This window comes from Stomoxys calcitrans, chromosome 2 (assembly GCF_963082655.1).
Source record: "Stomoxys calcitrans chromosome 2, idStoCalc2.1, whole genome shotgun sequence".
Taxonomy (NCBI): Eukaryota; Metazoa; Arthropoda; class Insecta; order Diptera; family Muscidae; genus Stomoxys; species Stomoxys calcitrans.
The window spans coordinates 193,232,589-193,304,677 of record NC_081553.1 but is presented as its reverse complement, the minus strand read 5'-3'; the positions used below and the strand labels follow the sequence as shown (position 1 = coordinate 193,304,677).

The window sequence follows — 72,089 nt, the reverse complement described above, 5'->3', positions numbered from 1 at the left end:
GTCATAACAGAACACTACAAGCAAAATTTCAGCCAAATCGAAAGAAATTTTTGGCTTCCAGGGGCTCAAGAATTCAAATCGGGAGATCGGTTTATGTGGGAGCTATATAAGGTTTTAGACCGATTTGGACCGTACTTTTCACTGTTGTTGGAGGTCATAACAAAACACTACTTGCAAAATTGCAGCCAAATCGGACGAAATTTGTGGCTTCCAGGGGCTCAAGAATTCAAATCTTCAGATCGGTTTATATGTCAGCTATATAAGATTATAGACCGATTTGGACCGTACTTGGCACAGTTGTTGAAAGTCATAGCAGAATACTATGAGCTAAATTTTACCAAAATCGGATAAAAATTGCGGCTTTTAGGGGCTCAAGAAGTCAAATCGGGAAATCGGTTTATATGGGAGCTATATTAGGTTCTTCACCGATTTGAACCGCACTGGACCCAATTGTTGATAGTCATAACAGAACAAATGCAAATTTTGCCCATGAACATTCCACTAGGGATCAGTGGCAAACTTCTCACATATCAATGAGTGCAGACCGATTCAAGTTTTAAGCTCAATGATAAGGGGCCTCCTTTTTCATAGCCAAGTCCGAACGGCGTGCCGCAGTGCGACACTTCTTTGGAGAGAAGTTTTACATGGCATAGTACCTCACGAATGTTTTGCCAGCATTAGGAGGCGAAAACCACCGCTGAAAATTTTTCTGATGGTCTCGCCAGGATTCGAACCCAGGCGTTCAGCGTCATAGCGTACATGCTAACCTCTGCGCTATGGTCATAACAGTACACTAAGTGAAAAATTTCAGCCAAATCGGACAACAATTGAGGCTTCCAGGGGCTCAAGAAGTCTAATTGGGAGATCGGTTTATATGGGAGCTATATTTAAATCTGAAGCGATGCGACCCATTTGCAATCCCCAACGGCCTACATCAATATAAGGTATCTGTGTAAAATTTCAAGCGGCTAGCTTTACGCGTACGACCGCTATGGTGATTTCAACAGACGGACGGACATGGCTAGATCGAATCAGAATGTCAAGGCGATCCAGAATATATATACTTTATGGGTTCGCAGATCAGATGACAAGGTTAGTATACCCCCATCCTATGGTGGTGGGTATAATATCGGAGAAACTTCATAGAAGTTAAATATTTAGAGTCCTTGAAATACCTCAACAGACAGGAATGTTTGCGAAACCATATGTGGGTGCTCACGAGTTATTGGCATGCACACACGAAGCCGACACTTGTGTGAGTGTGATATTTCTACTTAAAGTTAATCCCCTCACTTTACATTACGTTATCCACTAACTTGACACAAAACTCAAAATTAGGACAAGATTTGGTTTTTTTTTAAGCTAAAAGAAATAAATGTGGCCTTTATCCGTGACACGTGGTTTGTCTACCCAAATGTTAACTGCGGAATTTCATGATAACTGTCAGGCTGTACAATTCCATCATCATATCTATATACCATAAGGCAACAAGAACAACAACAGCCACAGCAATCATGTCATCGAAGAAAGTCAACTTATTTCACTAGACGAATGAACGTTGCAGCGAACAACGCAATGGTAGGAAAGAAACGGACGGTATTACGTTGCCTGTGGACAAACAATACCCAGCCAATGAAAACAATCCCAATATCGAGGGGCGAGCAAAGAAAAGACAGTAAGTCAAGAAACCGTTGCTGGCTGTTCCAAGCAATGGAGAAAAGAAACAAATGAACAAACGAGCCAACGGAAAGGTAAATACAAAAGGAAAACAAGGCAAATAAATGAGCAGCGGACAGACAGACAGACAACGAACCTGTACAAGTACCACCACATACATGAGAGGCGAGCTGCGTATGGGAATGGAGCAAAAGTATCCCCAGACACATGCAGCCAGCCAACCACCCATCATCCGGTGACTGGGTGTATTAGAGTGGCTCATGTGGCTTTACTTCAAAGGCTCTCGATACGCCTAAAGTTCTTTGTAGTACAAAAACTTTCTCCCCCTTCAGGGTAGGGTATTTTTTTTTTGACGAAGTTTCTGTTTGTCATTTCTCAATTCCATTCCTTTTTTCTATTTTTTTTTTTTTTTTGATTTCTTATTATTTTATAAAGTTTTTTCCCTGCGGCTGATAAGAAACCTTTCCGTTCACTTTTGTTTCCCTGATAAGGAGAAGGTGGAATGTGTTCCGTCATTTGTTGTTCATTGTTTATCTTCATTACTTCAGGCTCCTTTGCCTGTGAGATAACGGCCTTATTTTCGGTACACTTGTGCATACATGTCCCGAGTCAAGTGTTTACGAATTAAATTAGATACCATAAAGTCAACTGATATGAGGAAACTTGAAGAAGCAAAAAAAAAAAAAAAAAAATCACGAGGTTAGCAAAACACCTTACAGAATGGGAAAAAAGGAAAAGAAAAGGAGAATGGAATTTTTTTTCTTTTTTTTTGGAAATTTCTTAAGAAACAAAGACTGCTTGCCTCATAATGCCAAATGCCAAAGGAAGATGATCTTATCTGCCTAACCCAAGGATAACCAGTGATGATTAGATTTCTCTTAAAGCTCAAAGTTAGAAGTAGATCTTCAGCACTTGCACTTTTTATCTATCCGGCAGGGAGTGACAGTTCTTGGAAGTGTATTCCCAGGGGCTGTCTGACTCACGTAAAGCTTTTATCATACGATACGTATTGTCTTATGTACTTTCAAAGATAGCAACTCTGAAAGTTGTACACTGGGGTGATGACTTTTTGATTTTTTTGTCTTAAACATGATTTCCTGTTACCCCAATGAATAATTTTTTACCTATTAATGACTAAAATGGCGTTTTATCCATTTAAGTATTAAATACCCATATTGTACCGATCGGTCCACTTTTGATTTTAGGTGGTGTTTTTTCGGGTTAAGGGGGAGCGTGGCTCCCCTTCCAATATCGAAAAATTATAAGGCCTATGTTTCCTTCCAGACCAACCCGCACAATCTGTCAAATTTTCTAGAAAATCGGTTCTGCCGTTTTTGTGTCACTATACGGGACATCAAACAAACCGAGTCTCATATAGTGGTGATTGGCAAATAAACCCATTTGGGGAGTTTTTTTTTTTTTTTTTTGGGGGGGGGGGGGGGTGGTTGACCTCCTATACCTCGACCTGATTTTGTATGCCCGATTCGTAATCTACTCCCGAATATCTTTCATTTGAGCCCCTTATTGATATTATCGTCGAATTTGTCAGCTTGGAGGAGTTTTGGGGTCAGGGCGACTTCCTGGGTGCTTGAACCTAGTTTCTAACACCATATTCGTATTCTACTCTTCATTACTTTTCATTTGATACCCATATTGGTACACTTTTGCTTTAGGGGGGTATTTTTTGGGTTAACGGGGGAGGGTCCGCCCCCTTCCGATATCAACAAATTATAAAGCCTATTTCTCTTTTCTGGCCATATTCGTAATTTGCAAATGCAAAAATGCAAATTTTGCCCATGAACATTCCACTTAGGAACAGGGGCAAACTTCTCACCTATCATTGAAGGCAGTCCGATTCAAGTTTAAGTTCAATAATAGGGGGCCTCTTTTTTTATAGCCTAGTCCGAACGGCGTGCCGCAGTGTGACACCTCTTTGGAAGGAAGTTTTACATGGCATATTACCTCACAAATGTTGCCAGCAATAGGAGGAGAAAGCCACCGATGAAAAATTTTTTCTGATGGTCTCACCAAGATTCGAACCCAGGCGTTCAGCGTCATAGGCGGACATGCTAACCTCTGCGCTACGGTGGCCTCCTTGAACCTAGTTTTCAAAACCAAATTCGTATTCTGCTCTTCATTACTTTTCCTTTGATACCCATATTGGTACACTTTTAATTTTGGGGGGTATTTTTTGGATTAACGGGGCAGGGTCCGCCCCCTTCCAATATCAATAAATTATAAAGCCTTTTACTCTTTTCTGGCCATATTCGTAATTTACTCCCGAATATCTTTCATTTGAGATCCATATTGTCCTGATTATTGGATAGTACTTTTGTGGTAAGGGGGAGAGTCCGCCACCCCTCCAAAATCAAAAAGATATATAGCCTATATTTCCTTCCAGACCGACCTACACAATCTGGGAAAATTTCAAAGAAATCGTTTCAGCCGGTTTTGACTGTATAGAGAACAAACAAACAAGCAGACAAATAAACAAACACAAATTGATTTTCTTTACATACCACCCTAGGATGGGGGTATACTAATCTAGTCATTCCGTTTGTCACACCTCGTAATATTCGTCTAAGACCCCAAAAAGTATATATATTCTTGATCGTCTCGGCGTTCTGAGTCGATCTAGCCACGTCTGTCCGTCCATTGAAATCACGAATTGAAATTTTTCACAGATACTTAATATTGATGTAGGTCGTAGGGAATTGCAAATGGGACATATCGGTTCAGATTTAGTTATAGCTCCCATATAAACGGATCTCCCGATTTGACTTCTTGGGCCCTTATAAGCCGCAATTTTTGTCTGATTTGGCTGAAATTTTGCACGTAGTGTTCTGTTATGACTTCCAATAGGTGTTTTAAGCACGGTCCGAATCGGTGTATAATCTGATATAGCTCCCATATAAACCGATCTCCCGATTTGACTTCTTGAGTCTTTACAAGCCGCAATTTTGATCCGATTTGGCTGCAATTTCGCACGCTGTGTTCTGGTATGACTTCCAATAGCTGTGTCAAGTGCGGTTCAAATCGGTCTATAACCTGATATAGCTCCCATACAAACCGATCTCCCGATTTAAACACTTGAGCCCCTGAAAGCCGCAATTTTTGTCCAATTTGGCTGAAATTTTGCAGGTAATGTTCTGTTTTAACGGCCAACAACTGTGCTAAGTACGGTCGAAAATGGTATATAACCTGATATAGCTTCCATATAAACCGATCTCCCGATTTGACTCCTTGAGCCCCTGGAAGCCGCAATTTTTGTTCGATTTTTCTGAAATTTCGCACGCTGTGTTCTGTTATGACTTCCAATAGGTGTGTCAAGTGCGGTTCAAATCGGTCTATAACCTGATATAGCTCCCATATAAACCGATCTCCCGATTTGACTTCTTGAGCCTCTGGGAGCGGCAATTTTTGTCAGATTTTTCTGAAATTGTCCACATAGTGTTCTGTTATGACTTCCAACAACTGTGTCACGTATCGTCCAAATCGGTTAAGAACCGAATATAACTCCCATATAAACCGATCTCCCGATTTGACTTCTTGAGCCCCTGGAAGCCATAATTTTTGTTCGATTGTTCTAAAATTTTGCATATTGTGTTCTGTTATGACTTCCAATAGGTGTGCCAAGTATGTTCCAAATCGGTCTACAACCTGATATAGCTCCCATATAAACCGATCTCCCGATTTGACTTCTTGAGCCCCTGGAAGCCGCAATTTTTGTCAGATTTTTCTGAAATTTTCCATATAGTGTTCTGTTATGACTTCCAACAACTGTGTCAAGTATCATCCACATCGGTTATCAACCGGATATTACTCCCATATAAACCGATCCGATTTAGCTGAAATTTTGCATATAGTGTTCTTTTATGACTTCCAATAGGTGTGCCAAGTATGTTCCAAATCGGTCTACAACCTGATATAGCTCCCATATAAACCGATCTCCGGATTTGACTTCTTAAGCCCCTGGAAGCCTCAATTTTTGCACGCTTGTGCTGAAATTTTGCATGCGGTGTTCTATTACGACTTCCAACAACTGTGTTAAATACGCTCCAATTCGGTCCATAACCTGATATAGCTGCCATGTAAACCGGTCTCTCGATCATCCTTGTTCGGTTCCTAGAAGTTTTAATTTGCATAAATTTTTATCAGAATCCATGGTGATGGGTTTCAAAGATTCGACGCGGCCGAAGTTTAAGTTCAAGTTTAAGTTCTTTTTTTATAGCCTACGCTTTTATTTGTCAAGAAATATATGTAAGATAAAGTGAAGGTACCACATTTGGAATTATCTTTGGAAAACCCGTTGAAGACTTTTTTATGATTCTCAGATTTAAAAAAAATTATTGAGAAACAAAAGGTTATGTCATTGTTATTACGATTGTGGTAGGAAAAAACTGTCATCAATTTTTTTTACTATAGCCACTCCGTTTACATTCAATTTAAGGCGGAAAAGCAAAGTGCATTTGTTATTGATATGTGTTTTTCCGTTGGCTACCTGTTGGGCATAATTTTGTAACTGAAACCACATTTATAAGGGGTCATTATTTTTGGAAGTTTTAAAAAATTTGAAATTTAAGGAGGAAAAGAAAAGTGTATTTTTTATTGATATGTGTTTTTCCGTCGGCTACCTGTTGGGCATAATTTTGTAACAGAAACCACATTTATAAGGGGTCATTATTTTTCGAAGTTTTAAAAAATTTGAAATTTAAGGAGGAAAAGAAAATTGAATTTTTTATTGATATGTGTTTTTCCGTTGGCTACCTGTTCGGCATGATATTTTTTACAGAAACCACATTTATGAGTGGTCAATTATTTTTGGAAGTTTTAAATATTGGAACGTGCGTAGAATAAATAGCTGTTCATTGATCGATAGATGTCATTCAACAAGTTCAGACAAATCTGAATAACGGCAAGGCATTTTCCATTCAAATTATTGCATACACTACAATATGTCTTTCAAGAACAGCTTTTTAAGACGGAGAAGAATAGCGAAACCTGGACAAAGCACCTAGCCCAGTTTTAAGCACCATCAAGAAGATACAATGGCAGCGACTGTTTGCACACTCACCGCCTCAGCGATAGTTGATTGTTTCGAAAGTAGCTTGGACTCATTCGACAATAGTGCAGATAGTCCTTGGCAGGATTACAATGCAACATCGGCAAGAAAAAGGAAGCATAACTCAATAGGCATTGCAAAACGCTTTGTTACAAGCTCACGGGATAGCTGTGAACACCACACAGCACATATTGTGTGATTGCATCTTAAGCAATATTATGTAAAAAAGTTTACAATAAATCTCTAAGTGTATACGCACCATAAACTTTTAGGTTTTTTTCTAATGGGATGTTTATAACAAACAATTGGCAGCACAATTTTTGTCAATGATAATGACTTACAATGAAGTAATGAAGGAAATGTTTATGACTGAAATGGAAATACGATTTCTCTTTAATAGTTGATACTAAGTTGGTTTTTCATCGTTGAAAACCCATGTAACTTGGCAATTATATCGTCATTTGCAAATTTGCATATTTGTTAACCGATTCACAAGAAAATTGGGAACTCTGTTAACCGATCCTCACAAATTTTGCACGAACTTTTCTATTATCACTCACTCTTTTTCGCCTTAAAAAAACTCAGAGTTTTCATATGATTTTCCATATTTATTGGTATATGCCAAAGTTGCATTGATGTCCATTTATGTCTCTTCCATTGGCTCTGATCAAACTTCTATCAATTAATTGCACTCTATTAGTGCCCTTCTTGTTCATATTCATCATAGTCGATCTCCTTCTTTGATGGAGAGTTCAAAATGTCTGCATCTATTAAATATAATTATGTGTTGGTACTTTTTTTTTGCAAAATCTTTAATTGCAATTGACCTTCTCACAAATATGATTAATAGTGAACTGAAATGATACAATTATGAACTATTATGGTATGCAAAAAAACAAAAAATCCACTCCAAATGGACAGTGGCTACAAAATTGATATTTGGGTACAATTGATATTGACAATTAAATGATTAGGATGGATGATGGATTAGAATGACTAGATAAACATTAAAAAACACGAATTCAATTGGCAGGAAAGTAGTTTAAAAACAGATAAAAGCGTACTTAGTTCCACTGGGTCGAATCTTATATACCCTCCATCATACTGGTCTAGGAAGTTGAAGTCCATAGAAGATGTCACTGTATATTATTTCAGCAATATTTCAGCCAAATTGGATAAGAATTGTCCCCCAAGAAGTAAAATTGGGTGATCGGTTATATGGGAGCTATATTAAGTTATGTACCGATTCAGATCATATTTGGCACTCATGTTAAAGGTCATAGGAAAAGTCGTTGTGCAAAATTTCAGTCAAATAAGACAATAACTGTGCCCTCTAGAGGCTGTGCAATCGGGAGATCCGTTTATATGGGAGCTATATCAGGTTGTGAACCGACTTAGGTCATATTTGGCACGATCTTTGGTGGAAGCCATAGAAACAGTGACTTATTAAGTCGTCTAATATATATTGTCAAGTTATAAATGAATCGCACTTTTAAGCGCTTTAGCCCAATTTGTAAAGAAAGTACCATTTTGTATGTTTTAGTACCTATGTTGCACTTTTTGGTACCAAAATGTACGAATTTTGAATGGATCATTTAGTCAACCAATATATATTTTCTTCTTGTAACTACGTGTCAAATTTCAGGCCTCTAGCTCTATCTGCAAAGAAAGTACCAAATGGTACCAATTTTGGTACCAAAATGTATGAATTTTTAATAGATCATTTAGTCAGTATATAGTTTAGTTTAGCTATATTTCAGGCCCCTAGCTTCATTAATGAAAAAAGTACCAAATGGTACCAATTTTGGTATCAAAATGTTCGTGTGGTGAATATGTCATTAAGCTACCTATTATTTTTTTTCTTACTTATGCCCATATGCCAAATTTCAGACTTCAAGATCCATCTGACCAGAAAGTACAAAATGGTACCAATTTTGGTACTAAAATGTTCGAAATTTCTTGTACCTATATGCCAAATTTCAGACCTCTAGCTCCATTTGCAAAGAAAGTACCAAATGGCACCAGTTTTGGTACCAAAATGTATGAATTGTTAATAGATCATTTAGTCACCTAACACATATTTCTTAGTTGTATCTACAAGCTAAATTTCAGGCCTCTAGCTTCATTAATGAATAAAGTACCAAAAGGTACCAATATTGGTACCAAAATGAGCGAATGGTAAATACGTCATTTAGCAACCCATTTTTTCTTACTTATGCCCATATGCCAAATTTCACACTACAAGATCATCTGACTAGAAAGTACAAAATGGTACCAATTTTAGTACTAAAAATTACGAAATTTGAATAGATTATTTCTTGTACCTACATGTCAAATTTCAGACCTCAAGCTCCATCTGCAAAGAGAGTACCAAATGGTATCAGTTTTGGAACCAAAATGTATGAATATTTAATGGATCATTTAGTATATTTCTTAGTTGTACCTATATGCTAAATTTCAGACCTCTAGCGTCATCTATGAATAAAGTACCAAATGGTACCAATTTTGGTATCAACATGTGCGAATGGGGAATATGTCATTAAGCCACCCATTATTTTTTTCTTAGTTGTGCCCATATGCCAAATTTCATGTGATCAATGTGAACAGAAAGTACAAAATGGTACCAATTTTGGTACAACAATGTGCGAATTTGGAATAGATTATTTAGGCATCCATCATTTATTTCTTAGTTGTACCTACATCCCGAATTTCGGACGTCTAACTCCATCTGAACAGAAAGTACCAAATGGTACCAAAATGTACGAATTTTTAACATATAATTTAGTCACCTATCACATATTTCTTAGTTGTTGTAGCAGTGTGTTGTACACCGAGGCGGCAGCACTTGCTGATGAAGAATTCCATCGGGTCAATCCAGTACGTACAACCGGCTGCCATGGAATGGCTATTTCTTAGTTGTACCTACAAGCTAAATTTCAGGCCTCATCTATGAATAAAGTACCGATTGGGTCAATCCAGTACGTACAACCGGCTGCCATGGGATGGCTATTTCTTAGTTGTACCTTTAAGCTAAATTTCAGGCCTTATCTATGAATAAAGTACCAATTGGTACCAATTTTGGTACCAAAATGTGCGAATAGTGGTGTCATTTAGCCACCCACTATTTTTTTCTTAGTTGAACCCATATGCCAAATTTCAGACTTTAAGATCCATCTGAACAGAAAGTACAAAATGGTACCAATTTTGGTACTAAAATTTGAAAAGATAATTTGGTCACCCATCATTTATTTCTTAGTTTAGCCTACTTCCCAAATTTCGGACCTCTAGCTCGATCTACAAAGAAAGTACGAAATAGTACAAATTTTGGTACCAAAATGTTAGAATTGTGAAAAGTCATTTAGTCGGGCGTCATATATTTCCAAGTTTTACCTACTACCCAAATTTCAGTCCTCTAACTCCATTTGCACAGAAAGTAAAAAATGGTACCAATATTGGTTCCAAAATGTACGAATTGTAAAAAAAATCATAGTCACCCATAATGTTTTCCTAGTTGTACCTATGTGCCAAAATTTCAGACCTCTAGCTCTATCTGTAATAAAAGTACTAAATGGTGCCAACTGCAGTACTAAATGTACGTTTCCTCCCGTTGCCAGTACTATTTTTCCACTTTTTTCACCCTCATCCTTTCACACTTTTAAGTCAAATTTCAAAATTCTTCCTCTATCCATCCGCCTTGTACAAAGTTTACCCATTTGTAACTTTTTGGTACGTTTTTTAGTACCCAAACATACAAATTTCCAAAAACTCTTATAGTCACCCAATTAAGGTTGCCATAGTGTATCTAAGTTCCAAAATTCAGAGCTCTAGCGCAATTTACAAAGAAAGTACCAAATAGTGTGATTCTAAGGATGTTTTCTCTCTGGTCATGCGGTAGCTATGGACACTGTGTCATCCTTTTTACAATGCCCCGTGTGCCAGGCGGATTACATTGTCTGAGCCGGTTTTTAGTAAAAAATACTGTACTACTATTCTGGATGGAATCGATTAGAACTACAAAATCCCTGGTAATAGAAATTGCACAGACTTCTATACGAATGGTCCCAAACTGGATGACCAAGTGGACTTTGGGGTGTACTCTGAAGAACTAGTCATATCGGGAAGTTTACTCGACCACTGTAGTGTGTATCAAGCAATTAAAGAAGTGGTGGAATGGCTAAGGTATAATGGCATAATGATGACTGGCATTAAAATGATCTCAGACAGCCAGGTGGCCAGGGAACATAGTTCTGAAGTCAAAAATCCCCCTCGACTGTGACAGATCTCTCAACGAAATGGTTGAACAGTTCAAAACTCACCTGTTCTGAGTGCCGACATGAAGTCCATATATCAGAACTAGTCGTACTACCTAAGAGTACAGCCGGTACCCTGGCTGGGTAGTAAACCCCTTCTGCTAGCTACGATAAATTGGCTGAATAGAAATCCTTTCTTACTCAGAGTTATGGTATGACATGCTACACCTCGCCATAATTTCTAGACTCCCTATTAAAGTCCAGCTTTCTGTCTAGAATCGCCCAAAAGAAACGTTGTCTATCTTAATAGCCCAAAGGTTGCTGTCTCGGTAGTCTGAACTCATTCACTATCCTTTAACTCGAAGACAAGACCATTTCAGTGTTTTTCACTTTCATCCCTAAGCCGCACCCCGCTGTCCAAAAGAACGTGAGAACGAGCGTGGAAACCACGAAACTTAGACAGAGTAACCAAGTATTTCCCGATGGCAAGATAGAACCCCTTATAAGCGATTATCTCCGATGGAGCATATATGTACTTTCGGTGTAGTCGTCTTACCTTATCTTCTGTTAAGATCTCATGAAAAAGAGATCGGTTAAAGTTAAGAACGCTAATCTAAAACTTAAGTCACCTCCGGCTTAAGGGATATTTTTGCAGTAACAGTGTCTTGTATTAGAGCCCATTTTCACGTTATACCTACCTTACTACATTTTAGATTTTTTCTTAATACCTTGTTGTTAGTAATAATCCCCAAACTAGGTCAAGGTCAACATTTCAATCGTCTTACATTTGAGATTAATTCTGGGAGTTTATGATCCGTGGCACGGTGTAATATTTATAAAAAAAATATTCCTACTAATAGCTCATGCTTTTGTATGTAAGTGTGTGCACATGTGCTTGTTGTAAATTGTTTTTGTCGTCCCCCAGAGAGTGAGAAAAAAATTGGGTATCAAAGCAAAAGTGGAACAAACACACAAATGCAGACATCCATACAAATCATTGACTAATGAATGAACAAGCATACTACCCAGCTCCCACATCTCTCGCTCTTGCTCTCTCATGCTCCCACTCTCTCACTTAACTAAGGCCTCGTATATCAATGACAAAAACACCAAAAACACACCTCAAATCAAATGTAAAAAAAAACAACAACACAAAAATAACGATACACACGAAAGCATCACGCGCACCCTGCGTTGTATGGACGAATAGTTTTTGTTATGTTTTGGGGACACTATTTTGTAAAAATAACAACAACGAAAAAACGAATGGATGGCGGCTGGACAAATGACATGGATGGGTTATTATATCGACAACAATTGGACAAATGTACAACGGCAATGGCGGTGGCAGAGGCTATGGGACGAAAACACCAAAAGCACTATAGGCATGGATGGGGTGGTATAGATGACAACAAGCCATAACAGCAGTGGCTAGTAAAGGCTGTGGTAATCAAGAATTAATGTGGGTAAAGATATAACAAAAACAAAACTAACAAAAAATCATACAAACAAAACAGATACTACAAAAACAACAAAAATAAAACAACACACCAAAATAAAGTCAACGACGACAACAACCATAAATGAGCGTGGCAATAAAGGTCAGTGACCAAAAACATGCCGTAGTAGTCCGCAGTGTTGTTGTGTTATTTTATTTTTGTTTTTCTTGTAGTTATTGTTGCTTTATTGCCATGAAATCATGGAGAAATGAAGCAAATACAACGAAAAACAAAACGTGGTAAACATTTAACTTTCGCAACCGTACACTTGTACCCCAAAATCCCTTTACGCATTGTCCATACATATCAACGCACAGTGGGCCAAACGAGAAAAAATTTGAAAAAAGTCCACAACATTTTATCCGTTGATCTGCGAGGTAAAAATGTTCTAGATATAGAGGAGGGTAGAGGAGGACATAGGGTTTCAGGAAAATGGCGTTGTTGGTCTTTATCTTTCTTACAGGTTGTCAAAGTTGATCCCATTCCACCGCTTCAACATTCAAAGGGCCATAACTTTTAATCTACTCAACCGATTTGCATGATTTGGATGACTCTGGAGAATTTGAAATCTTAAAAATATGCATATACTATATTATCAGTGTAAACATAGAATAATTGGTAGTTGATATGGTTTAGTCCAGAATTAAAATTAAGGCAATATGAATCTTGCTGCTTTTCACCACCGATTTGGCTGAAATTTTGCATGTGGTGTTCGGTTTTAACATTAAATAACTAGTAAGTACAGTCCGAATCGGTCTATAACCTGATATTGTTCCCATACGAACCGATCTTTCGATTCTATTCTTGAGTTCGTACAAGCCGCAATATTTGTCCGATTTGACTGACTTATAACTTTAAATAACGGTGCTAAGTACAGTCCGAATCGGTCTATAACCTGATATTGCTCCCATATAAACCGATCTCCCAATCTGACTTCTTGAGCCCTTTTGTCCGATTTGGCTAAAATTTCGCATGTGCTGTTCCGTTATAACTATCAACAATTGTACTAAGCACAGTGCGAATCGGTCTATAACCTGATGTAGCTCCCATATAAACCGATCTCCCGATTTGAATTCTTGAGTCCTAACAAGCCGCATTTTTTCTCCGATTTTGGTGAAATTTTGCATACGTCGTTCAGTTACCACTTCCAACAACTGTACCAAATACGGTCCAAATCAGTCTATAACCTGATGTAGTCCCAATGTAAATCGGTCCTTTGATCATCTTTGTTCGGTTCCTAGAAGCTTTCGTATTTGCTTATGCCCTTCAACTTAATTTAAATTGTATACATTTTTACAGAATCCATTCGGCCCGACTGAATTTTGTACGCTTTTACTCGTTTTTTGTTGGCCCAATGTGCAACGTTACGTTGCCTTACGCACGCATTCACCGTTCGCTCATTTTATGCTCTCGTATCTTCAGTTGGGAGCCCGCTCTCACTATGCTATTGGCAAGCCACACTCTGTAATGGGGGCCATCAAACGAAGAAGAGCTTACGAAATACATGCTGCCATTCGTTGGTCAAATACGGGGCCAATAAGTCAATGACAAAAGCAACAACAACTTAAAAAACAACTATCGAGAGGAAATTAAAAAAGAGCGTGGGTTAAGTGTGGATGACACAGTTTTGGCTTGAATTATAATTTTTATAGGGGGCGATTGGTTCATCCTCACTGACATTACGAAAAAGAAAGATGGAAAATTGATAAATATTCTTAAAGTTTTCTTATAGGAAACCTTAATCGGCCAGGCTGAATTGCGGTTGTCCTATAGAAAACCTTATTCTGCTAGGCTGAATGGAAGGTTTCTTATAGGAAACCTTTATCAGCTAGGCTGAATGCAAAGTTTCCTATAGAAAATTTTATTCAGTCAGGCTGAATTGAAGTTTTCCTATAGAAAACCTATAGCCAGGCTGAATAAAAGATATCCTATGGAATCTATCATTCACTTTTGACATCTTAACGTCATTTACAAAAATTAAATTATTCACACTGAAGGACAAAAGTGAATGGGGATTGCCTAGACATTAAAAAAAACATTAATAAAATTATGATAAATGATATGCTAGCAATTTTGCACATTGCGGAACTAAACACATGCTTTTTGTTGGCCGGCTTTTTTGTATTGTTTTGCATGCTTACAACAACAAATATTTGTTGACATTAAACAATTTGTCGTTGTTTTGCTTTTTTGTTTTCCTAATGGCTTGGGAATTTCGCCTAGAAGTGGAAGATGCGCTAAACACTTGCTGTGGTGACTGTCAGTGAAGTAGTTTGTAGCTGTCATTATCTGTCTATCCCCCCCAGTTAACAATGTACTGCGTCACATTTTGTTCGGCGAGTTTGCATTCATTTTTGTGTTGTTGTAGTGGTGATTGTTTGATTTTGCATTTTGATAAACAACAACGAAATGAATACGTCACATTTTGTTGTTGGCAAACAGTAAATGCTCTTCTTCTTCCCACAAAACGAACTACTCATTCGCTTAATCAGCCTTTAGTTTATTTGTCAATACGGCATCTGCAACCACATGTTTCATTCGGTCTAACGCTCTCCCTCTCTTTCTCAGTGTTTCTCTTGTTGTTATTTTAAATGGCAATCATAAGCCCAACGAGTGTGGGGAAATTGGGGCCTTTTGGGGAGCATTGAAGGAATGTTAACTGCGTCAGATTTCAGTGAATGCTGGCGGCGGTGGTGACGGCAACACCAGCGTTGATGAGTGTACGTATCACTTATGCATATTTATTTTATGCATAACTGTTAATTGTTTACATATTTTTCAGATACCTACTCAGCCACACAGACAGCCAGTGGACGGACACAGAGAGAAAATTCTCTGTACATGTGAGAAATACCGTTAAACTCTTTTATTAGACTTGCTTAACATTTCACCCAGAGTATTGAACAAGGTAGGGAGGGGGAGGGTGTTTCAGCATGACAAAGCTCTCTCAATCTCATTATATGCTCAAAATCATATTTTTCCATAGATCGTTGCTTATTTCGTTGTTGTCTTTTTTTGGTTTTTTCCAATAAATTTTCATTGACAACTGAAATTGTTTGTCTCTTTTATTGTTATTGTTGTGAACTTTTGTGAGTTGGTTGGAATTTTTTGTTATTTTTTTTAAATAGATACTACAACAACAACAAACATTAACCACTCACCTAAAATTGGGTTAAAATTTTCATAATATCGTTATAAAATTGATATAGACAGAGATTTGCATAAATTCAGTTAGAGCGTTAAGCACATGTTTATAATAACCAAAACACACTTAACCGGACGCACACACACACACTCAGATATGGTGAGCTGCCCAAACACCCCATGCATCATTTATAAACAATTAATACTTTAATGATTTGTTTTTAATACATTTTGTTAGTTTGTTATTGTTATTGCAACAGGTGTCTGTCTGGCATTAGGGTGTATGGTAGTCATGATCATAGTTTGGAGATAAGACAGTGGAGCGAAGAGATTTTTGGATTTGAAATCCATGTAAACATGATTCAGCAAAACTAAAATTAAGTTTGATATAAAAAATATTTATGGCATGAATTGAAGATTTTCTATAGAAAACCTTATTCAGCCTGGCTGAGTTGAAGATTTTCTATGGAAAACCTTATTCAGCCAGGCTGAATTGAAGATTTTCTATAGAAAACCTTATTCAGCCTGGCTGAGTTGAAGATTTTCTATGGAAAACCTTATTCAGCCAGGCTGAATTGAAGATTTTCTATAGAAAACCTTATTCAGCCAGGCTGAATTGAAGATTTTCTATAGAAAACCTTATTCAGCCAGGCTGAATTAAAGTTTTCCTATAGAAAACCTTATTCAGCCATGCTGAATTGCAGTTTTCCTATAGAAAACCTTATTCAGCCATGCTGAATTGCAGTTTTCCTATAGAAAACCTTATTCAGCCAGGCTGAATTGCAGTTTTCCTATAGAAAACCTTATTCAGCCAGGCTGAATTGCAGTTTTCCTATAGAAAACCTTATTCAGCCAGGCTGAATTGCAGTTTTCCTATAGAAAACCTTATTCAGCCAGGCTGAATCGCAGTTTTCCTATAGAAAACCTTATTCAGCCAGGCTGAATCGCAGTTTTCCTATAGAAAACCTTATTCAGCCAGGCTGAATTGCAGTTTTCCTATAGAAAACCTTATTCAGCCAGGCTGAATTGCAGTTTTCCTATAGAAAAACTTATTCAGCCAGGCTGAATTGCAGTTTTCCTATAGAAAACCTTATTCAGCCAGGCTGAATTGAAGATTTTCTATAGAAAACCCTATTCAGCCAGGCTGAATTGAAGATTTTCTATAGAAAACACTATTCAGCCAGGCTGAATTGAAGATTTTCTATAGAAAACCCTATTCAGCCAGGCTGAATTGAAGATTTTCTATAGAAAACCTTATTCAGCCAGGCTGAATTGAAGATTTTCTATAGAAAACCTTATTCAGCCAGGCTGAATTGAAGATTTTCTATAGAAAACCTTATTCAGCCAGGCTGAATTGAAGATTTTCCATAGAAAACCTTATTCAGCCAGGTTGAATTGCAGTTTTCCTATAGAAAACCTTATTCAGCCAGGCTGAATTGCAGTTTTCCTATAGAAAACCTTATTCAGCCAGGCTGAATTGCAGTTTTCCTATAGAAAACCTTATTCAGCCAGGCTGAATTGCAGTTTTCCTATAGAAAACCTTATTCAGCCAGGCTGAATTGCAGTTTTCCTACAGAAAACCTTATTCAGCCAGGCTGAATTGCAGTTTTCCTACAGAAAACCTTATTCAGCCAGGCTGAATTGCAGTTTTCCTATAGAAAACCGTATTTAGCCAGGCTGAAGAGAAGATTTCTAACTCAAAACAAAGATATAAATTATTATGTTGCGTATATTTTTCAAACCGTTATCCGCTTACAGATTAATTTTGAAAAGTCTTCATTTCCCTTGGTTTTTCAAAAACAAATACAATGGCATTGATCATAAGTTGTATGGTTTCAATTTTTGAAATAGTTTCCTCTCATTATATCCCTCCACCATATATAGTGCCCCAAATCATAGATCAGAAAACTACAAAGGCAATGTGGTATATGGATATGTGTGCTTATGGGGATGCATGTCAGCATGATGGTGTGTGTTGATGTGGAAGTGATAGTAAAGCGAATAGAAAAAGCTGAAAAACTAGGGAGCAGCTTTAATGAACTTAAACAAAAGAAAGAATTATTAGATTTTTTCATTTCAACATGGCTGTTTTTCTTCACCTCTATCTCCTCTTTCTACGATGTTGCTCTATGAAAAAATCAAACACATGTTTTTCCTGGGTGTATAGAGAGCCTTGGTGAGTTTCTTCGCAGGCCCCCTTATGCTCAAATTGTGTAACTAGTGTTTGTATAAGTGTTTGTGTGAGTGTGTATTTACATATACGAATGGCGTAACATTCGGAAAACTTGGATGCCTGCAAAGCTAAGCGAGCGCACAGCAAACGGATATGCCTTCATTCACATGTTATCCATCCATCCCATGATAGATAGACACGCTTGAGTAATGACAAATATGGATATCATATGTCTGCTCATAGTTATGTAGTATGTCGCAATTTTATTTGAATATTCAATGTATTGGAGGAGGCGGTGGTGGCTGATATTTCGGAGATTTTAGGTGATTTTGTAGATTAAAAAAAAAATTGCCGGATGGATGACCCTCCAGAACCTTTGCATCAAATAAAACACCTCACGTCAAATTTTGTAAAAATCGGGTCTTATTTGTGGCTTCTACAGCCTTAAAAGTCCATATCGGATGAATGATATATATGGGAGCTACATCTATATCTGAACCGATATGAATCAAATTTGGCAGTTTTAGCTCTAGACTAAATGTAAACATCTGTAAGGAATTTTGAAGGTCTAACTTGCTCCCGTGATTTGTTGTCTCACAACCCTGGCTTTGGCCCCACAGTGTAAAGTCTAAAATGGAGATTGGAATGTCTCTTCTCTGGAGATTGGAAAGTGTCTCCACGGGCTCCTTCTTGAATGAGCATATTTTATCACCTTGAGTAGCTTTCTATGATAGAGTGATATTTTAGATTACGGAAGTTTACGGCCAAGAGCGGTCTTTTTATGGGCAACTTACAAAGTCAAAATATAGAGAGGTTTACTCTCCTCGGAGTTCCTTGGGCAATTTATCATATTTGTTAGAGACATATTTTGTTATACCCACCACCATAGGATTGGGGAATTTCGCACGTATACTTCTTATTGATATAGCTTATTGGGGATTAAAAATAGGCCACATCGGTTCAGATTTGGAAAGGTTCCTGGGGGAAGGGCTAAGCAACCCCCTGAAAAGTTCTACCCCCCCAGTACTTCAAAAATGTCATTGTTTTCCCTTAAATTTGCTAATTTTATTGTTGTTCAAAGGGCTTTAACTCCCTTCAGAAAGCTGGGCTGGCTTCGCTAATGGCTACCATATAAAATGGTCCTTCGACTTGACTTCTTGAGCCCCTAGAAGCTGAAATTATTATCCGACTTGACTGAAATAGTGGTCTGTTTCTAATTGCAACAATCGTGCCAAGTATGATCTGAATCGGTCAATAACCTGATATAGCTTCCATATAAACCGATCTCCCCATTTGAAATAAGGAGCTCCTAGAAGCTGCAATTATTATCCGATTTGGCTGAAAATTGGCACATAGTATTCTATTACAACTTCCAACTATCGCAACAAGTATGGTCCAAATTGGTGTATAACCTGATATAGGTCCCATGTAAACCGATCTCCCGATTTGAGATCTTGAGCCCCCCGAAGCCGTAATTGTTATCCGATTTGGTTTACATTTTGTACGTAGTGTTCTGCAATGTTACCCGATTTGGATTAAATATTTACTGTAGTGTTCTGTTACAACTTCCAGCAATAGTGACAAGTATGGTTTGAATCGGTATATAGTCTGTTACAGCTTCCATGTATAGGTTATTCCCCGGGTTACGTCTTGAGCCCCCGAAAATCGCAATTGTTGTCCGATTTGCAGAAATTTTGCACTTGGGGTTTTGTTATGACTTCCAACTTCCAATATAAGATATCTTCCGATTATAAGCTTTAATTTTTGTTTGGATTAGCAGTAATCCACTCAACTAAGTTTATTTTATGTAAACTTTAAGCACAATTGTGGTGGGTTTCCAAGATTCGGAACGGCCAAACTTAGCACGCTACAACGCAGTATAGCCAAAGATTTCAGATCGGTAAGGCTCTCCTCCTTCTTTGTTAGTTGCTTGGAGGTTTGACGTAAACTCGGTGTTGCTCTGGATCCTTGTGGTAGACGTTCTTCTTAATAGCTGGAAGACGATCTATTATACACAGAAGCAAATGGTTTTACAGGCTTGCTAACAATATAATGAACGACCGGACAAACAAATCTGATGTTGCTGTAGCCATTATAGTTTGACAGATATACCAGTGTGAACTTGGTAATACCTGGTATCTGCCACCCTGCATATTGCAGACATGAGGAGTTCCCAAGGAACTTAGGGTAGTCCAAGCGCATGTTAAAACCCTGATCTTGCTTCCAACCTAACCTAACCTACGTTTTGCGTTTGTTTTTGGAGGAGGTTCACGTGCCCCACAAACTCTTGGGCCCAAATGTTGATATCCGTTTCGTAATCTCACCCTAAATCTAAGCCCTTTGTTGCATATCACTATCACGCTCTGCCAAACTTACCTAACCTAGCCTAACATGACCATTTAGTAGTTTTTTTTTTAAATTGACCCAAATTTTGTTTTCAGTTTCGTACTCTACACCGAAATACCTTTCATTTGATACCCATATTGATCAAATCGGTTAACATGCCCGTTTCGGCATTTTTTAGATAGGACGTTCCCCCAGGTTACTAAGCCTGTACATTGATGCTCGTCTTTTTCAGGCTTTTATTGAGGCGTAGAGAAAAAAACGGACCAAAGGTTTGCAATTTTTATAAAATTTTTAAATGCATTTTCGTGTACATCGAAGTTATTGAAAATTGTAAAAACTGTAATAATTTAAAACATCTTTACCACCAGTCTCGCTGTTTCTCTTTCATCCCTCAAATTTACCTCCATACTCCGCATTTCTTATTTGGTTTCGCCGCTAGCGATTTTTTTTACCACCAGTCTCGCTGTTTCTCTTTCATCCCTCAAATTTGACTCCAGACTCCGCTTCTCTTATTTGGTTTCGCCGCTAGCGATTTTATATGACTTTGACTCTTTGGTTGGGTTTAGACTCTAAATCGGGGCCGATTAAATATCTCTCTCACTCTCTTCTCTTTAGATCATACATAACGATTCCTACTGAAAATGACCTGAGGATGATCTTTGATTCCCATCATATGTTTAAAATCCTATATTTAGTCGCCTTGTTTTTTCTTTCCTGTACTCCACTGTGCACTGAGTTGTAAATGGGTGTTTGGCCCTGAGCCAAAGTTGACTTTCTCTTGAGCTATAGCTTTGGCATGTGAGATGAGGGCGAGCAAAAGCAAACCTAACAGCCAGCGCGCTATGCTGGTGTTTAATGTCAGGTAGGTATGTTTGTGCATGCAATGTTCCAAGAATGTGGAGAGGTATTTGTTTACAATTTTCATTAACAAAAATAATTCGCTTAAGATTTCTAGAAAAAGCTATGACTAAGCGATTCCTTCCTGATTAATAAGACAAGTAAATGACTTCAAATGAACTTACCTTTTTTTTAACAGCTAAATTAACAAGTCGGAGAACAGCAGCCGGAAGCTATGGGGAGGTTGTAGATAGAGCTTCCTCTGAGCGAGGTAAGGCTTACTTTGAGAAGTCTATAGCAAATAAATTTTTTTTTCGGTTCACTTCTTTAGTTTGGCAACACTGTTTTTTGCTATTCAGGCATTTTTCACCGTTCACTCACTTCATTTAAACATTTTTTCCTGCAATTTTTAATTAGATTAGAAATACAAAGGCATTTTTCTGTTTTTTTACAACTTTGAACAAATTCTAATGCTTTTATTTCTTTATTATTATTATTTTTTTTACACTTCACTTTGTTTCTTTATTGTCCATGGCAATTTTTTAACCGCACCAATAAAGCGGCAAACAACCGCAAATTCATACTAAATCTCGCAGGGATCTCACTACAATAACTTTGAACCATTCAATGGATGTTTGTTTCTGTGCATGTCGTTGCCTGTTGTCCCTGATTGCTTGCTGGCTGCAGCAGCGCTGTTGTAAGTTTTTGCAAAAAGGCAAGCGATTGCGGTTGTGTGTGCTTGTATGTGTATGTGTATTAACTACGTTGGCGCGACCCCAAAAGGTGTTGGTCGGTCCCCTTAGCAGTAGCAGCCGAGGCAATATTGACAGTAGGGAGCTCACCACACAGTAACAACAACAACCATCTACCAGCAAATCAGCTGTGTGTGCTTACAAATTTTTTGCAAAACAATATCAACAACAACAAAACAAACAATTAATGTATTGTAATATGTATTGACGAAACCCCACGAAGCGGGCTATGAAAGCTTCGGGTTTTAGGTAAAGGAGAGAGAGTCATACAACCCCCATAAGAAGGGGGAGAATGAGAAAATGGCAAGAGTGCACATTTGGTTGGGTGGTGTTGTGTGATGTGGTGAACAAAAGGGTATTTTGAAAGCAGCAGGAGGTAAGTTTAGCTTAGTGGGAGAGCAAAGTGCTTATTGTGGGTAAACATTTCGGGAGCATTAACAGAGAGCGCATTTGAACATAAAAGCTAGAGGACCTGTGCATTGTAAGATGGTAATCATTTTAATTAGCATGGGGGTTTACTACAAACCTGGAGACCAAATTATTATGTTATTTTTTAATTATAGAGATTTTAAGGGATTAATAAACGGCTGAGTCATACAAATAAATGTTTCGAATAATCGATTGCATGATGGCTCGAAACTGGCGGAGAGATCAGATATGTATGTCTAAATAGTAGATCCAGAGATCGAGCTAAAAGAACGAGGTCTTCTTCCATCACCTACCTGATACACAAAAACGGCCCTGCAGATGAAGACCCAAGAAATTATGAACTTGTAAAGTGCGAACGTGAGACCTGTTATTGTGTAGTGAGTAGACCCTACTGAATTGCAAAAGAGCGTAGGTCAGACTTTAAAATGAAGTGGCTGCTGAAAATGGGGCAGAGGGGTTGGAAAATTTATCAGGAGTTGAAGTAATGTTCAGAGTCGAGGCAATTAGCCAAACTACGAACCGTACTACAATACAACTCCGGGTAAATTCTCCGACCCGAGGCATTCAACTTCGCAGCCCTGGTCGGAAGGGCACCAAAGATTCACCTCATAGTTGCTGCTATACGGCGGGCTAAAGGACCTGATGATAATAAGATCTTTCAGGTGTAGATGCTAAAAATCATGCCATGTATGAACACGTATAGTGTCAAGATGAGACTTGCAATAATCCAATGGCACTTAAGGCGATAATAAGTAGGACGGTAAAGTCAAAATCGTACCGTAGGTCAGACGTTGGAATAAAGGACAGGTCCAAACTATGGCTGCAGAGTATTTACCATGTCGCGCAATCGAGGCAAATTTACCTAACTTTCGTACGCACACCAACCAGACGACTCCCACTCCGTATTCCTGATCGCAAGGGCAGCGAAGATACAATTGCAGAATCTAGACTGGTACAAACCGAGACGGATACTCAGGGAGAATAGGAAAGGGAAACGTACGGCCTTTGGTGTCTAAACGGGAATCCATACCTATTCAAATTCCCGGCTTTCGGAAGAGGACAGGGTAAATTTGCGACCTAAAGGCTCCGATTCCACAACCTTGGTCGAAAAGACAGAAAAGATCCAAATGTAGGATCCAGACCGGGGCAAAACGAGATGGATGCTGAGTGAGAAAAGGAAAGAGTTCAGTAGGACCATCGGCACTTAAACGTTGCAATATGGGCGGCCATCGAAGCATTCTACGGTTCATGGATGGATTAGAACACGAGAGAAAGAAACTCTCCTATGTCAATTCCCAACTTTCGGAAGTAGATGAAAGATTGAATTTGAGGTTATTTGCATCTGGAAGCAACGATTGGTGTCGTTTCTTCTGAGTCAATAATCAGTGGATGTTGGAAGACGAGAAGAACTGGGAGGCGAGAAGAACTGTGAGGCGATGAACAAGTATTGTGGTGCAGGAAGAAGATAGACCTGGAAGCAGCGGAGTAGATGTAAAACGCAGATTATATGGACTTTTTGACCCTCCAAAGGCCGAAGTTCTTATCCAATTTGGCTGAAATTGTGCATAATAGCTTCTGCTCTGACTTCCAAAAACTCTGGTAAGTATGGTCCACATCTATTGCTGCCAGGTCTTTTTCGTAAAAAATCGTCAAAATTAAGAAAAATTTTCCAATCCAATTTTTCTTGAAAAACGTCATAAAATCATCATATCCCATTTTATACCCACCACCATAGGATGGGGTATGCCAATGTAGTTATTCCGGTATCCTGTTCGTCGCCAACGTCGGACACTACAAGTTGAGTAAAATGTTCTTTCCATTTCCTCAGCATGCTATCTGTGTCAGTTACCAGTTTTCCTTCTTTGTCTCTGCAGGAGGATGTGCCTGCACCAAAGCCATCGGTTAATGTTTAATTCTTTGCCACGATTAATAATTGCCACGACAGTCTGAGTCCAACTTGCCATGTCCGTCCGTCCGTCTGTCGAAATCTCGATAGCGGTCGATCGCGTAAAGCTTGAAATTTTACACAGATGCTTTCTATTGATGTAGATCATTGGAGTTTGCGAATGGGCCATATCGGTTCAGATTTGGATATAGCCGCCATATAAATCGGTCCCAGGATTTGACTTCTTGAGCCCCTATTTTCATCTGATGTGGCTAAAATTTGGAATAAAGACTCTTGTAATGATGGTAAACATACATGCCAAGTAAGTTCCGAATCGGTCTATAAACAGATATAGCCCCCATATAAACCGATCCACGGATTTGACTTCTTGAGGCCCTAGAAGCCTCAATTTTCATCCGATTTGATTGAAATTTGTAACAAAGAGTTCAGTCATGACTTCCAACATTCATGCCAAGTATGATCCGAATCGGTCGAAAAACAGATATAGTCCCCATATAAACCGATCCACGGATTTGACTTCTTGAGGCCCTAGAAGCCTCAGTTTTCATCCGATTTGACTGAAATTTGGAACAAAAGCTTGAGTTATGACTTCCAACATCCATGCCAAGTATGATCCGAATCGTTCGAAAAACAGATATAGCCCCCATATAAACCAATCCCCAGATTTGATTTCTTGCGCACTTAGAAACCCCGATTTTCATCCGATTTGGACGAAATTTAAAACAAAGATTTGTGTTATGACTTTCAACGCCCATGACAAGTTTGATCTAAATCGGTCTATAAACGGATATAGACGTCATATAAAACAATCCCCGAATTTGACTTCTTCAGCCCTTAGAAACCTACATTTTTACCTGATTTTACTGAAATTTAGACCAAAATACTATGTTATGACTAATAATATTAGTGCCAAGTTTTATCCGAATCGGTCAATATGGTGATATTCTATTCTAGTTATTCTATTTTTTTCATTGTTTCATTCGATTTTTTTTCTAAAAATGGTCCTTCTGACTCTGCAATTTAGTTTACAATTCACATCACTGATTCCCCCTTTATTTCTTCAGATCTGCAATTAACAATCATATTTCTTATATCACCAAGAGAGAGAGAGGCCTATTGCGGCCTATCATAATCTACCATTGCGAGATTTATAGTCTTCAAGACCGGTGTCGATATATCATGTCTTAATAGCGATTAAAATTCACTTATTTACACCAAAGGAGAGGAGAGGCCTTACTATTTGTTCTCTTTTTCCACCTTCCAATAAACTCTCCTGTGCACATCCAACACTGTTAACAGTTTGGTGACTTTCTTTTTTCTTTTGTTTTTATACACCACACACTCTAAGCACTGTCTCACGTACGCGTTCGTAAAAAAGTGCCCTGAATTGGTTAAACACAACACCGTAATCCACAAGTGAATGATCCCGTTGGGCTTTTGATATTTCTCTTTTTTTGCAAATTCTTATCTTTAACCAAAAACACTTGCTTATCATATATTGAATAGACTTTCTTTATAATCCTTTTTAAATTTCATTGGTGGGGGTGAGGTTATAAGGTTAGAGGGTTGTAGGATTTTTAACTTTTATTTGCTCTCGAACCCCCTTACTAAATACTAACGAAATCACTATGATAACCGATTTTACCACTACCGAACATGGGCTGGATGTGCTGCTTTCTGTTGTCGCGAATGCCGATGCACCACCGTTTAATGGATGAAAGAAATTAAAAGTCAAATTTTCTGCAGTGAGGGAATGAATTTGCAAAAAATGAAAAGAAAAAAAAAACACAAGGCAAATGCGAACATTCACCACACAACAAAAACAAACAAGCAAACCGAAAACGAGAACGCTAAAAAAAATTTGGGGCGCAAAACGGCATAAGTACAAGAAGAAGAACTTGACGATTCATTTGGCTCTTTGCTTGGCGAGTGCAATAAAATCTCCCCGCAATACTCATACATACACACATAACAAAACCACAACAAAAGAGCCTAACTGGCCGAAGAGAGAATAACATCTTGCAAGGTGCTGAGCAAGCACCCTATTAACTAAAGAAGAGAGTCCAAGAAAGATTATTTTTCTCCTCAGCAAAGCAAATTTACAATCCCTTATCGCTTCATAGAAGAAGAGGAAATATGAACTGAAAATCTTGAGAGGAGCCTAGTAGTTGTGTGATGCGTTGCGAAAAATAACATTTTGATATGGAGTTCAGTGTTGCCACTAGCATATGCCTATTTTCAGTAAGTGGTGAAAGGTTGTTTCGTTTTTTACCCATCAGCCAAGGGTGGAAGTACACAAAGCTCTTCATACCGCTGGTAACGCCTAGAAATATCCGTATACGACTCTACAAAGTGCATAAATTCTTAATCGTCTTGACATACTAAGTCTAATCTCGCCATGTCCGTGCGTTTTTCCATTCAAACTCATCAGCTTGTTGTGTTCAAACTTCAAGCAGATAGCTTTTATCCACTTAAAGTTTTGCACAGATACTTCTTAGATCTGTGCAATACAAATAAGTCATAGTGGTGCAGATTTGGATGTGGCTCCCATAGTGTTGGGTTAGCAAGATTAAGTCTCGCCCAAATATGCGCGTTTTCACTTCATCTACCTATCTGCTTTTGGTTTCAGTTCAACATTTTATCAGCATATGCTGTAATGGCAACCCGGCACATAGCGATCCCCACATTTTCAACAAATAAGTTGTTTCTCTTTTTGCTCTTTTATTCTCAGACCTAGGGAGCTTGCATTTCGCGCTTAAACTCTCCACACTAACTATCCCTCTTGTGAATGCCTCGCATGCATTCGTACGAAGTTTCGGGTTTTCTTTTGTTATAAACAACCACCCAACAATCTCCTCAGCTACACCCAAAACACTTTGGTGCTTTTTGTTGTCGTGGAAGTTTTTCTCTACGAGCGTGTGTGTGTGCGTAACTATGTGACCATACACATATTCCTCTCTAGGTCTTTTGGGCCTTCGTTTTCATTGCGACCAACCAAAGCACGGGTTGTTGTTGTAAGTTTTTAATTAAGTTTTTCAATTCAATTTTTTTTACGAAATATACTGAGTGAGTGGATGGTGTAGTTTTTGTTGTTGCTCAGTGTTTTATGCTGCCCTCAGCATATTACGAAATATGACAACAATGCAATTTTATGTTGTTGTTCACAAACCTCGTCCATGGTGGGGTATGCATGCGGTTCGGTGATCATTTGTTGGGGTTTTCTCTGACTTGAATTGTTGTTTTATTTTTTGTTGTATCTTTGCCAATGTGGTGAGTATGACAACGTCAACGGACATGCATGCACAGTGGGGGAGAAAATTGAAACAAGATATTGGGAAAAACGATTCTTTTAAATTAATCGTTGATTTTAGCAAAAGAAGGGCAAAGACATTTTTCTATCAAAAATCTATTTTTAAAGCAATTACTATTACCAAAAAGAAAAAATTATTTAAATTAACAAAAAAATATTGTTAAAATTAAGTATGTAAGAAAATTTAATTTCTCAAAAAAAAAAATTAAAATTCGTTTTAAAATAAGAAATTTTTTCAAAGCAACAAATTTTATTACATTTTTTTTTAATTAATTTAATTTATTATAATTGTAATTATTAGTATTGCAGAAAATTTTAATATTTTAGATTAGGTTTGATCGAATGGGTTGTCCACCATAGGTGAGTTTACTCGGAGGCTAGTTTGGCTCATTGTGATACCCTAGAAAGAAAGAGAAGAAAAAGAAGAAAAGGAAGATGTGAAACCTTGGACCATGTCCGGACCTTAAACACGAATAAAACCAACAGGAAGAAAGGAGTTGTCCACCATAGGTGAATTCACTCGGAGGTTAGTTTGGCTCATTGTTATACCCTAGAAAGAAAGAGAAAAGAAAGAAGTTGTGAGACTTCGGACCATATCCGAACGTTATACACGAATAATACAAAAAAGAGGAAAGCAGAACCAGGGCGGGAGGTGAAACGACCATCCCCACGCAAGCACGTAAGTGCCTTCGCCGGAGCTTTGGCACCCCCCACGATACAATCCCATTCTGTCAACAAATCTCAGGACATCTGCCAGAGTTACGTTCGCAAGATCACACAGATCGCCTCCCCAGATCCCTGCAGACCAGGACATGAGCAGAACAAGTGGTCGATAGTTTCCTCCTCGTCTTCATGAAGGCAACTCCTGGAGAAGTCTTTGTGCGGTATTATCACGCGCGCTGCCATGTGGCCTATGGCACAGTGCCCGGTTATCATCGACTTCTTGTCGAAAGCCAGCAACTCCCTCGTCCTTCTACGGTCGATGACGGGTCAGAGCAACCTAGCAGTTCGGCAACCATACGCCGAGTCCCACCTTGCCACCAACGTCACTCTGGTCATCTCTTCTACTGTGTTCAGAAGCTTCACAAATGCCACGTAGGCAAGACCGGGGACTGGTTCGCTCGGAGCAGACGAACCCCTCCTGGTGCATCTGTCCGCCCCTGATTTCACGGATTCTCTCATGTCCGGGAACCCATGTCAACGTCACATTGTGGACGTGGAACTTATCCAGGGACTCCAAACAACCTGGCGCAAACACTTCGACCTCACCGTCCTCGAAACCAAGGCCTTGAGCGCCGCCATGCTGTTCATATAAATCTTTTGTTTTTAGGGCGGTAAATTCCTTACAACAGACCTCTGCCTAAAAACCCGTACACTCGTCCGGCATACCGATATTGAGTACGTCGGCTTAAACCTCCAGCCCAGTCCGTGGCTCAATCTTGGGGCTATAAGTGAAGATCGAGGTCTCCATCTCCTCAAACACAGCATTCACCCTCCATTCATCTCACCCAGGAAAACGAATCCTGTATGTGCTTTACCCAGTCGGGAACGGTGCCAGGTAGTCAGAGATGCTCCTCAGTCTACCCTCCGCAACCTTAACATCAAGAATGGAACTGTGACCGTAACTGTCCTCCTTAAGCATGCCAAGCTCCCCCAGCCTAAGTGCGATCCAAAGGGGCTACATATCCAGCATCACTTCCAGACCTGCCTGCGTTGCGGATTTCAGTGCCACTATGACCCCAAAGCAGGCCAGTCTCTGGCCCTTCTCGAATTTCCTAGTCCGATTCCTCTTATCTACAGCCCTACACCATGCCAGTGCTCCATAGGTCAACATTGGTCTCACAATGGCCGTATACATCTAATAAATCATCTTGGGGATTAACCCCCACTTCCTACCGAACATCCTCCTGCAAAAGTAGAAAGGGTACAATGCCTAACGGCCTCTTTCCTCGATATTCCTCTTCTAGGACAGCTTCAAATCGAGGACTAAGCCATGTCTTCGACAGAAGAAGGCGAAGTACATGGCGGGAGTCTAAACTCCGGTGTCTTGTATCTGCGCGTGAAGAGCATCAACTCCGTCTTCCTTGGGTTGGTTCTCAACCCATTTCTGGCAGCCTTCCATGACCTTGCTGACAGTAACCTGCCTGGGACCAGCAACACGACGTCGTTCGCATAAGCGATTATCTTCGTGCCATCTTCGCCGAGATCCAATTGGATTTGATTTATCACGAGGTTCCACATAATCGGCAAGAACACTCTTCCCTGGGACGTTCCTATTGTTACCCGCCTTCTGACCCCAGTATCTCCCAAGTTTGCATTAGTAATCCTGCCATTAACCATATATCTGGGAGAATATGGATTGGCTAGGTTATTGAAGGCCCCATCAACATGCAAGAAGGCTGCCATAGTGTACTGCTTTTGCCGGAGGGACGTCTCTACCTCTCGTAAAACTTCGTGAAGCGCCGCCTCCACCGACCTGCCTTTGAGGTATGGCTGTTGTGCCCCACTGAAGTTCTCCGGCGTCAGTCCCTCTTACACTTTCAGGTCTCTATCAGGTTTTCCAATAAAAAAGATGATAAACTGGGCCTATAATTCTTCGTCGTGCTGTGGTTTATTTATCCCACCTTAGGGATAAAAACCACCCTGACCTCCCTCCACGCCATTTGTATGTAGACCCATGCTAGGTTCGCCCCGAAAACCCGTCTAGTCAGAACAGAGTGACTGCAAGGGACTCCTGCATCAGTGCCGAGATAATATCGTCAAGTCCGACCTATTAAAATGGCCCGAAATTACTGACTGCCCATATTGTCTTTTCCTCGTCAACGATGTGCTTCATCCGTCAAGGCCGCATATGTAGGTGTAACGATATCCTGCTTACCTGGTAGCCACGGTTCCTGACGAGGGCCACGTCAGTGCCATCTCTCCCATTGTTCTCAGCAGCTAATCAGTTGCTACCTCTGAGTGGTGCAGGTTTATCTGCACTTATTTCAGGCAACCCAAGCCCCAACGTGGGGGTAATTTCCGCTTCTCCTCTTGCGAGGTACCCACCTCTCCACCATGAGTTGAGGTTCCAGCTGTTGTCAGGACCAGACCATTTGGAAGTCATTCGCAACCGTTTCATAAAGTTGGATCGTTTCAATTCCCGAGAGTCCATCGCAGGTATCCTCTCAAGGGGACAAATCAATGTTGTCTTGCAGACCAGTGTTTTGTTTGAAGAGTTCTAGTTGGGTGTTTGTTTTTTGCGGGTCTAACATGAGGTTGGGACCTTCAGATATTCCGTCTTTGCTGAACACGACGTTTCGGTTGGATTCTCGGCGCTGGACCGTTGACCACCTGCAGAGTTGCTTTCTGTATTATTTTTAATGTTTGTATTTTTGGGATAACTTTTCGTTCAGGTTAGATCCGAAGTACTAGCATTCACCTTAAGAAACCAAGGCGCCATAAGGCAAAATGATTCCCCTTTTGAGTGCATTTACCCTCGATTCAACTCTTAAGCCGCCCGCATCACGACAAGATTGTTAACCCTCGCGGGGGGGAATTTCACTTAAAATATTGTCCAATCATGATATTCAAATGTCCCCACTGTGCGAAGGGTTAGTCAGCTGCATCATCCTCTCTTGAGACTTTGGCTACATAGTTTTTCAAATTTAGTTTATATTGTGCAAATTCTCCCCACTGTGCATGGATTGTTTGCCTCATCATCTTTGCTTAGTGGAGTTCTTTTCTTCGGTGTTTTGTTTTTGGTGTTTCACAGTTTTTCAGTTGTCCTCGTTCTGTATTTGTTTTTGTATGGTGGTTATCATTGTTGTTGCCTTAATATGGGGTTTCGTTGGTTGATATTCGCCACTGTCTTCATCAACATCATTGTCTGATTGTTGTTGCTGTTGCTGGGGTTGTCTTCAACGATTTTGCATTACCAAAGGTGCAGAGTCAGCAGTGATTAAACTCTTGCTGCTGCTGCTATCATATACTCCATGGCTGTTTTCTTGCTTCCCCTTAAGCAACTGTTGCTGAACCCTGACAAAAAATAGCAAATAAAAGTAGTTCAAGACAGCATTTGGAAGCTAACTAATCTCATTTTTATTTCCTCAAGGATGAAAATGAGTTCAGCTTGCTGCTGAGACAGGCATTTACAAATACATAAATCGCTCTCATGGTAAGTTGACATTACTTCACATTGTGAGTATCTGGGGTAGCCATGGTAAAGAGATGCACTAGTGTGGTGAAAATGTCAATGAGCTTTTAAATCAATGAACTCTAATTAGATTAAGAGGAAAGGTGAATTCAGGCATTGTAAGAAAGAATGGATTTGACACTTCAATATTTTGCATCCACTGCTAATGGGTACAATATTTACTTAAAAAAGGAAGGATTGAAGTCATGTTAACAATTATCAATCTAAACTTAATGAGTTAAAACAATATTATATGATTAATACCTATACTGATGTAATTATAACCTCCATTGTTTCTCTTTTGATGTAAATTTTACATCATGTAATTGATGTTGTTTACAACATTTTAATACTTTCTCCGCCAAAGTCATAGAATCAATCTATAGAAGAAGAAGAGCTCTCTCTTTTTCTCTCTTGATGAAAGGGGCAGTGTTGCCCCCCTTTCTCTCATTCATCAATCATTCATTTTACATCAACTCATGCAAAAGGAACATTAGCCAGTCAAAGTAAACCAAACCCAAGCAACATCAATTATGGGGCGTAAACCACATGATGATGTTATGACGAGATCGAATGCTTTTCTCTGTTCCCCACCCTCCCACCTTGGCCTTAGTAATAGTTTAGAAAAACAACAATTACAGGATCATTAGCAGATATTAACATAGGAAAACGACATGCCATAGCCATTATAAACAATGAGAGGGAAAATTGTTTACAGTAAAATTAATCAAAATTTCACTCAACCCCCTACGAATAACATTTGAAACTCAATGACTAATGGTGAATCATGGCGAGAATGGAAAATTGACTCTTATTGTCTTTATTATTAGAAAAATTTCGACAAATGATGGCAACTCTTAAAACAAAACCCCATAGCGAAATGAATTGGCAACGACTTAAACTACCCTTTCCTTTGGGAAAGGGTACAAAAACTACCTTTTTCTTTAGAAAAGGGTACTAAAACTACCGTTTTCTTTGGAAAAGGGTACTAAAACTAACATTTCCGTTGGGAAAGGATACTAAAACTACCCTTTCCTTTGGGAAAGGGTACTAAAACTAACCTTTCCATTGGCAAAGGGTACTAAAACTATCCTTTCCTTTGGGAAAGGTTACTAAAACTACCCTTTCCTTTGGGAAGGGTACTAAACCTACCCCTTCTTTTGGGAAAGGGTGCTAAACCTAATCTTTCTATTGGGAAATGGTACTAAAACTAACCTTTCCATTAGGAAAGGGTACTAAAACTTCCCTCTCCTTTGGGAAAGGGTAGTTTTAATACCCAGGGAAAGGGTACTAACACTGCCATTTCGTTTGGGAAAGGGCACCAAAACTAACCTTTCCTTTTGGGAAAGGGCACCAAAACTACCCTTTCCTTTGGGAAAGGGTACTAAAACTAACCTTTTCATTGGGAAAGGTTACTAAAACTACCCTTTTCTTTGGGAAAGGGTACTAAAACTAACCTTTCCTTTGGGAAAGGTTACTAAAACTACCCTTTCCTTTGGGAAGGGTACTAATCCTACCATTTCCTTTGGGAAAGGGTGCTAAACCTAATCTTTCTATTGGGAAATGGTACTAAAACTAACCTTTCTATTGGGAAAGGGTACTAAAATTAACCTTTCCTTTGGGAAAGGTTACTAAAACTACCCTTTTCTTTGGGAAAGGGTACTAAAACTACCATTTCCTTTGGGAAAGGGTACTAAAACATCCCTCTCCTTTTGGAAAGGTTAGTTTAATACCCAGGGAAAGGGTAGTAACACTGCCATTTCGATTGGGAAAGGGCACCAAAACTAATCTTTCTATTTGGGAAAGGGCACCAAAACTACCCTTTCCTTTTGGGAAAGGGTACTTAAACTAACCTTTCCATTGGGAAAGGGTACTAAAACTAACCTTTCCTTTGGGAAAGGTTACTAAAACTACCCTTTTCTTTGGGAAAGGGTACTAAAACTAACCTTTCCTTTGGGAAAGGTTACTAAAACTACCCTTTTCTTTGCGAAAGGGTACTAAACCTAACCCTTCCTTTGGGAAAGGGTGCTAAACCTAACCTTTCTATTGGGAAAGGGTACTAAAACTACCCGTCCCTTTGGGAAAAGACTCTAAAACTGGCCCTTCGTTTAGGAAAGGGTACTGAAAATACCCCTTCCTTGTGAAAAGGATACTAAAACTAAAGGGTACTCAAACTAAACTTCATACTAAAATTACCCTTTCGTTTGGGAAAGGGCACCAAGACTACTCTTTCCTTTGGGAAAATGTACTATAACTTCCCTTTCCTTTGGGAAAGGGTACTAAAACTACCCTTTCCTTTGGGAAAGGGTACTAAAACTACCCTTTCCTTAGAAAAATTTACTAAAACTAACCTTGCCTTTAGGAAAGGGCTCTGAAACTGCCCTTTCGTTTGGGAACTCTGATCCCCGCACAACTAAGCTGCTTCTCCGTGTGTGCCAATCAGTCGTAGCGCGTGGAATGTGTAGAATCTTATCGAATTTCCTCTTGACGCTATTCCGTCAACGTGTCTTGGGAGATATAATGTAGATATATTTGCAAGATTACTCAGATTGGGATTCCCATGTGCGCCTCCATATAACATATTTCGCAGAACCTGATTATAACTGCTGTAATAGTGTACAGTGACATTTTATCTCTTTTTATATCCACCCCCATAAGATGCGGGTATACTAATCTAGTCACTCTGATTTGACTGGTTTTCCTTAGCTTATAGCCCAAGTTCCTACATTTCCTACAACAGTATCTACTCTTGTCATGTCTTATTGAGGTTTTTCTGCAATAGAATATCTCGGAATTGGGCGCTTTCAAAAATTTACTTTGTTCTTCCTTAGAATCGTATATTCTGTTTTGATCACCTTAGTATTAAAAAGACCAAATGGTTCACTCTCTCTCAAATTTCATGTAATTTTACGAAGAAACGAATGGGGAAATTTTACATTTTCCTCCAGTACAGTTGGCTTGTGCACTTGTCATGGTCAGTTTATGGCCCCTGGTTGAATATCATAAAACAATAACGCAACTCCAGGCCTATTGCACTTGCTATCGCTTGGGAAATCCCTTTTGAAATCGTTTTTAATGATCAACTCTGGCAATAGTGGTCAAGAGTATCATAAATTTGAATAGAAACCGCAACAACAACAAAAATAAAGATCGTTAAACATTTTATTAGATTTCATTTTAGTTTATGAGCTATTTTCATTGTAATTTTATGAGGTGGTGATGGGGAGAGAGTAAAAGAGCATACGAGAGAGAGGGAGAGTAAGAAATGCAAGACAACTAGTGTTTTATGATCCCCCTCGAATTCATGCTCTTCGCTCCAAATGACGAACGTTTATGATTCGTCAAAGTAATTACACCACCCCGTGGGTCACTAGCAAGCCTTTGAAAACTTCCCCTACCCCAATACCATCATGATGTAAGTAATGTTGTTTGTTACTTTGTTCGTTTTCTAACTCGTCCGTCTATTTGTTGACGAAGTCTTTATAAATGGATGTCGTGTCTAATGATAATTTTTCCTCATTCCACCTCCTTCTTTGCTTTGCCTTGTCCTCCTTATTTTTTTACGTTGTACGATTACTGCTTCTGTGTCGTTGTCCGTCTTGCATGCGCGATACTCAACATTTGAGTTGTAGTTGTAGTGGTTAAAGTAATTTCGAAAGAAATGTTTATGGCTTTTTTATGATGGTAGAAAAAGGGTTTTATTCTTCACGTGTGAAACTTTATGAGCTAGTGTAAGGGAGTGTAGAAGCTGAATATGTCAAAGCCTACGTGAACTTAATAACGATCGGTCTACGTTGAAGATCTTTGCATGTACCTTAGGTTTAAAGTACAAAAGTGGGGGAAATTCTTACAGTTTAGAGGAATTCCATGAATGGTTCTTGGAAAAGTTGAAAGCATGGGGGTGGGAGAAGATTTGGGACTTTTAAAGAATGAAAGGAACAACCATTTAATCTGAAAAGAAAAGAATCCATTACTCAAGATTCAGAATTTGCTCAAAGTAGAATGTCCCCAAACAGTAAGAGGCCATCGTAGCCCAAAGACTAGCATGTCCCACTAAGACGCAGAATGTCCGGGTTCCAATTTCGGGCCAAAACATCAACAGTGGTTATCTCCTCTTAATGCTGGGGACGTTTGAAATGGGTGCCATACCATTTTTTTAAATGGCTACCACACCATTTGATAAAATGGTATGGCAGTCATGTAAAAACTTCTCTCCAAAGAGGTGTGGCACTGCGTCACCCCGTTCGGTCTCGGTTATGAGAAGGGGCCCCTTATCATTGAAGTAAAAGATTAAATCGGACAGCACTCATTGATGTGTTCATGGGCAAATTTGCATTTCTGCATGTCCCCAAACTACAGCGAACTGTCCACAAACTACAGAAAACTGTCCCCAAACATAGTTAAGTCCCTTTTAGTACTCAACACCAGCATGTCCCCAAAGTATGGAAGTAAAACCCCTATTTGGTAACATCAAAAGCCTTAACAATCCTCTAATTTGTCCACAAATGCCTTCGTTGAAAAACGAGAAGATTTGGGACTTTTAAAAACGCAAGAAACAACCCTTTAAACCGTGAAAATAATCCATGCCTCAATATTCAAACTTTGCTCAATGTAGCATGTCCCCAAATTACAACGCTCTGTCCCCAAACTACGGTTAGTTACCATTCCCAGCTTGTTCCAAAACTGTTACAGTAAAAACCTTTGACATCATCAACAGAAGCCTCCTTAAAATATAGCAGTGAACCCTATTGAGTATCACTTAAACCATCAGCATACCCGCATTTGCTCGTAAATGCCTTCGTAGGATAATTTACCTATTTTTATTTAATATTTATTTTAATTAAGCTTTGAAAATAATCAATTTCTCAATCATGGGAATTTGCTCAAAATACCATGTCCCTAAACTACAGCGCTCTGTCCCCATCTTAGTTCCTATCACCAGCGTGTTCCCAAGCTATAATAATAATAACCTTAGTGTGCGTCACCAAAAGCCTTTACAATTCCCAAATTTGCCCACAAATGCCTTCATAGATAAACTACCATATTTTTCATGTGCGAGAAGATTTGGTACTTTTAAAGACACAAGAAACAACCTTTCAAACCCTAAAAAGGAACCAAGCCTTAAGGCGAATACTTTGCACAAAGTAGCATGTCCCCAAAATAGGTATAGCATTAAAAGCCTTAGTGAGTATCATTTAAACCATCAGCATTCCTTATTTATCCGTAAATGTCTTCCTAGTTTAATTTCCCTATTTTTCATGTGGAACAAACCTTTTTTTCAAAAAGGAACAACCACATTAACTCTAAACAGAATCCATTTCGCGATCTTGGATTTTGCTCAAAGTACCATGTCCCCAAACTACGGCGCTCTGTCCCTAAACTTAAATTAGTTCCCTTCCCCAGTATGTGCCCAAAGTATAGCAGTGAAAACCCTAGTGGTAACACCAAAAGTCTTCAAAATTTCCTAATACCCTTCATACGTATACTTTCCTGTTTTTCATGTGCGAGAAAAGTTGGAAAGACACAAGGAAAAACCTTTTAAACCCTGAAAAAAAATGTCTCAACATTTAGATTTTGAGCAAAATAGCATGTCCCCAAACTACAACGCTGTGTCCTCAAACTTTAGTTAGTTCCCAACCCCAGCTTATCCCCAAACTTTAACAGAAAAAAACAATATAAAGATCATCAACAAACCCTTTACAATTCCCTAAATTGCCCATAAATCTTCCTGCATGTATGTCCCTAAAGTATGTATGGCCTTAAAGTAGATGCATGTCCCCAAAATAGACGTATGCCCCCAAAGTATTGTGGTAGAAACCTTTGTGAGTATCACCAAAACCATCGGCATTCCCGAATATGCCCGTAAACAACTTCATAGATTAATTTCCCTATTTTTCATGCGCGAGCAGATTTGAGATTCTTGGAGACAGAAAGGAACAACCATTTAAACTTTGAAAAAGATCAATTTCTGAAGATTTGGAATTTGCTTTAAAGTATCATGTCCCCAAACTAAAACGCTATGTCCCCAAACTTAGGTTAGTTCCCATCACCAGGATGTGATAAACCTTATAACAAAAAAAACCTTACAGGGCATCACCAAAAGCCTTTGAATTCCCAAATTTTCCCATTAATATCTTCTTAGATAAACTAATTTAATTTTCATGTGCGAGAAGATTTGGCAATTTTAAAGACAAAAGGAACAGCATTTAGGCCCCATAAAGATGCCATGCCTCAAGATTTAGATTTTGCCCAAAGTAGCATGTCCCCAAACTGCAACGCTCTATCCTCAAACTTGAGTTAGTTCCCAACCCTTGCTCATTCCCAAACTATAGAGATCATCAGCAAATCATTTATAATTCCCTAAATTGCTCATAGATCTTCCTGGATGTATGTCCTCAAAGTATGTATGTTTTGGAAGTAGATGTATTTCCCCTATGCATAGCAGTAAAGATCTTAGTGGGTATCATCAAAACCATAAGCATTCCCATATATGCCCGTAAATGCCTTCCTTGGTTAATTTCATGTGGGAGAAGATTTGGGACTTTTAAAAGACACAAAGTTGCAAGCACTTAAACCCTTACAACAATTCATGCCTCAAAATTCAGAATTGGTTCAAAATAGCATGTCCCCAAATTGCAGCGCTGTCCCCAAACTTAGGTAAGTTAATGCCATAGTTTGGGGACATGGGTCTCATCAAAACTATAAGCATTCCCGAATATGCCCGTAAATGCCTTCCTTGGTTAATTTCATGTGGGAGAAGATTTGGGACTTTTAAAGACACAAAGTTGCAAGCACTTAAACCCTAACAACAATTCATGCCTCAAAATTCAGAATTGGTTCAAAATAGCATGTCCTCAAATTACAGCGCTGTCCCCAAACTTAGTTAAGTTCCCATCCTAAGTTTGGGAACAGCGCTGTAATTTGGGGACATGCTATTTTGAACCAATTCTGAATTTTGAGGCATGAATTGTTGTAAGGGTTTAAGTGCTTGCAACTTTGTGTCTTTAAAAGTCCCAAATCTTCTCCCACATGAAATTAACCAAGCAAGGCATTTACGGGCATATTCGGGAATGCTTATGGTTTTGATGAAACCCATGTCCCCAAACTATGGCATTAAAAAACCTTAGTGATCATCACCGTCATTAGAATTCTCGAATTTACCCATTAATGCTTTCCTAGTTTAATTTCCCTATTTGGCATTGACCACTTACTCATCTTGTTTGATATCCGTATGTGATGGACTTTCAAAATCCAATTCTGTCGCCCACACTTCAATATTACGCGTCATTTAACTTTTAACGGCCACCATCTGTTTATTTTGGTAGGTAGCTCAGCTAAGCTACCATTTAGAGACTCTAACAATTTCATGCATTCACCAGAGTGAGAGAGAGGGAGAGGTGTTTGGACTCAGTGTTTTAGTCAATGAATGACGGATTTGTATGAATTTTTGAATGAATGAATCGAGTGCTGGCGCGTGTTTTTTGTTATTGTTGATGTTGTCGATCGGCCCCCACCCGCCACCAATGAGATTCCATCACAACAAATTGGATTTTTTTTTTGCGTTTATGTTGGCTCAAAGTATTTGACAATGAAGGTAGTTGTTGGTGTAGTTGCTGGTGTAGTTCGTCGGCGGAGTACGAGCGCGATACACTGGCACTGCCTTTTAAGTTTGCTTGGCTCAATGCTTATATAGCTGGTTGTTTGAAACGCTAGCGGCGTTTTATGCTTGAATGTTGGGCAACAAATTTCTGCTGCTGCTGAATGCGTGGGGGCTTGAAAACTATAATCGTTACACTGTGTGCCGACAATGTTGAAGGTGCTACCGTTTTGCTAAGGGTGGTGATGCCATGGCAAAACAAAGACTCTAAACTTAGAACGGAATATTTTCTTACAGGTTTCATATACGGCAAACAAAAGCCTTTAAAACATGAAAAGTTACAGAGAGAGCGCTGGCCTGGCTGTCCTCCAGATCGTCGTGTTCGGTGAAACCCGAAATAAAAAGTTGTGTCCTTGTATAATCTGAGCGCTGGCCTGGCTGTCCTCCAGATCGTCGTGTTCGGAGCTGGCGGTTGCGGTGACGGCGTTTTCGGGTTCGATGGTAGGGAAAGGCGGGTACTAGGTGTAGAGCGTACCCGCCTTTCCCTACCACCGAACCCGAAAACGCCGTCACCGCAACCGCCAGCTCCGAACCCAGAACCGAACACGACGATCTGGAGGACAGCCAGGCCAGCGCTCAGATTATACAAGGATACAACTTTTTATTTAGGATTTTGGGTTTCACTACTAAAAGGTCTATGGAATGAAAAGATGTCTAGCATCTGAAACAGCAGCTATCTACGGCCTGCTATGCTATCTAAGGATGCGAACGAACCGCGGATGCAAGCGGGAATGCGAGCTAGGCGCGGATGCGAGCAGAGTGCGGATGCAAGCTAAGTGCGTATGCTGGGCAAACACCTGGAACTATGTTAGGACAAATTGTTTCGATTGCGGACACTGCCACTTATCTACTTTTGCCAGTCTTTCTCCAGCACCAGAGAGTTCACACCGATAGCAGCAAAGACCCAACCTTAAGAGCACCTACGAAAACAGATTGTTTGAGAATTATTCCCAGTATTGGAAAAAAACAAACAATGAAATAAACACCCAATGTCACACCAACACTCAGTGGTCTCCCCATTGACTGTTTGCACAACTCATAAGCGGAGTTGTTATGGGTAAACTAGTAAAGACAAGCCATGTATGTGTGTGTGTGTGTGTGTGTGTGTGTGTGTGTGTCTGATCGAATCCGCAGTAGGTATTCGGGGAGTAGTCACAAGCATATACGAGGCAGGTTCGTGTGACGGAATGAAATAGCCGAGAAATAACAAATCGTATGTTTCGACAGAACAAATCGTAGGTGGGCAAAGAGTATGCATGAAGCATGTACGAGTCAGGAGTAGCCGATAAGTGTAAGTAGCTCGGGATGAAGAGTAACAAATGTAATTTGTCACGTTACAGAAGTTTTTGGACCCTAACAAGGAAAATATTCCCAAAATGTCTAGGGTCAATTCTAGTTTTTAGATAGATAATGTTTTCCAGAACCAAGGAAGTATACCTCTATCGTAGAGGGATCATAACAAGTCTAAAAAACATTAGAGTTGCAGAAAAAATTTTTGGGAAATCCGTGTTAGGATGCTGGAGCATAAGAAGATTGCAGAGAGTTTGTAAATAGGGAGGGCTTTGAGGAATTGAAATAGTTTTACAGAACAGAGAACAGAAAGTTTCGGAGAGCTGAGGAAGGTTAAAGAAAATATTACAGAATTGGGATAAAACTTCAGGGTCAAAGTATATTTTGGGAATCATAGTAGGGCCTCAAAACTATTGAAAGATTTCCGAATGCCCTATAAGGTTCTAACAACCTTGAAGAGGTCATAGAACTAAGGAAGGTTCCTAGAATCAAAATAACTTTCAAAATTCTAAAAAGGTTTCTAGAACAAAACGAAAGAACCTCAGGGCCAAAGTATATTCTGGGAATCAAAGTAGGACCTCAAAACTAGTGAAAGATTTCCGAGTGCCCCATAAGGTTCTAACAACCTTGAAGAGGTCAGAGAACTAAGGAAGGTTCCTAGAATCAAAATAACTTTCCGAAATTCCAAAAAGGTTTCTCGAACAAAACGAGGATAAAGAAACATTTTGTGGAGAAATTTCAATAGCACCCCCAGAAAGCCTTGAGAGAGAGTCGAGAAAGATTTCAGATACCTATGAGAGGTAAGAAAATGCAGAATGTATTCTAGAACGCAAGATATTTCCGGAAGAGAGATACAGGTGTTCAGAGCCAAATGAAGTGGTGGTCAACTGAGGAAGATACCCAGAAAAGGAAGGCTTCTAGGCTTCTACAGAGGGAGATGAAACATGGAAGATTCCCAGATTACAAAGTTTGAAAGGGCTTAATGGACTCCATGAAAAGTTTCCAGCACTGGGTTCCAGAACTAAGGAAGATTTCTGCAACCCGGAAAGATTTCCGAAACCGAGAAGGAATACTGAAACCGAAGAGAGTTAGTACAAGCAAGGAAGGTTTCTGAAGTCTTCTGCAACCAGAAGTTTTCTGCAACCAAGGAAGTTTTCTGCAAACAAGGAAGGTTTGTTAGCCCGAGAAAAGTTGTATAATCCCAAAAAGGTTTCTGAAACCAAAGAAAGTTTTTAAAACCCAACAAAGTTTCTGAAGTCTAGGAATATTCAAAAACTGCCAAGGTTTGTTAGCCCGAGAAAAGCTGTATAACCCCACGAAGATTTCTAAAACCAAAGAAGGCTTTTGAGACCCAACAAAGTTTCTTAAGTCGAGGAATATTCAAAAACTGCGAAGGTTTCTGAAACCAAGGAAGGTGCCAAAGCGAGGAATGATTCTGAAAACTAAGAATGTTTCTCCTCTTTCTAAAACTGAAACCCAACAAGGTTTCTTAAACCGAGGAATATTCAAAAACTGCGGATGGTTTCTGAAACCAAGGAAGGTGTTTAAAAGCAAGAAACGTTTCTGGAACCGAGGATGGTTTCTCCCCTTTCTGAAATTGAAGAAGAATTGTAAATTGGTTTCACAAACCTTTCCCGAGATTCTGAAATTGAAGAAGAGTTCCGAAATTGAGTAGAGTTTTGCAAACAGAGAAATGTTTCAGATATCCAATAAGGAATTTGTTAATCATGAACGGAATCTAACACCAAGAAAGGTCTCTGGAAGTGAAGAGGGTTTCCAAACTTGTAGAAGGTTGTTGAAATCTAGCAAGGTTAATGAAGATTCCAGCAAAGAAGAGTGTATTTGAAACCGCAGAAGGTTGCTGAGACCGAGAGATACAGTTTTGAAACTGTGTTTAAGAAACTGAGGAAGCATTCGAAAACTGGGGTATGTCTTTGAAACCACGGAAGATATTTAAGAGAAAGAAAGATTTCTGATATCGAAAGGCTCTCTAAAATCGAAGAGCAGCCATGAAACCAAGGAAGGTTTCTGAAAGCGATGAAGGTTTTTGCAATCGAGGAATGTTTTTGATACCGCGAAAGGTGTCACCGAACCTTTCCTCTGAGGAAGGATTTTCAAACCGACTAAGTTTTTTGAAATCGTGGAAAGTTTTCAGAACCAAACAAGGTTTTTGACCAGCAAGGTATGTTCCTTAAAGTATGGTTGCCAGCAAAACAGGATTTTTCCCAATAGCCGAGAAAACATTCCTGAAGCAAACGAATTTGCTGATTTTTCAGCACCGGACATTTTTCAAGAGAAAGGGAATTAATCCTAGCATAGAATTAAACTTGCAGAAGGTCGCAATTTCTGGAACAGTAGGAGGTTTCTGTGGCCAGAGAGAGGAAGATTCCCAGAACCAGCGTGGTTCCTAGAACTAGGAAGGTTCCCAGAACCACGAAGGTTCCCAAAACGAAGCAGGTTCCCAGAACCAGGAGTGTGCTAGAACCAGTAAGTTTACTAGAATCAGGGAGGTTCGCTTGAAACAGGAAGATTCTCAGGACCCAGAAGGTTATGAGAACCAGGACAGTTCCCAGAACCAGGAAAGTTCCCAGAACCAGGAAAGTTCCCAGAAACAGGAAAGTTCCCAGAACCAGGAAGGTTGCCAGAACCAGGAAGGTTGCCAGAATCAGGAAGTTTCCCAGAATCACGAAGGCTCCCAGAACCAGGAAGGTTCCCAGAACCAGGAAGGTTCCCAGAACCAGGAAGGTTCCCAGAACCCGGAAGGTTCCCAGAACCAGGAATGTTCCCGGAACCAGGAAGGTTCCCAGAACCAGGAAGTTTCCCAGAACCAGGAAGTTTCCCAGAACCACAAAGGTTCCCAGAACGACGAAGGTTCCCAGAATCAGGGCAGGTTTCTAGAACCGGGAAGGAAGGTTACCCGAATTAGGTAAGTTCCTAGCGCAAGGAAGGTTCCCAGAACCAGGAAAGCTTCGCAGAATCACAAAGGTTTCCAGAATCAGGCAATTCCTAGAACCAGGAAGGAAGGTTACCAGAATTAGGTTCCTAGGATTAGAAAGGATCCCAGAATCATGAAGTTCCCAGAATCAGGAAGTTTCTCGGAACCACGAACGTTCCCAGAACGACGAAGGTTCCCAGAATCAGGGCAGGTTTCTAGAACCGGGAAGGAAGGTTACCAGAATTAGGTAGGTTCCTAGCGCAAGGAAGGTTCCCAGAACCAGCAAAGCTTCGCAGAACCACAAAGGTTTCCAGAATCAGGGCAGGTTCCTAGAACCAGGAAGGAAGGTTACCAGAATTAGGTTCCTAGGATTAGGAACGTTCCCAGAATCAGGAAGTTTCCCAGAACCACGAAGGTTCCCAGAACCAGGAAGGTTTCCAGAACCAGGAAGGTTCCCAGAACCAGGAAAGTTCCCATAACCAGGAAAGTTCCCAGAACCAGGAAGGTTCCCAGAACCAGGAAGGTTCCCAGAACCAGGAAAGTTCCCAGAACCAGAAAGGTTCCCAGAACCAGGAAGGTTCCCAGAACCAGGAAGGTTCCCAGAACCAGGAAGGTTCCCAGAACCAGGAAGGTTCCCAGAACCAGGAAGGTTCCCAGAACCAGGAAGGTTCCCCGAACCAGGAAGGTTCCCAGAACCAGGAAGGTTCCCAGAACCAGGAAGGTTCCCAGAACCAGGAAGTTTCCCAGAACCAGGAAGGTTCCCAGAACCAACAAAGGATCTCAAACCAGGAAGAATCCCAGATCCAGGAGGGTTTCAGAACAAGGAATGTTTTCGAGGATTTCCAGTAACGAAGAAGGATTGTAGAGAAGAATCTCAAGCCAAAAGGAGTTATGGAAGGTGCAAGTAATGGATCAGTGATACAAAATATTCTAAAGCCAAGAAGTTCTTCTTGAACCAATGATAATTACCTGATTTAAACAAAGGTTAGAGAATTGCAAATGGTTCCTAGTGCATAGGGGTTCCTCGGAGATCAAAAGCTCCGAGTCAAAGCATGTTGGGAAAGTTTTTCTGAATCTTGCTCTTTCCCAGAAATAAGGTTCCCAGAACAGGGAAGGTTCCCAGAATCAGAATAGTTTTCGGGGTCCAAGTAATTTTTGCTGATTCAAAGAGTGACTGAAGATCGAAAAAGATTTCCAGCTACGAGGAAGGATTGTAGAGAAGAATCTCAGAGCCAAAAATAGTTACGGAAGGTGAGGATTAATCCAGGCATACAGTTAACGCAGAAGGTTTCAGTGGCCAGAGAAACGATGGTTCAATGAAGCAAGAAAGGTTTTGGAAATGATAGAGGAGCGAAAAATATTCGTAAGGTTCTTAAATTATGAAAGGTTAAAGGATTGAAGAGGTTCCCGCTAAGGTAAAAGATTTCGAAAAGTTGAGACTAGGGCTGCGGATTCGACCGGAGTTGAGTATTTCAGTTCGGAGTCGAAGTCGGAATCAATCTATTGAGCCGGAGTCGAAGTTTGGTTCGGAGTTGAGAAAATTTGCACGGATTCCAAACCGCTCTCCGAATCCAGCTTTATACTACGAATCCCTCCTGGGGTCGGAGTGGGTGGCTATACTCCGCAGCCCTGATTGAGACAGTATCTCAGAGCCCAAAAAAATTGCGAATAGACTGCAGAATCATACATTTTTTCCACCGGACTTAGAATTAAGTAAATGAGAAAGATTTCCGTGACCCTAGAAACGGTTTCCTTAGCCTAAAGTGCTCATTGATTGCAATATCGGTAAGAGAATCGGCGAAAACCGAGTAAGGGTCCAATAACAAATTATCCTAGAATCGAATTATTGAAGAAAGTCAATGACCAGAGAAGTTTGAAGTATGTTTCGACATCAATGGAAGGTTTGCCCATTCCGTGAATGATAAGAACATCAAGGTAAACTAACGAAGATGGTTGCGCATAGCCGATAAAGTACTGCACCACCCATATTCCAAAAATTTTGCATTGGTTCTACTGCGTGCGCTTCGCCATTCGGAAGGGATTGGATTGACCATGGATTGGGAACAAGTTTTACACTTGTATCGTTTAGAGTTCTGAAAAGCTAAGGTTTCTTGTTTTTATTACCCAAATAGGCCTTTTTGAATAACTGGATTTCGCTAAGGGAACTATCCATGTTAATCCATCGGCACTGCCATTATTTTCATTTCCATTTCCATTTTTTTTCTAAAATATGACATGTTTCTCGTTTCGCTTGCTGATTTCCCAAGCGGCAATATACATACAGCTCATAAAGTATCATTTTAATACTTAGTCGCAGCCATAGTTATTGTTGCTGTTGCTGCTGCTGCTGCCGGTGGTATTGCTGCCGTTGTTGTTGCTGTTGCTGCTGTTTCTCATCTGAGGTTTGAAGGTGATTTGAAAATGTGTGGGATTCTAATGACAATGTTATTTAACGTTTCTGTGTTTTTACTTTTGACTCCCCAGCCCTCCTTCTTCAGGCAGAGTCTGGCTTGTGGTGCGGTGATCATTGTACCTTGCAGCTCCATTTAAAATTCCCTCTCACCCTCTCAGCTCTAGCCCCCCACACACACACAATGTGTGTGTGTGTGTGTGTGTGAGTGTCTGCTTGAAACTGCGTTAGGTTTCATTTGTCTAACAACGCATTTTATATGTCCGTTTGTTCGTCGGTCCGTTCGTCCGTCCGCCCGTCCGTTCGTTCGTTCGTTTGGATCATTCATATGTCTGCGCCTGCGCCTGCCTCTGTGCTTCTTTGAGAGTAGAGATTGAAACAGGTTTCTTAGGTGACTAAACCATAAAAACAGCATCAACACCAACACCAAGTACCGCCACACACTTCATCATCATCTGTTGATCGTCTTAGAATTGAAAAGGAACTTAGAAATATTTTTTTTGGGGGAAGCTTAAGGCAAAGACTCTGTGGTAAGCGGCACTTTTTAGTCAAAGTCTATTTTTAGTTTGGTATGTAAGAGGATGATGAATTTTGAATCCAAATCTGTGGATGGGAGTGATGGATGCTCTTTATTTCAGGAAATTGATCATTGACTGTGGCCAACTCTTTCAAGGTCCGGTTATGACTACCCAGTGACCCCATAGTTTTGATGCAGCAGAATTTCATTGATATCGATAATGTATGAGCTCAGCTGTCAGTGGGTATTGATAACCGATTGAGAAAATAACTGTAAAAAATGTGAAAATTTAGGCTACACCAAAATAACTTCTCATCAAATCCTGTATAACCGATCTTTCTTGGATTTCTATGGCCTGGTACCAAGAAAAGTTCCTTAAAATATCAGTGATCAGAGGTCTAACGATTTCTAGAGACAAGGAAGCTTGCCTGAACCAAAAAGAACTTCGAGAATGGAATCAAGGTTTCCATAAAGGTAGAAGATTTTACAGAGCCGAAACTGGATTTCAGTGTCAACAAATCGTTTAAGAGCACAAGATTAGACTTAATGTAGATAGTTTGAGTGACTCGAGAAAAGACGGTTCCAAGAACTAAGGTTCAGGGAAGATTCGCTGATCCCAATGGCTGGTTGAAGAAGATAATAGTCCTGAAAGAAGAATCAGCCTCCGCCTGAAAGAAATTCGCCCCAAGGGAGGTTTAGGAATTTCAAAGGCCACCTCAGCAAAAAAGTTCCCGCAGTGCAGAGAAAGCCTTTTTGAAACGGAGGAATTTACGAAGGCTTTTCAGAACTGAAGAATTGCAGTCTGGTGGTGTCAGTGACCATAGAACCAACGTTTCTCAAACAAAGAAGATTTTGGAGCATCAAAGTAGGTTTTCGAGAACGAATTACGGTTTTCTAAACACGAGAAAGTTTAGAGAATAACAAATGGCTTCCAGTAACGTAGGAAAAAGGTGTCCACTTCCTAATTAAATTGCGGATTAAGCCATTTTTATAAAACGGAGCACAAAGAATGAAATAGCTGGAGATTTCAGTGACCACAGAGCCAGGGAAGTTTTCGAGATCAGGAAAGAACTTCTCATTCCAAGAGAGCTAGGGAAACGAAATAGAAGATTCCGAGCTTTCCTGGTTCTGAGAACCGTCATGGAACTGAAAACATTCCTGGTTCTGCAAACCTTCCTGGTTTGAGAATGTTCCTGGTTCTTAGCACTATCCTGGTTCTGAGAACCAACCTGCTTCTGGGAAACTACCTGGTTCTGGGAACCAACCTGGTTCTGAGAACCATCATGACTCTGGGAAACTTCTTAGTTCGGAGAACATTCCTGGTTTTGGAAAGCTTTTTGGTTCTGGGAAACTACCTGGTTCTGGGAAACTTCCAAGTTATGGGAACCTTTTTGGTTCTGGTGAAGTTTCTGGTTTTGGGAATTTTCCTGGTCCTTGGCAGCTTCTTGGTTCTGGAAACCTTCCTTCCCCTGCGAATCTTCCTTCTCTTGCGAATCCACTTGTTTCTGGGAACCTTCCTGGTTCTTGAAACCTTCCTGGTTCTGGAAAGCTTTCTGGTGGTGGTGAAGTTCCGGATTCTGAGATTCTTCTTGGTTCCTGGTTCTTGAAACCTTCCTGGTTCTGGGAAGCTTTGTGGTGGCGGTGAAGTTCCGGATTCTGAGATTCTTCTTGGTTCTGGGAATCTTCCTCATTCTGGTAACCTTCCGGGTTTGAGAATCTTCCAGGTTCTAAGAATCTTCCTAGTTCTGGGAACCTTCCTAGGGCTGGCAACCTTCCAGGTTCTGCGAACTTTCCTGGTTTTAGGATGTTTCCTGGTTCTGGGAACCTTCCTGGTTCTGGGAACCTTCCTGGTTCTGGTAACCATCCTGGTTCTGGGAACCTTCCTGGTTCTGGGAACCTTCCTGGTTCTGGGAACCTTCTTGGTTCTGGGAACCTTCCTGGTTCTGGGAACCTTCCTGATTCTGGAAACCTTCCTCGTTCTGGAAACCTTCCCGGTTCAGGGAACCTTCCTAGTTCTGGGAACCTTCCTGCTTCTAGGAACATTCCTGGTTCTGGGATCTTCTCTGGTTCAGGGAACTTTTTTTGGTTCAGTCAACCTTCCTGGTTCTGGCAACTTTCCTTTCTCTGGCCACTGAAACCTCCGGCTGTTCCAGAAAATGGGACCTTCCGCAAGTTTTACTCTATGCTAGGATAAATTCCCTTTCTCTTGAGCCTTCCTGGTTTTGGTAAGCTTTCTAGTTCTGGGAACCCTCCTGGTTCTGGGAAACTTCCAAGTTCTGGGAACCTTTCTGGTTCTGGTGAAGTTCCCTGTTCTGAGAATATTCCTGTTCTGAGAATTTTCCTGGTTCTGAGAATTTTTCAAGTTCTGGGAACCTTCCTAGTTCTGGTAACCTTCCTGGTTATGTGAATCTTCCTAGTTCTGGGAACCTTCCGTGTTCTGGAAAACTTCCAGGTCCTGGTTATGTGATCCTTCCTGGTTATGAGAACTTCCTGTTTCTGGGAACCTTCCTGGTTTAGGCAACTTTCCTTTCTCTGGCCACTGAAACCTCCTGCTGTTCCAAGATTTTTGACCTTTCAGTGATAGAAAGAATTTTTGATTCTCCGGATCCCTGCACTGTTACAAGATCCAACAACTATTCCTTAAATCCTCCGCAGATTGTGGGAACCTCTCTTTATTCGCTTGAAAAATCGTCTTCGGTTGACAATGGTTCCTCGGTTTTTAAAACCTACCACGATGGTTTTGGCCTTATCCCCTTACCATAAATAAAAAAGTTCTCTGGAACATTGTATCGCTTTCACAACTCTTCCGTTTTCAGGTACCATCCTCAGGAAATCATTCTCGGTTTCAGAAACTATTCTCGGTTTCAAAAACTTTCCTCGGTGCAGAAACAATTCAAAGTTCCGTAGACTTTCCTCAGTCACCGAAACCTTTATCGGGTTTAAAAACAATTCCTGGTTTTCTGAGACCTTCGTAAGATTCGGCAACCTTTCTTGGGTTACAAAACATCCATGGTTTCAGAAACCTTCCGTGGTTTCAAAAAATCTTCCATGGAGTCAAAAACCTTTCATGGTTTCATGAACTTTCCTCAGTTTCAGAATAAAACTTCCTTGGTTTTAAAAATCTTGTCAAGTTTCGAAAAACTTACCCGGATTTGGAATCCCCTATGGTATTAGAAACTTTCCTCGGTATCCAAAACCTTACTGAGCTTCAAAATCCTTTATCGGTCTCAGAAACATTCAACGGTGCTGAAACTATTCTCGGTTTTGGGCACTTCCCTCGTTCACCGACACATTTATCGGTTTCACAATTCCTGGGTTTCTGAGACCTTTGTAGGCTTCGGCAATTTTCCAAGGGTCCCAAAACTTCCATGGAGTCTAAAACCTTCCATAGTATCAGAGACCTTCGTCAGGTTCAGAATAAATCTTCCTTAGTTTCAAAAGCTTTCAGAAATCTTGGCAGGTTTCTGCAAAAGTTTTCAGAAATCTTGGCAGGTTTCTGCAACCTTTTTCGGATTTAGAAACCGCTTTGGTTTTAGATTCCTTCGTCGGTATCGAAAACCTTTCTGGGATTCAAAGACCTTTGTCGCTTTCAAAAACATTTCTCAGTGGAGAAAACATTATCGATTTCGAAGACTTTCCTCGGTCACTGAATCCATTATTTTCAAAAGCAATTCTTTGGTTTCTGAGACTTCTTGGCTTCGGCAATCTTCCTAGGATCATCCAACTTCCATGGTATCTGGAATCTTCCTTGGTTTCAGAAATCTTTTATGGAATCATAAACCTTTTATGGTTTCAGAATTTGGAGCCTCTCTGCGGTCATCTAAAACTCTATGGGTCCCAAAAAAAATTCCTGTGCCAAAACTTGGTTTCAGAAAGAGTCTTTAGGACCGAAAGAGTTCCTTATGATCAGAAGAGCTTTTTAGGAACAGTACATTTTTTTAACGACAGAAGAGTTTCTTAGGAGTTCCTAAAGAAAAGTATCGTTTCTTAGGAACTGAAGAGTTCACAAGGAACTGAAGAGTTCCTTATGAACAGAAGAGTTCCTTTGTAATAGAAGTGTTCCTCGAAACAAAAGAGTTTCTTGGCAATAGAAGAGTTTCTTAGCAACTGAAAATTTGCTTAGGAACAGAAGAGTTCTTTAGTAACAGAAGAGATCCTTATGTTCCCTAGGAAAAGAAGAGTTCCTTAGGAAGTCTCTTAGGAAGGGAAGAGTTCCTTAGGAGCAGAAAAGTTCTTTGTGAAAAGAAGAGTTTTATAAGAGTTCGTTAGTAACAGAAGAGTTACCTAGGAACAGAAGAGTTCTTAATGAACAGAAGAGTTCCATGGGAACAGAAGAGTTCCATGGGAACAGAAGAGTTCCATGGGAACAGAAGAGTTCCTTAGGAACAGAATAGTTCCTTAGGAACAGAATAGTTCCTTAGGAACAGAAGAGTTCCTTAGGAACAGAAGAGTTCTTTAGGAATAGAATAGTTCCTTAGGAACAGAAGAGTTCCTCAGGAACAGAAGAGTTCCTCAGGAACAGAAGAGTTCCTTAAAAACAGAAGAGTTCTTTAGGAACAGAAGAGTTCCTTAGGAACAGAAAAGTTCCTTGGGAATAGAAAAGTTCCTGAGGAACAGAAAAGTTCCTTAGGAACAGAGGAGTTCCTTAGGAACAGAAGAGTTCCTTTGGAACAGAAGAGTTCCTTAGGAACAGAAGAGTTCCTTAGGACCAGAAAAGTTCCTTAGTACCAGAAGAGTTCCTTCGGAACAGAAGAATTCCTTAGGAACAGAAGAGTTCCTTAGGACCAGAAGAGTTCCTTAGGAACAGTAGAGTTCCTTAGGACCAGAAGAGTTCCTTAGGAACAGTAGAGTTTCTTAGAAACAGAAGAGTTCCTTAGGAACAGAAGAGTTCCTTAGGAACAGAAGAGTTCCTTAGGAACAGAAGAGTTGCTTAGGAACAGAAGAGTTCCTTAGGAACAGAAGAGTTCCTTAGGAACAGAAGAGTTCCTTAGGAACAGAAGAGTTCCTTAGGAACAGAAGAGTTCCTTAGGAACAGAAGAGTTCCTTAGGAACAGAAGAGTTCCTTAGGAACAGAAGAGTTCCTTAGGAACAGAAGAGTTTGTTAGTAACTGTAGAGTTCCTTAGGAACAAACAAGTTCTCTAGTACCAGAAGAGTTCCTTATGAACAAACAACTTTCTGTGGAACACAAAAGTTCCTTAGGAACAGAGGAGTTCTTTAGGTACAGAAGAGTTCCCTATGAACAAACAAGTTCTCTAGTAGTAATAGGGTTCCTTATGAGCAAACAAGTTTCTTTGGAACAGAAAAGTTTCTATGAAACAGAAGAGTTCGTTTTGAACAGAAGTGTTACTTGGAAGAGTTGCCCAATAACAAACAAGTTCCTTGGGAGTAGACGATGTCCTTAAGAACCAAAAAGTTTCTTGGGAGCAAAATATTTCTTTAAGACTGCAGTCTTTGATAAGTGAAAAGTTTGCCCCTGTTCCTTAGTGAAATTTTCATGGACAAAATTGCATTGCTCCTCAACGCGCTAATTTAGTTTTTGCCTTAACAAGCGCTGAAGTAGTGTTCTGATGAACTCACCAGAAAATGAAATCAACCTCTCAAGATCATATGTGGACACTCTGTTCTGCGTCATCTTCGGCAGTGGTATTGGAAAAATCAACTGAAAGCGCTTTTGCCAGTTGTCTTTCCTTGGAACATCCTCCTAAACTTGCTACATTGGTTTACTGAAAGCGTGGTTGACTCTGGTATAATCATATATGACAGCGACATCTGCAGAGCTTCGGTAAGCTGTATTGGGGGTCTGCTTTTTTGCAGATCGTTGGTGTGTTAAGATTTTCTTGGCTAGCATCTATTGTAGGTTAAGCGCCGACTTGGAGCCTTTTTATAGGTATATGGATACGGTTATACTAAAGGTTTTTTCAGCTTAGGAGCGGAAGGTCACTTGCCATGGATGGTTTGACTAGAAAGATGTGAAAACACTTTTGGAAGGCTACACCGGATCATGTTGAGTCGATTTTTAACTGGTGTGTCAAGGAAGGTTATTTCCCTTCTATGTGGAAATGCGAGTTGCGGTCCCTCTGATATCGCCTGATCAATTGTGGAGCAATCCAAGATCGTATTATAGCATCAACGCCCTCACCGCGCTTGCCAAGGCACTGGAGAGGATAATGGTGACAAGATTTGTGGAGGGCTATGACAAGGGTAAATTCCCATTCTAGTTTGGCTTCCGAAAGGAAAAGAGAACTATGGATGCCTGGATCCATGTGCATGACGGTATAAGCGGTTCGATGATTGTTTCAGAGAGAAGGAGTTTCTTGGCCCACTTGGATAAGGTGAAGGAGAGAATGGCCGTTGTAGCTTAAATGGTTGAACGTAGTCTGAGAAATAATTAGAATATTAAACAACGTGCTGTGCGTGCCATCTATGATGGTTTGTGTGTTTGCGCCAGCAACCTATGGCGCCAACGCACCAGATCTGTAAATATTTCTGAACTAAATTTCTTTTAGATGGCAACACTGGTCCCCTAGACCTTCTGGCAAGAGTGATAACAGATTTTCGTACATTCTGCCTGAAAGCTCCTTTGTGGAACCTTCAGAAATGTACCCTAAGCCAGAATAACCATATCGTCAACTTTATTATTAACCTAAAAATCCAACGTTTCCTTCCTCAGGAAGTTAAATGCAAGGGAATTTCTTTTAGCTCTTCCTTCAATTCCCAGCATCTGTATCCACACATTTTACTTATCATTGAAACCATTTGGTTGACTTTAGTTTTTTTCCTGCGTGCTTCCATCTTTGTTTGATTTCCTTTTCTAAGACGCAATTTCGAAATAAGCTTCCAGCCTTTTAACCCCTCTGCTTTTCCTCCTCATCCGCCTCCTCAATGACAAGACTTGTTTCCAAAGAATTTTCGAAGCAAAACAAAAATATCCAAGTTTTTAGTACGAGCATGCCTTTTTATGGGATCTTTGTTGGTTGTTGTTGTTGCTGTTGGTGGTTGGTTGTTGTTATTGTTGTTGGTGGTTGTTTGTTTCGTCTATTTTTCATCCAAAAGACAACAAATTAAGTTTGACCTCAATTTCGTTTGGCTGGTTGATTTCCCTCCCCCCCCCCCCCCCCCCAACAAACTACGACAACGCTTTGAAACAAAACACAACATTTAATTTTTGTAGAATCCACCAACAAAAATGGGGAGGAAGATCTTAAAACAGAGAGGAAGAGAGAGTGAGAAGGCGGCATAGGGAGCCCTGAAAAACCAACTCTCCTTTTTTATTTGAAAAACACACGGACAAAAAACAGCCTAGGGTCTGTCTATGCTACGAAACGAGTCGCAGTGGAGCAGCAACATAACAAAACCAAGAACCATGGACTATGGAATAATGGTTCAAACTACGTTGGCTGACTGGCTGAGTGGCTCGCAATAGATGATGTTGGTGGCTTTGTTATTAGGTTTTACAACAACATCCGCTTAGCTGAAGCTGAACAGCAAAAGTAGTCGTCAAAAACAAGGCTAAATAAAATATCAGGCTATGAGACGTTTCAAATACCAAGGCAGACAACAGGCAAGCAGAAGTTATCTAACACCAGCTCACTACCCAGCCAGCCAGCCAACTCTGGCGAGTGAGTGAGCGACAAGCTGGTCTAAAGGTTTCTAGAAAACGAAGATGAAAATATTACCACAAGCTCCACCGCCATCTTTGCCCTATCATGTTAGCAAGGCCTTAAAGTTTCACTTCGCTGGGAAGAAAACAAACAAAAAAAAACACCTTCAGCCCCCATGGATTCTGGCAGGCAATTCCCCACGCTAGCTTAAATAGAGAGAACAATGGCAGAGTTTTCTACTTCAATCTCTGTATATCTCTCCCCAAATCATAGACAAGACTCTCGTCACGAGAGTATCATTTACTCTCAAACAACACAAAGTTTGGATACCCTTTTTAAGATCACTCGGCACAACCTGCTCTGTTGATGTAGCAGCATAGCACAAAGCCTCGTAGTTTGCGGCATTTTCTGAAGCTTTTTAAACATTGAAGTGCCATGTTGGTGTTGGTGGCTATATGTGTGTGTGTTTGCATGCCTGAAATGGGGTTTTCCTTGATTGAAATTAATTCCTAGACAGCAAAAGCAACAGCAACAAATTAACGACCACGTTTCCAAATACGAGAAGAAACCCCTATAAAGCGGAAAGTGGCAACACTCAACACTAGACGAGACAAAGAGAGAGAGAGAGAGAGAGAGCAAAAGAGACAGTGGTTTGCAGAGTGTAAAAAATTTAATGAAATTTAGAAATATACGATGAAAGGTTTAGAAATGAGCCTTTCCGTATTGAATTATCGTCATCACATATTTAACAGAGGTGAATGGAAGATTCACGGGAAAAAATGTAGACTCACGAAAAGCTGATGATATGTAAGAAAAATTACGGATCACAAAAAACTCAAGAACCAAGAAAAACATAAGGGTCACAAAAAAAAAATTACGAGTAGAAAAATAAATAAAAAAATCACGGATTACGAAAAAAGCATGAGTCACGAAAAAAATTACAACTCCATGAAATACCACGAGCCACAAAACAATGATGGGCCAAGAGAAAATCTCAATCACGAAAAAATTATAGCTCACAAAAAAAACCATGATCACGAAAAAATTATGGGTCAAGAAACAAAAACAGATCACGATTAACACGTGAATCACGAAAATGTAACGAGTCACGAAAAGCTCGAGCCGCAACAAAATCACGTCTCAAGAAAACATCACGAGTCACGCAAAAATCACAAGGGTCACGAAAAAAATTACGATTCAAGAAAAAAATCACGGATCACAAAAAAAGCATGAGTCACCAACAAAATTACAAGTCACTGAAAAACAGCGAGTCATAAAATAATGCCGGGTCATGAAAAATCCCGATCACGAAAAAATTAGGGCTAAAAAAAAATCTTGAATACGAAAAATTAAGGGGCAAGAAAAATAAACAGGTCAGGAAAAAAATAAGCCACTAAAGCATGATAGGTCACAAAAATTTAACGATCCAGATCACGGAAAAATTATGAATCACGATTTACACAAGGGTCACGCATAAACATGATTTAAGAAAACATGAAAGTCAAGAAAAAATCAAAATTCACAAAAAAAAAATCACAGGTCATGAAAAAATTACGATTCGAAAAAAAAATTAAAGGGCCTCGAAACGATTTCATACTCCATAGAAAAATTCGAGTTAGAAAATCATGAGTTAAGAAAAATTTACGAGTCACAAAAAATCAAGAGTCACAAAAATATTAAGAACAAATCTAGAGTCATGAAAAAATACTGAGTCTGAAAAAAATTACTAGGTACGAAAACATTACGAATCAGGAAAAAATCTCAAGTTATGAAAAAGTGGCTGGATACAAGATTCTCGATTCACTAAAAAAACATAAGTGACAAAAATATCACTATTCAAGAAAAAATCACGGGCCACGTAAAAATCACGAAAAACAAACAAATTACGGGTCACGAAAATATCATGAGTCACGAAAAAATTACAAGTCAAAGAAAAGTCTAGAGTCACAATGAAATCACAGGTCATCGCGAGTTTCAAAAAACCATTAGTTGTAAATAAATTAGGAGTCACAAAAGATCATAGGACTCAAAAAGTAGTCAAGGGTCTCTAAAAATCACGAGTCAAAAAAATCATGTGTCGATCCGATCGACCGAACTCCCGATTTGACTTCTTGAGTCCTTACAAGACGCAATTTTTATCCTATTTGGCTGAAATTTTGCCTGTCGTGTTCCGAATCAATTTATAACCTGATATAGCTCCCATGTTCGGTTCCTAGAATTATGCCCTTCAACTAAGTTTATTTCGCATACATTTTAAGCAGAATCCATGGTGATGGGTTCCCATGATTCAGTCCAGCCGAACTTAGCACGCTTTTCCTTGTTTGTCCTAGAGTTGGTTTTTACGGCCCGAGTTTCCTTTCTCTACACAAGAATCGAATTTCTACACCAGGAGCCAGCTTTGTCGATCTATACTCCTGTAATCTCATTCGAATTAAGAGTCTCATAAGCAGCTGTTTTCGACATAGTTATCGAGTTAGGCCTCCCATGTGTCCGTTCTCTAGACACTTTTAAGAATTAAGGAGCTATATAGACTTCTGGACCGGTTCACGTCTCAAGTAGTACCTTTTTTCAAGCTAGGAACCGACTTTTTAGAACCCGGTGTTGTCTTTCTCGACCCTGTAGTTGGTTTTCTCAACCTAAGAATTAATTTTGCTGAATTTTCGGCTTTTGAGCTACTTTCTGAATATAGCCACCGACTTTATTCAGCCAAATGCCTCTTTTTTCCCAACAAATGTTTTAATTTTTCGATTCCTGAGTAGAGTTTTAAATCCAGAACCTATCGTTTAGGCATCACGCTCGGATTGCCAGTGCGGGGGTTCAATTTTTAACGGAGGCCTTGGTCTGCCCCAACAGTGGTATAACCATGGACTTAAAATTGTCTCAGTGAGTCTGTAAAGGACTGCCGCTCTTAACTAACCTTTGCTTTAGTTATTTGGCCAGCACTAATTGCAGTGAGAGAAGTTTCCTGCTGTTCGTTAATAGGATGTTCATGGAAGAAATTTCTGATTGGACTCCCGTCCGCGATACCTGTGAAGGTAAGACAACTTATAGATCTGAATTATCGCAAGACCTTCCTTTCTTTATAGGGTCTTGCAATAATTCTTATCAATAAACTATTTTTATGTCCAATGTAGCCTAGTGTGGATTCATTTGAGCTATTCACTTTTCTGTTTCGTCTTAGCTCAAGTTCTGTTCACTTCCATTCATTTCTACACCACTGTGCAATACTATCCATGTCATGCACATTGCCAGAGGCAACAGGCAAACGGATAAATGCAATAACAACTACAACAACATCTAATAACAACAGTTACAACATCATAGCATTCATTGTTATATGCACTTCGTACCCGTCTCCCCTATTTACCCCTCTGGTACTTTGGTGTATACATGTGAATGTGCTCCTCCCCACTACAAGGCAGCAAACAACCGACCATTCATACACATAGGTACAACGTACATCCCCATCTAAGTATTATCCGTTTGCCTATGCTGACGTTGTCCACCATTCATCCGTTCAGTCGGTTGTCGTAAATTAAAAATTTCTCATAGACGCGAGACGGAATATTGCCTAGTTGGCTGAGACACGATAACCATTTTTGATGAGACTTCACTTCACACTAAGCAAAGAGAAGAGATTTTTTGTCAAGCAAAAGCAAAAGCTTATAAACTCCCAAGAAATTTAGACTCTCTACCCATAATCGTTTACTCAAAGGGTGAGAGATACAAAGAGAGGTAGAGCCAAGTAGCGTGTCTCTTCTCTTCTATAACGGCTGTGTGTGCCCCAACGGGTGTGTGTGTGTGAGTTTGTTTTGTTGTGTTTTGGTAGTCGAAAAAGGGGGGCAACAAGTGTCACACAATCGCTGTTGCAGCGATATACAAGGCTGCTGCTGCCTCGCTGCCGGCGCGTCGTTAACGCAGCTATCAATGATGTTGATATTCTTGAATATTATCCCCAAAGCCCTGTGTGTAAAGGCAACTGCTGCTGCTGCGACGCTGTTGTTGTCTTCCTTATTCTTCTATTTCTATTGCTTCATTGAGGCTTCGTTCGTCTTTCTCTGGCGATAAGCTTGAATTTCCCCTACAGGGTTTTTGAACTTTCAGATGTTTCGAAAGTCATGAAATCATTTTTAAATGGACTAGACAACATTATTTCATGTGAATGTACATATGTATGTAGTTGTATGAGTGTGTGTGTGTATATGTTTTGATGAATAGGGTCAGATAGAGCAGACTCATTAGCATCGACATTTTTTTGGTTGCTAAAGATTTAATATGATTAGGAGGATAGTGCTAGTCTTCACAAGTTTTGGAAAAGAAATCTTATCGCCTGAAAACGGGATAAACGAGGTCAGTCTTAAAAAAACAAAAATACTTTACTTACTCAGCAGCCGACTTTCTAGATTGAAAAGATACTTTTATCCCCCTCCAGGAGTTTCTCTACCAAGTGCCGAATTTGTAGACTTAAGGGTCTAGTCTCACTTGAGTCAGATGTTTTTCTAACTTCAGAACTCAGTTATCGTCTACTGGGCTCAAAAATCAACTTTTTTGATTCGGAGATATCGAAGCAGATTTTCTAAATTTAGAGGTTACTTTTCTTCCCCCAGTAGACCTTTTTTATTCTACTCAAGCGTAGAATTTCTAGACTCAGGAGTGGATTTGGTCGATTTAGGAATCGATTTCCCCCACCTCGATTTTCTTTATACAGATTCTCGCCTATCTTGTTTCATTCCAATTTATCGATAAAGGAGTCGACTTCTGATTCCAAAAGTTGACTTCTAGACTTTGAAGCCAAATTTTTGAGCCATAGGTCGAAGTTCTGGAGATGGTACTTTTGTTACTGGAAACTTATTTCTGAATCAAAAGTCCAATTTCTTGACTAAAGGGCTGTTTTCCTCGAGCAGAAGTAATTTTTCGACCTTGGAGTCAACTTTGTAGACCCAGCAGTTTTTTCTAACATTCCAGCATCCGCTTTCTCTGCATAAGAATCGAATTTCTAGGTTCTGAAGCCAACTTTCTTTACCCAGAAGTCTTCTTCTCTTTGCCTTAGAGTTAAATTTTCCACTTTCATACTCATGAGTCCCCTGTTTTCGATATACAAATCGAGTAAGCGATCGAGATGCCTCCTATCTCAACCCGAGGATTTTATTTTCGCCTACCGTTTTGTCGACTTTCTCATTTCAAGAGTCGCTCTACACAAAAATCCATTTTAAAAAACCAGAAACTGACTTTGCGACCCCAGGGCGGACTTTCTAAGAGTAAAATGTATTCGACCTTCTTGGGTCATTCGGTGCCGGTTTCGAAAGCCTCGACTTTGAGCGACTTCAAAGTCGCTTTCCTTTTACACAAGAATCGATTTTAAAAAGGCAGGATCTGACTTTTCAACCCCAGAGCCGTATTTCTCCCTCTAAAAGTAAAATTTGCCGACCTACTTGACTCATTCGGTGCCGGTTGCGACAAAGCCTCGATTTTTAGACCTTGGTGTATCTATTCCCCTCCCAAGAAGATTATTTTTATCGATCCAAGAGTAGACTTTTGTATTCAGAAATCCAACTTCAAGACCCATCAGCCTACTGCTTCGACATAGATTTTAATATTTTTGCAACTCAAGGATTCGGAGTTTTGCAAATGTTCGATTCAGAAATCAAGCTTCTAGACCCAGCAGCCGACTTTTGCGGACATGGTGTCGATTCCCGCTCATAGGGTTTTTTTCTGGCCCATCCGCAGTTCCCGACTTTTTCTTTCGAAGGCTGGAAAATTAAAGTCGGGTGTCATTTTCCCGGCTCAGTAGTTGCCTTTTGATCTCTTGAGTCATCTTCTGAGTTCAAGAATCTTTAACATCCTGAAGCCGACTTCTTCGAGCGAGCCGGAGGTCGATTTCCTCCTCCTTTCAATCGATGTTCTTGGTTTTTTTTCTGACCCAAGGAGTTGAACCTGGGTCGATTTCCTTAACCAAGCAGGAGCCGTTTTTCACGGCCTTTAGTTAGAATTGGCTTTATTATCTCAATTCAATTCAATTTCAATTCCAATTTCCTCTACACTTTTTTCTTATGCCCTGCAAATTCTTTCCTCTTGAAATTTTTTTCCTCATTTTATTAAAGGAATTCTTCTTTAATGCCTTTCATCATTTTCACCAAGTCCCTAACTGTACTTTACTTTGTTCTAATCACATGGCAACTCCTTTGTTTTTGTTTAACTCAAGCTCTCTATACATCATAGATGTACACACACACACACACACACACCCACAGACTCTTGGACTTGTTCAAATGTTTTGAACCAAACCAAAGGGGGAGTAGTTTTTTGTTGTCTATAAAACTCACACCCAACTCTCACTCTCACATGGCTAACTCCCGCTCACTGACTTTCTCTTGGCAACCCCGCACAAAATTCTAAAGCCAAAATACATGATGTGGTAGCTCTATGACCAGAAAATAGAAATGGGAAGATACGACCGACGATCTGCTACGATTGTTGATGTTTTTTCGTTCCAAGTGAATTGTGAGTTGGTGGGGGGATGTGTAGAATTTTTCTAAAACTATTATCTTAGGATTTTCAACATTAACAACAAAGCCGAAAAGCTAAACATGCGAAGATGAGCAACGTTCAATCTCGTGCCCATATTTGTGTAAGTTCCTGCTACGTTGCCGGCTGACTGGATGGATGGATGGAACGTTGTATGGATGCAGGGATGGGATGGTCGGTTGGGTTGGTTGCTTGCTTAGATGTCGTTGTCAGTGAAGATGATCTCATTTTTGTTAACTAAAAGGCAGCAGTGGTGTTGATGTTGTTGTTGTTTTTTGCCGTTGCTTGTGAAATCTTAACTTATTTACATTTCTTTGCTTTATCTCCTGCTTTCAATGCATGAGATATACATGGAAGAAATGACATATAAAGCATAGAGGATGATAATGAGAAGAAAGAAAGCCTTTTAAAATATTCCCTGTGTAGCTAGCTAGCTGCTATGTAAGCAACAACAGTTAGTAGCTTGTAACTCTTTCCCTTCTTCGCTCGCTGTTGCCTTGATTGAGGTGTTAGCTTTTTTGTTGTTGTTTTTATTTTATTGCCGTAAAACATTTGTAGGTTTTCTATGATCACTTTCAGCAACAAAGCCACCACCATAAGGGAGACAACCAGACAATACTTGTAAGCCTAGCTGCGCATAGCCCAGCCAATATATTTCCTATTTAAGCCTTCTTTTGTAAGCCCCGTTGCCTTTGTTACTTCTTGTGCGTGTGTGTTTGTGTGTGAGCTTAGGCCATGGATAAAAATAACTTATAACGGTACCCTCTGACAAATGATGGTGGATGACAAAAAACTATGTAAACAGACACTAAAGAATGAAATGAGTTGAGCCCAGCTATAGGAATATTTTTTCTATGGCTCCTCTAGCCTTCAACCAGCAATAATGGGTAACGCAACAGCCATCCATCTATCCACACATCGGTTGGTATGTTATTCCGTTGTGGCAGGGTTGCCAAGGGTAAAAGTCTTTAAATTATCAAAAAAGAGATCCATAAGTCGATTTTCTAGAGCTAAGAATTAAATTTTCGAAGTTTCTCGATTGACGAGCTGATTTTTTCGGCTTTTCGACTCTTATGTCACTTTTGCCAATCCAAGAACCGAGTTTTTCAACCATAAGAGTCGGATTTTCTGAATTTCTCGGTTCATGGGTTGCTCTTTTCGGTATTGAGTTTCTCGAACCTTAAGACAGTTTTTCAATCTTAAAGCCTAATCTCTCAGATTTCTCGGCTCATGGAACGCTTTTCGCCAAATTAGTCGGCTTTTTTGAGTCATGAGTCGCTTTTTTCCAAACCAAAAATTAAGTTTTTTCACTCCCAAGAGTCTGATTTACTGATTTTCTCGGCTTATGAGTTGCTTTTTTGATATGATAATCGAATAATCGATTCTCGAACCGTAAGACAATTCTTGAAACTGAAAGCCCAATATCTTAGATTTCTCGGCTCTTGGAGCAATTTTTCACCAAATTAATCCGCTTTTTTGGCTCATGAGTCTCGTTTTCCCAAACTAAGAATCGAGTTTTTAACTTCCAAGTTTCGGGTTTCCTGACTTTCTCGGCTTATGAGTTGCTTTTGCTGATATGATAATCGAGTTTCTCAAAACCATGAGACAATTCTTCAATCTGAAAACCGAATTTCTTAGCTTTCTCCACTCATGGAGCGTTTTTTCGCCGAACTAATCGTTTTTATACCCTCCACCATAGGTATACTAATTTCGTCATTGGCTAAAATTTTGCATGACGTATTTTTTTTTATGATTTCCAACAACTGTGTAACGTGTGGTTCAAATCGGTCCATAACCTGTTATAGCTGTCATATAAACCGATCTGGGGTTTTGACTTTTTCAGCCTCTAGAGGGCGCAATTATTATCCGATTTGGCTGAAATTCTGCATGAGATGTTTTGTTATGACTTCCAACAACTGTGCTAGGTATGGCGCAAATCGGCCTATAACCTGATATAGCTGCCATATAAACCGATCTTGAATCTTGACTTCTTAGGCTTCTAGAAGGCGCAATTGTCATCCGATGTGGCTGAAATTTTGCATGAAGTATTTTATTACGACTTCCAACTACTGTTTTAGGGATGGTTCAAATCGGATCATAATCTGGTATAGCTGTCATATAAACCGATCTTGGCTCTTTACTTCTTGAGCCACTAGAGAGCGAAATTCGTATCAGATTTGGCTAAAATTCTGCATGAGATGTTTTGTTATGACTTCCAATAACTGTGCTAAGTATGGCGCAAATCGGCCTATCGGACCTGATATAGCTGCCATATAAACAGATGTTGAATCTTGACTTCTTAGGCCTCTAGAAGGCGCAATTGTCATCCGATTTGGCTGAAATTTTGCATGAAGTATTTTATTACGACTTCCAACAACTGTTTTAGGGATGGATCAAATCGGATCATAACTTGATATAGTTGCCAATAAACCGATCTTGAATCTTGACTTCTTAGGCTTCTAGAAGGCGCAATTGTCATCCGATTTGGCTGAAATTTTGCATGAAGTATTTTATTACGACTTCCAACAACTGTTTTAAGGATGGTTCAAATCGGATCATAACCTGATATAGCTGTTATATAATCCAATCTTGGTTCTTTACTTCTTGAGCTACTAGAGAGCGCAATTCGTATCCGATTTGGTTACTGCAAGCGCATTGTTGGCCAATATTGCCAACATTGTGCACAACTCTTTCCTCGATGCCAACCACAATATCTTAGGAGTTTGGTCAAAATCGTTTTAGATTTAGATGTACTCCCAGATTTTCGCTAATTTGCAATATTTTTATTTGTCCACCGTATTTATTACAGTTTGGGCATATTTGATCGAAATTTGATACGGACATCCGCCGAGGTCCATCAAAATTGGTTCAGAATAAGATATAGCTCCGACTTTGCACCTATAGTGTAGGTGTAGGGTATTATAAAGTCGACATTTAATTTTTTATAAATTTTATTCATTTTAACTTTTTATATTACCTTTTTATAGTGTTGCATTGTATTCTTTTCTCTTCATTTCATTTCATTTACTTTATCTTACGTTATTTTATTTTGCTATATTTTTTATATTATTTTATTTTGTTGTAGGTATTTTATTTTATTTTTTTAAGGCTGCCTACCTATAAGTTTGCATTTTTTTTTTAATTTTTATTTATTTTTTTAATTCTTGGCATATTTTAATCTAATATGATTTTATTTTATGACTTGGCAACCCTGTCTCTGAACAGTTAATTGTTTGAGAGTGAAAGAGAGTACCTACATTTATTAGCGTTTTTATGGCCTCGCATGTTTTTTCACCAAATAGATGAACAGGTACATAAACGATCATATCGTGGGGGTTTTTTATATCGAGAGAGAGAGAGAGAAAGACCAAATCAGTGAGTCTTGGGAGTCCAATAAACACACAGAGGCACACACACACCTGTTTAAAGGGGGATTTCTCAATACTGGGTGTTATGTTATGTTACTGTTGTTTTTGTTGTTGTCATAGTTTAATGCTTCCGTTAACTCTGTGAGTCTGGTAGTCAATCTTCCGTCACTTGTTTTTCGCTCATTCACACACCTCTCTTTCTTTTTGACAGGTTCAACAGTCCAGCCAGCAGCCACTCAGCTGACCAGCTATCAAGTCAACCCCTTCTATCAGCCAGCCACCATGCCAACCATCCATTGAAAACCAATCAGCCTGACTGATTTGTATGGGTTTTTTTTTTCGTTATTGTCGTTGCTGTTGCTGTTCAGTTGGTCTTCTGACCAACTTAACAAATGTTGAGTTTTTGTTTTTGCTTTAGCGGATTTTGTCAAGCGCTTCGTCAGCATAAACAAACCGCGATCGAACTAAACCAACAACAACAACAGCAACAACAACAGCAATAGCAACAACAGGTTGTTAGTCAGTTGACGTTTTTATGCTGATTATAGAGTAGAGGTAGCATTTCTTATTACTGTGTGCTGTTGTAGTTATTGTTGTTGTATTAGTTGCCTTGTTCCAAAGAAGACTTTCGAAATACTGCTGCTTCGACAAGGCTTTTTGTGCCAGCAGTTTGAGAGCTTCCCTGATCGCTCTAGCCCATGTACTAGAAAGAAACCTTTGTTCAATCATTTGTTGAGCTGGCACAGTGGGATAGCGAATAGTTTTATTTTATTTTTTAAACAGGTGAACCAGGAATTTTATATAAATTTTTGTGGAAAGAACTCTTCTTCAAAATGTATGTGATCATCGATGTCACCAGTGCATCCAGATCATCAGTCCTAAATGAAGGATCTGGTAAACAAACAGATTTGGGAACATGTGTTGACGCCAATGCACACCACTGTCTCTGGGGAAGCACGGATACAAAAGAAAGAGGTGGGCCACTTTTTGATTACATTTTATCCACGTGCCTAGCTGGATGCAATAGGGGGGACGCCCCTACTTTCTGCAACCGGATCAGGGAACAGGTTATAGATATAACGCTTGTGACGAATAGTGACTCGCTGAAGGTTTTGGACTGGAACGTTTCAACCGAGTGCTTCTTTTCGGATCACTATAGGATATGTTTACGGGTCGAGCACGAGAGAGGGAGGAAGATACCATACAGAAACCCGAGGAGGACCGACTGGGAGAAGCTCAGGGAACAGATGCAGAAATTGGGGCCTCCATGGGGGCCTCTGGAGGACGCAAGGAAACTGGAGACCGCAGTTGATCTTGTCACGGCATGCCTGAACGAAGCCTTTTTGAAGGCATGTCCCGAAAGAGTACCGTAACGAAAAACAGAAAGTCATGGCGAGCACCGGATCTGAAAGTGCTCAGGGGGGAGAGCAGAAGACTTTTTAATAAAGCCAAAAGAGGGAGAACACGGCAGAGGGCTAGGACGAGTATCGTGACGCCCTTGGCAAGTTCAAGAAGGAGACGAGAAAGACGAAGAGGAGTTCCTGGGCGAAATTTTGTGGGGAATTGGAAAGCACTAGTGAGGCAAAGTGCACTCAAAGGATCCCATCACGCCTAGCCCACTGAGGAGGGAGGAAGGGACGGGACACTGAGAGTGGGCAGGAAACGGTGGAACTTTTGATGGAGGCTCATTTCGCAGGTGGCCGGGAAGAGGTTGGCGATCATGACATCGCAATAGTTACACATGTGGCCTTGACGGATGAACTCATCAGGGACATCGTCGACCGCGTGGGCGGTCCGCACTTTCCGGCCATTTAAGTCGGCCGGACCTGACAGAGTTATACCGGCTCTGCTGCAGGAGTCCTGGGAGTCACCCTGCAATGGCTTGAGCAGATTTTCAGGGCGAGCCTGGCTTGGTTCTCCATATCGAGGGCATGGAGGAAAGTCAAGGTGGTCTTTATCCTCAAGGCGGGAAAAATAAACCACAGTACGACAAAGGATTATAGGCCTATTAGTCTGTCATCGTTTTTGCTGAAAACACTGGAAAAACTGATTGACATGAAGGTGAGAGGGGGACGGACGTCGGAAAACTTCTGTTGGGCACAATATGCATACCTCAAAGGCAGGTCGGTGGAGACGGCCCTTTACGAGGTGGTACAGGAGGTAGAGACGTCTGGCAGAAGGATTACACTTTGGCGGCCTCTTGGATATTGAGGGGGGCTTCAATAATAGGCGATAGTCGCCGCACTGGACCGCACAGGGATTCACCCCTTAATCTCCCAATGGACAAATTATATGCTTTATGGCAGGATTATTAATGCAAACTTAGGAGATAGTGTGGTTGGAAGGCGGTTGACCAGAGGAACGCCCCAAAGAAGGGTGTTCTCACCGATTCTATGGAAACTCGTGATTAATGAAATCCTGATGGATCCCGGTGGGGACACCACGAAGATAATCGCTTATGCGGACGACGTTGTGCTGCTGGTCCGAGGCAAGTTTATGTCGATGATCAGCGAGATTATGGAAGGGTCACTGTGGAGATTGTCGTGATGGGCTACCAGAAATGGGTTGAGGACCAACCCAGGGAAGATGAAGCTAGTGTTCTTTACGCATTGATAAAAGATACCGGAATTCAGACTCCCGTCCTTGGACAGGGTTACCCTGCGACTGTCGAAGGAGTCGAAGTACCTAGGCATAGTCCTCGATTCGAAACTGTCCTGGATGGGGAACCCCGAGGAAAGAAGCCGTTAGGCACTGTACGCTTTTTACTCCTGCAGGAGGATGTTCGGTAGGAAGTGGGGGGTAACTCCCAGAATGATTTATTGGATGTATACGTCCATCGTGAGACCAGTACTGCCCTATGGGGCACTGATATGGTTGAATGCCGTAGGGAAGAGGACGCGTGCGAGGAAGTTCGAAAAGGTCCAGAGACTGGCCTGCTTCGGGATCACAGGGACATTGAGATCCGCACCACAGGCAGGCGATGCTGGATATGCAGCCCATTGAGACCTATATTCGATACTGCTCCGCCAGGGTTGCGCTTAGGCTGAGGAAGATCGGCATGCTGAAAGAGGATAGTTGCGGCCATGGTTCGATTTGGGTGTTATAAATGTGGTGGGTATACTGAGGAGGATCTCCGACTACCTGTCACCTCTGCCGAATGAAGTGAGGGTATTCGCGATTCGATTTCCTAGGAGGGATGAATGGAGCGCGATTGCTGTACTTGAGGAGGATGAGACCTCGATCTACAACGATGGCTCCAAGATGGAGTCAGGGACTGAATTGGGGGTCTACTCTGATGCAATGAATATCAGTATGTCTCTGAGACTACCGCACGAGCGTACGGTCTGTCAAGCAGAGGTCTGTGCCATTGCAGTGGCCGCAAGAGAAATTCTGGTAAGGGGCTTACCGCCCTCGATACTCAGAATTTATGTGGGCAGTATGGCGGCGCTCACGGCCTTGGGGTCAAGGATGGTGAGGTCAAGATGTGTGGCGGATTGTTTGAAATCCCCGGATAAGCTCCGAGTCCACGATGTGACGCTGACATGGGTTCCTGGGCATGAGGGGATTCTAGGAAATGAGAGGGCGGACGATTGCGCCAGGAGGGGTTCCTCCGCGCTGGGCGGACCAGTCTTCGGTCTTGCCTACGTGCCATTTGTCGAGCTACTGAACACAGTAATCCCCTCTACTGTGTTCAGTAGCTCGACAAATGGCCAGGAGGGATTCCTCCGCGCTGGGTGGACCAGTCATCGGTCTTGCCTACGTGCCATTTGTCGAGTTACTGAATACAGTAGAGGGGATGGCCATAGCGGCGTTGGTGGCGAGGTGGAACTCGGTGGATGGTTGCCGGACTGCGAAGGCGCTATGGCCGGTCATCGACCAGAGGAGGACGAGAGAGCTGCTGGCTTTCGATAAGAGCTCAATTAATACCTTGACAGGGGTCATAACCGCACACTGTACCGTAGGCCGCATGGCGGCGCGCATGGAAATACCGTACAATGACTTCTATAGGAGCTGCCTCGATAAGGATGAGGAGGAGACCATTGAGCACTTGCTGTGTTTCTGTCCGGGTCTGCAGAGACTTAGGCTCTCCTTTCTGGGGAGCCGTTTCTTCTGCAAACGTGCCTCTGGTATCTCTCCTGAGGTTTGTTGAGGGAATAGGATGTTTCCGACGGGGGGTGCCGGCCTAGGTAAATCGGTGCTTGCGTAGCGACGGGCCGTTCTTCACCCCCCGCTCGAGATCTCCACTCCTCCTGTCTTTTTCTTTTATTCGTGTATAACCTCTAGTCTGAGGTCTTTCTCCCTTTCTCTCTCTAGAACACCACAATGGGCCGAACTGGCCTCACCTTTGGTGGGCAACCCATTCAACCTAACCAAACCTTGGCACAAGTATCTATGTTAAGCTTTCCGACATCCGTACCCTATATGGTTCAGATCGGTCTATATTTGGATATAGCTGCCATATCGATCTCCCGATTTAAGATATTGGGCCTATAAAAGGAGCATTTGTTAGCCGATTTCGCTGAAATGTGGCACAGTAGGCTGTGTTAGACTCTTCAACATCCGTGTTCAATATGACCCCCATCGGCCTTTAATTCGACATAGGTGCCATATAGACTGGTCTTACGATTTAGGGTCTTGGGCCCATAACAGGCGCATTTATTACCCGATTTCGCTGAAATTTGGCACAAGGACCTATGTTAGGCTTTTCGACATCTGTTTTTTATATGGTTTTGATCGGTCTATATTTGGATATAGCTGCCATATAGATTGGTCTTCCGATTTAGGGTCTTGGGCCAATAACAGGAGCATTTATTGCCCGATTTCGCTGAAATTTGGCACAGTTGGCTGTGTTAGATTCTTTAACATCTGTGTTCAATATGGCCCCCATCGGCTTTTATTTCGACATAGGTTCCATATACACTGGTCTTCCGATTTAGGGTCTTGGGCCCATAAAAGGTGCATTTATTATCCGATTTCACTGAAATTTTGCTTAGCGAGCTATGCTAGACTTTTCTACATCTGTGCCCTATATGGTTCAGATCGGTCTATATTTGGATATATCTGCCATATAGATTGGTCTTCCGATTTAGGGTCTTGGGCCCATAACATGCGCATTTATTACCCGATTTCGTTGAAATTTTGCACAGTTGGCTGTGTTAGACCCTTTAACATCTGTGTTCAATATGACTCACATCGGCCTTTAATTCGACATAGGTGCCATATAGACTGGTCTTCCGATTTAGGGTCTTGGGCCCATTAAAGGTGCATTTATTATCCGATTTCACTGAAATTTTGCTTAGCGAGCTATGTTAGACTTTTCGACATCTGTGCCCTATATGGTTCAGATCGGTCTATATTTGGATATAGCTGCCATTTAGACTGGTCTTCCGATTTAGGGTCTTGGGCCCATAAAAAGAGCATTTATTACCCGATTTCGCTGAAATTTGCCACAGTTGGCTGTGTGAGATTATTTAACATCTGTGTTCAATATGGCCCCTATCGGCTTTTATTTCGACATAGCTGCCATATAGACTGGTCTTCCGATTTAGGGTCTTGGGCCCATAACAGGCGCATTTATTACCCGATTTCACTGAAATTTTGCTTAGCGAGCTATGTTAGACTTTTCTACATCTGTGCCCTATATGGTTCAGATCGGTCTATATTTGGATATAGCTGCCATATAGACTGGTTTTCCGATTTAGGGTCTGGGGCCCATAACAGGAGCATTTATTACCCGATTTCGCTGAAATTTGGCACAGTTGGCTGTGTTAGATTCTTTAACATCTGTGTTCAATATGGCCCCCATCGGCTTTTATTTCGACATAGGTGCCATATAGACTGGTCTTCCGATTTAGAGTCTTGGGCCCATTAAAGGTGCATTTATTACCCGATTTCGTTGAAATTTGGCACAAGGACCTATGTTAGGCTTTTTGACATCCGTTCTCTATATGGTTCAGATGAGACTATATTTGGTTATAGCTTCCGATTTAGGGTCTTGGGCCCATGTCGGGAGTATTTTTTACCCGATTTCGCTGAAATTTGAATCAGTGAGTTGTGTTTGGCCCTACCACGTCCTCTTTCAATGTGGCCCCCATCGGTCTATATTTGGATATAGCTGCCATATAGAGCGATCTCCTGATCGAAGGTCTTGAGCCAATAAAAGGTCCATTCATTATCCGATTTCGCTGAAATTTGGCAAAGCGGGTGATTAACATATATACCCGAGGTGGTGGGTGTCCAAAGTTCGGCCCGGCCGAACTTAATGCTTTTTTATTTGTTTGTTTTAAAAATTGTTTGTATATTTTTTCCTTTTTAACCCACTGTCTCCCCCATTGTTTTGGGCAACCCATTTTTAAGGTTTAACTTTTATTTTAGAGCTTTGTGTGACTTGTTTTCCCTCGCTTTCATTATTCCCTTAACAAAACAATGCTGTTTTCCCCTAAGCCTAGTTTAGAGACTGCCATTGGCACAGCTAGTTCGTCTAGCGAAGAGATTTTATGATGGGGAGCGTAACCTGTAACAGGCAATCCTCTTTTTGTAAGCAGCGCATTTGAAGTACGCATGCCTGCATTCATACACATACACCACCCGCTCTCCCTCGCCTACTCTTCTCTAGCCTACTCCAATGACTATCTAGGAAATCTTAGTTATGGCTTTTCTAGCCATGGTAGTGGCTGTTGTTGTTGTTGTTATTGTTGTATTAACTGTTTCTTAAGGCGATTCGCTTGATGGCTAGTGTGTAATTTAGACTGATGCATGCATCTCGCTCTCCCTTTGTTTAAGGTCTTGATTTTCCCAGAAAGGTAGGTAGGCAGTGCGATTGGTATGGGAGCTGGCAGCAGGGCTTAGCGTTGTTAGATTTCAAGTCATTCCCTTCCTTTTGGGAAAATCGATACTATTTCCTTTATTTGCTTGAATAGCTTCAATACCGTTATTCCCTTGGCCATCCATACGTTGGCCACTCATTAGCCGATTGGCGTTAATTTCGTAAGATATGTAAATGGTCTAGGCATGGGCATGGGATACGCTATGGGTTGGTATGGGGATACATGTCTTAAAGTTCGGTTTAGAAAGTCGCCTCTCACCACGATGTTGTAACCAAAAGGGCTGTGGGTTTGGCTATGGGGATCCAAAAATAAATGAAACTGGATTAATTTCAAGATTATGCAGATGGCAAGCCATAAATTCCTACGCAAGGCATCATCAGCAGGTTTTTTATGCTTTGGAGATGAGGGTCAGCAGTTCAGTTAGATGCCAACAAGTGTTTGTTTACTAAGATTTTTATAGAAATCATTATGTCCAACGGAGGAATTTTAGGTTACGTAAACAACAACGAAGACTTTAATCGATTTAACTATGACTTGGCTTTGGAAATAGTTGGGGAAACTACGCAGGGGCTTTGGAAGAGTGTGGGCTTTAAACCAACAATAATTCGGGTTTAAAACTTTCAGTGATGGATATATGCTTATGGCTGAATAAGGTTTTCTATGGGAAAACTGCAATTCAGCCTGGCTGAATAAGGTATTCTATAGGAAAACTGAAATTCAGCCTGGCTCAATAAGGTTTTCTATAGGAAAACTGCAATTCAGCCTGGCTGAATAAGGTTTTCTATAGGAAAACTGCAATTCAGCCTGGCTGAATAAGGTTTTCTATAGGAAAACTGAAATTCACCCTGGCTGAATAAGGTTTTCTATAGGAAAACTGCAATTCAGCCAGGCTGAATAAGGTTTTCTATAGGAAAACTGCAATTCAGCCTGACTGAATAAGGTTTTCTATAAGAAAACTGCAATTCAGCCTGGCTGAATAAGGTTTTCTATAGTAAAACTGCAATTCAGGCTGGCTGAATAAGGTTTTCTATAGGAAAACTGCAATTCAGCCTGTCTGAATAAGGTTTTCTATAGGAAAATTGCAATTCAGCCTGGCTGAATAAGGTTTTCTATAGGAAAACTGCAATTCAGCCTGGCTGAATAAGGTTTTCTATAGGAAAACTGCAATTCAGCCTGGCTGAATAAGGTTTTCTATAGGAAAACTGCAATTCAGCCTGGCTGAATAAGGTTTTCTATAGGAAAACTGAAATTCAGCCTGGCTGAATAAGGTTTTCTATAGGAAAACTGCAATTCAGCCTGGCTGAATAAGGTTTTCTATAGGAAAACTGCAATTCAGCCTGGCTGAATAAGGTTTTTTATAGGAAAACTGCAATTCAGCCAGGCTGAATAAGGTTTTCTA

General features: G+C 40.4%; 1 long non-coding RNA gene across 1 annotated transcript; it reads right to left on the bottom strand.

Annotated features, from left to right (window-relative positions):
* Positions 1 to 27,729: 27,729 nt before the first annotated feature.
* Positions 27,730 to 57,571, bottom strand: LOC131995268 (uncharacterized). The gene is made up of 3 exons (XR_009397336.1): positions 57,431 to 57,571; positions 27,870 to 27,935; positions 27,730 to 27,785 (listed from the first exon to the last, which is right to left on the bottom strand). It is a non-coding gene; the product is annotated as an uncharacterized LOC131995268 (long non-coding RNA).
* Between the last annotated feature and the right edge of the window lie 14,518 nt (positions 57,572 to 72,089).